At 37.3% G+C, this 72,089-nt stretch overlaps 2 protein-coding genes across 2 annotated transcripts in view; one reads left to right on the forward strand and one right to left on the reverse strand.

Annotated features, from left to right (window-relative positions):
- Positions 1-4,081: 4,081 nt before the first annotated feature.
- Positions 4,082-33,814, reverse strand: nom1 (nucleolar protein with MIF4G domain 1). The gene is made up of 11 exons (XM_028791382.2): positions 32,729-33,814; positions 28,881-29,011; positions 28,194-28,389; positions 26,394-26,717; positions 22,092-22,202; positions 18,626-18,793; positions 16,080-16,201; positions 14,425-14,557; positions 13,657-13,788; positions 8,367-8,476; positions 4,082-4,690 (listed from the first exon to the last, which is right to left on the reverse strand). Exons 1-11 carry the CDS (start codon positions 33,773-33,775, stop codon positions 4,513-4,515), a joined length of 2,652 nt encoding a protein of 883 aa, XP_028647215.2. The 5' UTR covers positions 33,776-33,814; the 3' UTR covers positions 4,082-4,512.
- A 28,385-nt stretch (positions 33,815-62,199) lies between these two features.
- Positions 62,200-72,089, forward strand: part of lmbr1 (limb development membrane protein 1) — a 161,841-nt gene continuing 151,951 nt past the window's right edge. Inside the window, exon 1 of the mRNA XM_051929120.1 lies at positions 62,200-62,429. Within this exon, the coding sequence (XP_051785080.1) occupies positions 62,367-62,429 (63 nt within the window). The 5' untranslated portion in view covers positions 62,200-62,366. The remainder of the gene's footprint in view (positions 62,430-72,089) is intronic.

Below are 72,089 nucleotides of genomic sequence, written 5' to 3' on the forward strand. Positions count from 1 at the left end.
GGTGGATTCAAATTGTTTTATCATGGTGTGGATGGAAGGGGAAATGGTGTAGGAGTTATTCTGAAGGAACAGTATGTCAAGAGTGTTTTGGAGGTGAAAAGAGTGTCAGGCAGAGAAATGATTATGAAGCTGGAATGTTGTTAGTGCATATGCACCGCAAGTTGGGTGTGAAATGGGTGAGAAAGAAGATTTTTGGAGTGAGTTGGATGAAGTGATGAACAGTGTACCCAAGGGACCGAAAGTGGTGATTGGAGCGAATTTCAATGGACATGTTGGTGAAGGGAACAGTGGAGATGAGGAGGTGATGGGTAGGTATGGTGTCAAGGAGAGGAATAAAGAAGGTCAGAGGATAGTGGATTTTGCCAAAAGGATGGGCATGGCTGTGGTTAATACGTATTTTAAGAAGAGGGAGGAACATAGGGTTACATACAAGAGTGGAGGAAGATGCACACAGGTAGATTACATCCTATGCAGAAGAATTGATATGAAGGAGACTGAAGACTGCAAAGTAGTGGCAGGGGAAAGTGTAGTTAAGCAGCATAGGATGGTGGTCTGTAGGATGACGTTGGAGATCAACAAGAGGAAGACAGTGAGGGCAGAGTCAAGGATCAAATGGTGGAAATTGAAAAAGGAAGACTGAAAGGTTGAGTTTAGGAAGGAGGTGAGACTGGCACTGGGTGGCAGGGAAGAGTTACCAGCTAGGAAACTACAGCAGATGTAGTAAAGGTGACAGCAAGAAGGGTGCTTGGTGTGACATCTGGAAAGAGGAAGGAGGAAAAGGAAACCTGGTGGTGGAATGAGGAAATACAGGAGAGTATACAGAGGAAGAGGATGGCAAAGAAGAAGTGGGATAGTCAGACAGATACAGAAAGCAGACAAGAGTACAAGGAGATAAGGCGCAAGGTGAAGAGAGAGGTGGCGAAGACTAAAGAAAACATGTATGATGAGTTGTATGAAAGGTTGGACACTAAGGAGGGAGAAAACGACCTGTATCGATTGGCTAGACAGAGGGACTGATCTGGGAAAGATGTGCAGCAGGTTAGGGTGATAAAGGATAAAGACGGAAACGTACTCACAAGCGAGGAGAGTGTGTTGAGAAGATGGAAAGAGTACTTTGAGAGGCTGATGAAGAGAACAAGAGAGAGAAGAGGTTGGATGATGTGGAGATAGTGAATCAGGACGTGCAACGGATTAGCAAGGAGGAAGTAAGGACAGCTATGAAGAGGATGAAAAATGGAAAGGCCGTTGGTCCAGATGACATACCTATGGAAGCATGGAGGTGTTTAGGAGAGATGGCAGTGGAGTTTTTAACCAGATTGTTTAATGGAATCTTGGAAAGTGAGAGGATGCCTGAGGAGTGCAGAAATTGTGTACTGGTGCAGATATTTAAGAATAAGGGGGATGTGCAGGACTGCAGTAACTACAGGGGAATAAAATTGATGAGCCACAGCATGAAGTTATGGGAAAGAGTAGTGGAAGTTAGGTTAAGAAGTGAGGTGATGATTAATGAGCAGCAGTATGGTTTTATTCCAAGAAAGAGCACCACAGATGCAATGTTTGCTCTGAGGATGTTGATAGAGAAGTTTAGAGAAGGACAGAAGGAGCTGCATTGCATCTTTGTGGACCTGGAGAAAGCATATGACAGGGTGCCTCGAGGGGAGCTGTGGTATTGTATGAGGAAGTCGGGAGTGGCAGAGAAGTACGTAAGAGTTGTACAGGATATGTATGAGGGAAGTGTGACCGTGGTGAGGTCTGCGGTAGGAGTGACAGATGCATTCAAGTTGGAGGTGGGATTACATCAGGGATCAGCTCTGAGCCCTTTCTTATTTGCAATGGTGATGGACAGGTTGACAGATGAGATTAGACAGGAGTCCCCGTGGGCTATGATGTTTGCTGATGACATTGTGATCTGTAGCGATAGTAGGGAGCAGGTTGAGGAGACCCTGGAGAGGTTGAGATATGCTCTAGAGAGGAGAGGAATGAAGGTCAGTAGGAACAAGACAGAATACATGTGTGTAAATGAGAGGGAGGTTAGTGGAATGATGAGGATGCAGGGAGTAGAGTTGGCGAAGGTGGATGAGTTTAAATACTTGGGATCAACAGTACAGAGTAATGGGGATTGTGGAAGAGAGGTGAAAAAGAGAGTGCAGGCAGGGTGGAATGGGTGGAGAAGTGTCAGGAGTGATTTGTGACAGACGGGTATCAGCAAGAGTGAAAGGGAAGGTCTACAGGACGGTCGTGAGACCAGCTATGTTATATGGGTTGGAGACGGTGGCATTGACCAGAAAGCGGGAGACAGAGCTGGAGGTGGCAGAGTTAAAGATGCTATGATTTGCACTGTGACGAGGATAGACAGGATTAGAAATGAGTACATTAGAGGGTCAGCTCAAGTTGGACAGTTGGGAGACAAAGTCAGAGAGGTGAGATTGCGTTGGTTTGGACATGTGCAGAGGAGAGATGCTGGGTATATTGGGAGAAGGATGCTAAGGATAGAGCTGCCAGGGAAGAGGAAAAGAGGAAGGCATAAGAGAAGGTTTATGGATGTGGTGACAGAGGACATGCAGGTGATAGGTGTAACAGAGCAAGATGCAGAGGACAGAAAGATATGGAAGAAGATGATCCGCTATGGCAACCCCTAACGGCAGCAGCCGAAAGAAGAAGATTTACATAAAGGCAATATAATTTGGAGAAAAAAATGAAAATTTGATTTTGCAATAATTAACGATATATTAATAGATTTTTTCCAAGTCCACCATTGGCTCTAATAGCTGCTATTGCCCTCACAAGTAGGCATTTCCCATAACTGCCGAGCTGTCTTTGACATCGACTAGGAGAAAGTTTTTTCCGCTCCTCTTTAGAGAATTCTTCCAGCTGTGTGACGTTTGAGGTTTAAATGCCCCACAGTACCTTGAGGGGATTCAGAGTCAAATGTGGATGTTGACTTGGCCATTCCAGAACCCTCCATTTCTTTCTTTTCATAGACTCTTTAATGGATGTACTGGTATGTTCAGGTTACGGTTTGTAGGGTTATGGTCATATTGCAAGGTCCACTTTTGATTGAGCTTCAATGTTGATTATGTATACGACCAGATAACTGACATGTGGATTATGCGACACCAGTAATGTGAGGGTTTTTTTTTATCCATGGAGGTTTTCCACATCGTTCAACCAATGTATAGCACTGAACATTACTGCCTTCTATTATATTATAAATTATTTTCTCAGATTGGAAATAATGGGGGGCTGGATGGTCTTTTGGCCTGAAACACCCACAGATTTATTGTTTTCTCCATCTTAACTGGAGATTTTTAATTTTTTTCTGTTCTCCCTGGTCATTGGACCTTATCATTGGACTCATAATTAGAGGCTTTAAAACCAACTCTATACTTAAGGACTCTACTTCTCTTAATTATATCTTTCTCTTATGCAAATGTGCATATTTATTTTTCCCTGCACTATTTGTTAAAAAGTCCTTTTAAAGCACTTTGATCAACATTCTTTGTATGAAAATGTACTATAGAAATAAACATTGCAGTTGCTGCTTTGAAACTTTTAAATTCAAAACCAAAAACTGATTTACTTAGTCTCCAATTCACCATTTATACGCATGGCTAAAATGAGGCACAAGCTCCTTTCACTTGATGTTATCAAGACAACAGCAAAATAGAAGAATCAACAGAATCATGACAGACTTGAAAACAGCAGCGTGGAAGTACTGAAAAGGTTTCAGTGCTTTTGTCAATATTGATGACTAACCACTAAATAACAACAAATGAAGCATTTTTACATCAAGTAAAATGATCAGATATTAAATAAAACTGTTTACCCAAGTGTATGAAGTGTGCTATGACAGGAGAGCTAAAGCATTATTTCACTGCCTAAAATGTCACTGTAGCTATTACTTTTTGAACCACCACCTAAAAAGTTTATCAATTGTATGTCTATGATGCTGTTAACTATTACTATTATTTTCAAAGAAGCAGTGGTATCAGGTTGAAAAAGGGGAAAAGATGAAGTTGTGCAATTGAAAGGCAAAAAAATGAAGATGGGAAAAAACACAAATCACGTATCACAGCAAGAGACAGCAAGCTTACAGTTCTGCCTATATTACTCGCCAACTGTAATTTGTTTTACATGTTACAGAAAATGCAAGATATATTTACATAAATATTAGAATCTCTAATGATATAACTTTTAAAGCAATATAAACATTTTCAAACCATGCATTTTTAAGCAGTTTGATAATTCCAATTTATACATTTAAGAATTTCCATTTTTTTCCCATTTTGTCTTGCAAAATATGAACATACCTGGAAAATAACTCAAAATGTAGATTCAAAAGAGTTACAAAGTTGTCCTTCCTTAGGCATTTTTTAATTTAAGACACATAAATCTTTCACATAATTATTATGTCACACAAGGTATAATATACACATCAGTTACTTAAACCTACAAAACTCAAAGAGTCCAAATTGACGGAATTTTCGTTGTGACGGTAGAAACAATTGCCCCTTAAAGCTTCAGTTTGGCATACTTGGCTTCCAGGGCTTTTTCTGCCAAAGTTGCCCTTTCTCTTAATAGATTTGCCTGTTCAGCTGTTCCCAGGATCTGCATATTTTTCAATAGAAAGTGACTGATAAAAAGCTTCAAGCCTTCTCGTAACATTGTAAGTTTGGCAATTCCAGATATTCTGCAAAAGTTGGTAAGAAAGAGGCATCTGTTTAGTGATAGGCATTTCACACTTTAACAAGACTCTACTAAGAGAAAACGGACAGCTAACTTGAAAAGATCAGATTGTGACAAGTCACTTTTACAGTGACCAATTAACAGAACATAACTCATCCTTTCATGATTACCTTTTATAGGAAGGTTTATGTACCTGTAAAGAAGTTTCCTTTATCTTGGAAGAACCTTGCATCAGACATTTGTAAGACATTTTCACACTCATAGTCCACTTGCTTTGTGCAGAATCAGGAGAAGATTACTTTGTTTCAGTTCAGGTGAGCGTCACACAGCAAACTTTCACAGCAAACTTTCAAGATCAGAAGTCACATTAAACAGACCACAGTCGTGTTATGGACTACTTTTGTTGGGCAGAAACAACTTTTCCCCCGGAAAAATCATCATGAAGGATAGAGAAGAGCTGCGTTTGGGAGCTCTGGTGTGGGGACACAGGGATGTGCTTCAGTTTTGTTCGATAGTGAATGTATTAAGTGTAAGTAATTTCAATATATGGCATTGTGTATTTCCTCTGTGACCACATGGGGAGGACACCCACCTGCGTCCAACACTCTTGTGGTGCAGATTAGGGGATTAAAGTACTGGTCGCATAGGAAATTTGTTTCTCACCAACTTTGTATGTGGTTTAATCTGCCTGATCACAAGATCATTTAAACTTTTTATTTTTTTTTTGATAAGCTCTGTGTTGGTTCACTTTAATGCTTTGTGTGAACTGCTCCAAAGTCCACTTGGTATCACACCGAAACCACCATTTCTAAAGGGTCTCGGGTCTGGTTGCTTTGGTCTGCAAAAGGGTGTGATGGATGTGTTCACATCCACCTAAATAAACTGGACCATGGATAAAATTGCTCCAGAGTTAGAAAAAAATGCTCCAAACAAACTGTGTGTGAAAATGCATGTAATCCCCAATTCTCAGACTAACAGAAGAATAAGAAGCATTGGTATGTGCCTGTAGAATTTTTCCCTCAAGGTATAGCCCTTAACCCTTCTTCTACGATCAAGTAACCTGCTACCAATTCATACCTCAATCATTCTTAACCCGTTACTGAAAATCTAATTTAACTAGGGATGGAGGATGGAAACAATGATGCAAAGTTCATCCAACCTGCTCATTAAATAACGTATATACTCGTGTATAAGTCGGGTCTTAAATCCCGATAAATCGATCATTAAATCAGACCCGAACTTATACGCCTGTTCAAAAATACAACACTTTATTTTTTTTTTTTTACATCTTGCTTCCTCCAATCTCGCACCAGTTTCTCAGATACATCGAATTTTGTTGCAGCAGCGCAGTTATCAATTTCTTTTGCTACTTCAATGACGTTTAATTTAAAACCAGCTTCATATTTTCTTTTGATCGAACGCTCCATTATAGATAAGGGATGCTCTTACGGTAAAGGTGCATGAGGGTGTGAGATACAAAAAACACAAAACAGTGCAAATGTCACTTCGGAATAGTTCGGGTATTGCCGTGTGGTCACGTAGGCACCATACATAGAAAAAAAAAAAGGCAGTGTGCTCGGTGGTTACTCTCTCAGGTTGGTGTTAGCATATCATAATCTCTTGGATCAATAGTGTGAGTTTTGCGCTTTCATCTTATACGACCGACATTATAAAATACTGGAAATTATACGGGAAAATCAAGCCCCGACTTATCCACAGGAGAACTTAAACGCAAATATATACGGTACCTTTCAGCAACTTTGATACTAGTATAAACATGAATTGTTTTAGTCATCTTGTTAAAATACAGTTAAATGGTTTTGCAGTGGCACTTGTAGAACCACTGAAAATATCCATAAAGCTTGACTCTGTGGTATAGTGCCTCCATGACATCATCCACAAACACTATTGCGTTGCTGTTTTTTTTTTTCCCCTACATTTCATGTTCAAGCGGTACTCAACATGGATGTGGTGTTTTAGGATGATTTTGCCCAGTCTGGTACTATGAGAAGTAATTGTCCCCATTTTACTTGTAACACTAAGCCTGCTATCTGTTTTTATTTTTCCCTTGGAAACTTGGCTTAAAGAAACAAACACCAATCTCTTCACTGAACAGTTTCACCTTTTTTCATCCATTATGTATGCAGAAGCCCAAAAAATGAACATGGAGTGATTTTTAGTAATTAAAGTATCTCCAAATAATATAGGTGATGTTAAATCCTTGAGGTTTTGATGTTAGGTGCTTATTTGGAGGTCTCCTAGCTCTTATTCCTCATTTTTACTCATGTCAGGTTTGAAACAAATTAGGTACTACACCAGTAAAGCAACCTTGTTCTGTGTCTTTATTATTGACGTAAATTTGAAATGAACACTGTGTAAAAGTCTGATATCTGTGATTGCTTCAGTGAATTTAAAAGGAATTCACACCCACTTTATGACAGTATAATCTATTTCAGATGCATAAAAGTACACAATGAAATGAGAATAGCAAAGTATTCTGTTTTCTGTACATCAAGGGACTGAAAATATTAACAATACAAGAAGGTTCTTCTCAAGAACTACTCCAAGTATTATTATATATATATATATAAAACAAATCCAAACAATTCCACTTAATGATTATCAGGAATTAATTTACGTACTGTATTTCTTTGTAAAAAACCACAACACTTCAAACTGAGCAGCCACTCTCCCAACCTAATAATGCAGGGCTTAGAATCTACCAAATTTGCACTGTCCACTTTAGTAAACTTCAATTACTGAAGCACAGGACTTTCTAAAGGGCAGCATGATGAGTGCTGATGCACCATTGATCCAGTATCCCAGGCTAGAATCCTTTACCCAGTTGTTGCCTCTGTAGAGGTTTTCTCTTAATGATAGATCACTCAGTTTCGATCTAAACTTCTAGATCTTTGAAGGAGTGTGTTGTTTTATTGACAAGTCCACTGTATGACCTTTGTTGTATTTCTATGATGCATTGCAGAGTATATGCAGCTGAACGAGGCAAACAGTTGAATAAATAAAACAGAAATTTGGGGAAGAATTCTGCTTGATTTTTTAATTGCCATTTTATTTATTGATATTTGGACCATTTAAGTTAAATAACAAACGTGTACATATGCTGTATATCTCATATAGTATATATCTGAGAGTATGTGGGTATGTGTGTGAGTGTGTCCTGCAAAGGATCATTGCCCTATCAATCATTGTTTCCTACCTTATATCTATTGCTGATAAGATAGACATAGGCTGACCGCAACTCTGAACTGGATAAATGAGGTAAAAACATGCATGGATAGACATATTTGCGCGCATGTGTTCTTATTGTACACAATTGTATTTTTGCCACACTACATATAAACATTATGAAATTTTGTATCTGTAAACCTTAAAAAGCTATATGCAAAAGTAAATTGAATTGATATGAATTAAAACATGATGTTACAATAATATACAACACTGTTTGAACCAGTGTTACCCAAAATCAAAGACCAAGTACCATTTTAAATAGTATCTTTTGAAATGATCAAATTCAAGGCACGTAAAGAACTCTGTAGGATTTGACTAAGGGGTGGAAGTCTCCTTAGTGCACCATATCATCCATCAATCTATCGATTTTTTAATCACCTTAAATGACTACGTTCACAAATAAACAGTTTTTGCCAAAAGCATTATTTTACCTTCCAAATATACTGATCAGGTCTTCTGGTTCACTTTCAGTAAGAAGTTTACTCAACACCTGGCGGAGGAAACGGACTTTCACCTTATCGAGTTCACTGAACTCTATAATCTAAGAGAAAAATAAACAGACATCCATCTAATTAATATAATTAATGTAAGTTCACAGAAGTAAGAAATAAAAATACAAATATTAGCATAGATGCTAGGAATTTTATAACATAACAAATAATAACTGATGGGAGATGAACTATCAATATGTTTATTTAGTTTGATAATTCTAATTGTGTGAATTAGAAGAGTTTGTTTCTATCTAAGTGTACTGCATGAGGGTACAGAACAAAGCTTACAATGTGCACTGCAGTATATCATACTGCATGAAAGTAATAGGAGGCATCAAAAACATACGGAAATACAATATTAATACTGCTTAATTGATACACTACAGGGCTGTGATAAAAGAAAACGAATAAAGAAAAGGATATGAGGGGATACAGTAAAAATTAAAGTCAGAAAGAACTTCAATAATTAGTGGCTGACAAAAATGATTTAGTATCAGATGCTATTAGGTTGCTGCTGATGTTGATAATTCCAGGACAGAAAGAATCACGTGCACAGAATTGTGATGCGTTTATGAATCCTTCACGTCTGCATCAGTGCCTACAGTATTTCCAACCATTAAAGAACACAAGGAGTTACCATTCTGTTAATAAGAGTTTAATCAACCATAACTGATTCTATATATCTATAAATAATTTATTATTTATTGGTCACTGAAGGAAGCTCTAAAATGGTAAGGACAAAGTTATGTTGGTTGTTGCTGTATTTAGGAGTTACATACATAAGGTTGCATACGATCAATAATAAGAAGAAAGACATGAACACCACAGAGCAATATTAGATAAGCATTTTTGCCAAGCCCCAAAAGAACACAATATAATGAAAGTTAAATATTGTCAACTGCAAGTAGCAGTTAAATCAGTTGTAGCAAATTTTTAAAAAGCGTTTAACATGAAACAAGATTCAACCAGGCACATTTCCCCAACTTATTGATGACTTCCCAAGACACTCTGTGTGAACTGTAAAAAGGAATGCCCTCCCATACCCCAAAGACTCAACCCCCCGACTATTAAACTTATCTTCTACAGAAAGACCACTGAGTGCATGGTATGATGCAGATGAATATTACCTTCTATTACCTATTATTAGTAAAGCTGCAGCCAGGACAACCAAATTACCAAAGTATAAAACTACTCAACAACAACATTAAAATATCTAACACACAATAAAACAGGGGGCGGCACGGTGGCACAGTGATAGCACTGCTGCCTCACAGTAAGGAGACCTGGGTTCGCTTCCAGGGTCCTCCCTGCGTGGAGTTTGCATGTTCTCCCCGTGTCTGTGTGGGTTTCCTCCGGGTGCTCCGGTTTCCTCCCACAGTTCAAAGACATGCAGGTCAGGTGCATTGGCGATTCTAAATTGTCCCTAGTGTGTGCTGGGTGTGTGTGTGTGTGCCCTGCGGTAGGCTGGAGCCCTGCCCAGGGTTTGTTCCTGCCTTGCGCCCTGTGCTGGCTGGGATTGGCTCCAGCAGATCCCCGTGACCCTGTGTTAGGGTATAAAAGGTTGGACACTGACTGACTAATGACTGACAATAAAACAGCACTTTCCTCTTCTTACATATCCAACTGCAAACTATAGTGTGTCTCCTTTTCAATATATCCACAGGGTGAGGGTAACCAGAAAAACAAAAGTGAACATTAAAATTGATGTAGGAGGGTGGGATATGTGTAGGTGGTCCAATTGTAACATTTTTGCATCACAACAAGCCTTCCATTATGCCAATTTCTACAAAAAATAAGTTTCTTTAAGAAACTTGTTCTCTTTGCAACATACATTGTCTTGTTATATGTAATCACATGTTCCACCTTTCACTGGATATCACAGTATCTTAAACTTGTATCTTCCAGTGCAACAGAGTTTGAAAACTTTATAATCTTAAATTATTTAACAAATATCTAGATAACATATTATGACAATGTAACTATTTGCTAACTAAATAAGCTTGTCTGACAGAATGATCACCTTTCAGTGTATGTTCTTATGTTCTAATCCATTGGAAATCTCTAGCAAATCACCATAATGACAAGCCAGTCACATTCTATGGAATGTAATTGTATGGCTGTAAAGTGAAAGCAAACTGAATTTTGTTCATATTACATGAAATTTGTATCAACCCCCTGAATAAATGATCAAAGGACATAAAATTAATCAGTGCTGCACAACAGTTTTCAACACAAAACCTCACAACAAACACATAAATGAGTACAAAGACTATGGGCAGGCCAGGACACAAACCTGTTCCCCTGAACAAGGAGATACTGTGTGACCTGTTAATATATCTAGGGAGATTCTAAATAAAATAGTTTTTAGAAAGTCGACTTTAACCAAGACAAAAATGACAAAAAAATCAATTCTAGCAAAATATTTTGGTATTTGCTATTATTTTTCATGATTTAACATTACCTAACTATGTGTATTATCAGTTTACATTTAAAGGTTTCTCATTGTTTTAAACACACAGGAGAAAGTAATAAATCAACATCCTTTCCTTAGGGAGGACACCAACTGGGTTTTCAAAAGGAACAGCTGATGAATGTTTTTAGTCTGGAAACTGAAAGAGATTGTGTTGAAAAAATATTATAGCATAAAGAATCTTTACTTTTAATATTACCGTATGGATCGGAAGGTTTAGTGTTAAAAGTAGGAGGAAACTGTCTTGGATTGTCAACCCACCCAGTAAAATAATTGTTCAAGCAAAGCAAAAGCCTTATCATCTGCATTATGCCACGGTTCAAAGAAAAGTTTAGATTATTGCTGCCTCACCTCCTCTCACGCTTTAATATTTTCAGCTATAACTACTTCCTTCAGGGCAGTATTTTAGATCGCCTAAAGTCAAGAAAAATGCATGTATAAAATGTTTTGTTCTTTGTCATAAGCATATTCAATAAAGTGAAGTGTATGCGATTATCAAAACTGTATTATAACACTTACTGTATAATATATATTACTGTATATCTAATTGGTAGACACTTTTTAGTGACTTTAAATTCCTCTTTTTTGTCTACTGCTCCTCTTAAATATGGTGTTCCTCAGGGATCCATTTTGGATCCTATTTTATTCTCTATATACCTTCACCCTATTGGAGCTATTTTTAGGAAATGTAACATTTCATTTCACTGTTATGATGATGATACACAGGTTTATATTCCCATCTGCAACTCTGCAATAAATCAACTGCACGACTGTCTTTTTGAACTAAGATCCTGGATGGCTAATAATTTTCTTGATCTGAATCATAATAAAACGGAGGTGCTTATAGTGGGTGTATCAGCTAAAGCCCAAATTGGTCTTGGACTTCTCGACTCTTTCTCGGTCTTTTGCAAACCTCAAGTCTGCAATCTTGGTGTTATCTTTGACAGTAACCTCTCTTTTGAGAAACAGATTAATTCTGTAGTCAAGAGTTGCTTTTTTCAGCTTCGTCTTTTATGTAAGATCAAGCCTTTTTTATCTTCTAGGGATCTTGAGAAAGCTACTCGTGCGTTTATCTTTTCTCGCCTTGATTACTGCAACTCGCTATATTCTGGGATTAGCAAATCCCTGATACACAGGTTACAGTTGGTCCAGAATGCTGCTGCTCGCTTTCTGGTTGGGGCAAGAAAGTCTGATTCTGTTTCTTCAATATTAGCTTCTTTACACTGGCTGCCTGTCAGTTTTCAAATTGATTTTAAAATCTTGTTGCTAGTTTTTAAATCTTTACATGGGCTTACTCCTGCCTATTTATCTGAATTGTGTGCTTTACCCCAGCCATCCAGACTGCTTAGATCTTCTGGTCAGTTGTCTCTTGTTGTCCCTTGTACCAAGTGTAAAACTAAGGGGGACAGGGCTTTTGCAGCTGCTGCTCCTCGCCTGTGGAACTCTTTAACTCATGACATAAAGGAGTCGTCTACAATTGAACTGTTCAAAACAAGATTAAAGTCTCATTTCTATTCACTTGCTTTCCGTGACCTTCAGTAATCCTGATGGTTTCCTCATTGTGATTATGTATAATCTTACTTCTATTTATTATTTATTTTATTTATGTTCATTTATTTTATTTCTATTTATGTTAACTGTATGTTTTTTTCTTGTTTTATTGTAAAGCACTTTGGCCACAGCTTTCCTATGTTGTTTTAAATGTGCTATATAATTAAATTGATATTGACATTGTATAAGACAATATGAGTGGATGTCATATATGGATATTTAACTATTTATATTTTACATGAGGGATGGTAGGACCATTATCAATTTTCATGAAGATCAGTGTGTTATTCGTGTGCCGATGTGATTTTGATAGTGATGTGATGGAAAAGAGAAATTCCCACCCTTCTGGAAAGATAATGATATTCTGTTCATATAAAGTCACAAACTGACACATTTAACATTTGTGTTTTGGCTGCATGTCATCTTGTATTACACTTGAAGTATAATGTATTTGTAATTGGCATATAATGTGCTGGGATTGCATATGTACATGTAGATTATAAGAACAAATTGGATTAAACTGAATTTAACAAACAGAAGAATTTGCACATTCTCCCAATGTCTGCATGGGTTTTCTCTCATATCCCAAAGACATACGAATAATTGGTGACTCTAATGTGTAGACAATTCACTGTGAAATATTTCAGCAATATACAAACTCAAACTAAATACACACAGTTTATATTTATTAAACTCTGGTCTAATCCAAAAAGAATTTTGAGAGTCCATAGGATTAATCAGTGCTTCCCAATACCTTTCTTTAAAGTTGTGTGACCTTCCCCAATTTACACTGAAATAAAGAAGCAAGAACAGTTTTTAAACAACTGCATTGCAGAAAAAAGATGGATATCTAAGCCATTCCAATTGCAGTAAAAACATCTTTAGAACATTACATAGTAATAAAGTTAATTGCATTATAAAAACAAATGTGCTGAATATATAATGTAGACACCCACTTAAACACTATGCATCATTATAAACTGCAAAACTTATTACATAGATTACCTTCAAAACCCATTTTTCTTTAAGTACTTTTCTTTTTATTCAGCTAAGATACATCTACACAGAGTCCCGTTCCCCAAACTTAATTACATACTTTTTTTCATGCAAAGACCCAAATAAACTTGCTAATCATGCAACAAATAGTGCTACAAACAAAAATGTTTGTGTCGATTCTAGCAAGAAAATCACCAATTAATAATTTCTTACCTTCAGTACTGACAAGGAAAGGGACGCCTTTTTCAGGAAGTGAACCAAAAGATTGACTAGATTAGAAAAGGCAGGACTTGATAGATTGGTCAGATCACGAAATTTGTCCCACATGGTGAACTGAATTGTCATCTAATGATTAGATTAAAATATATACAGAAAATAAAATTAAGATGCTGCAGTTTTCAGCATAAACACATCTTTCAAACAGATTAGTATATATTTATCCAATAATAATTTTATTAATAAAAATAGTACGCTTAAAACTAGCAATTGTACATATTAAATGTGTTATTTGGAATACATAAATTGATTCTTGTATGCCCGAGTATCCCAAAACCTTCATACCATTCTGTTTTGACTACAACCAAGATTCACTGTTATGTATAAGCAGTGACATACTTTAATCAATAAAAAAAGGATTTGCTTTAAATGTGGTTAAATAGAGTATAAACAGCATAGTGATAAATATGGAAAAGACATTAGATGTCTGACTTTGACACTCAATAAAAATATGTTTCCTAGCACAACAAGTGATATCCTGTGCAGCAGCCACTGCATGGTGTCCAATTTATTCATTAGGAGTGTACACAAATGAAAATCTATACATTTATTCAGAACAAATTATATCCAATCATTAACATGCAGCAGATCTTAGCATAATATATCATTTCCAAATCTCTGAATGTGCCGAGAGGAGTTCAGGTACATTGTCGATATATATATAAGAAAAAAATCCAATTTCCACATTCACGGAAAATATTGCACCTGAAACTGTCGATCATAGCCGCAAAACTTCTCTGCCAGCACAGCATAATAAGGGTTGAATGACTTCTCTTGCAAACAACAGTCCACAAGGACATGTACAATTTCTCTTTGCTGGTGTTCTTTCAATCCAAGTCTTAAAAAAACAGAGAAATAAGAAATGTAATTTAACATGAAATTTAATTCAAAGCTAGAAATTTCTTGATTAAGGGCTGGTTCAGTATACAGCATGATTAAAACGTCTTTATTGAACTACACTCTTCTTCAGATCTCACTTTAATCATCCATTCACTACAAAATATATATCAGAAGGGAAGCAACTAGTAACTTTTCACACGTTATACTATATACACACACACACAAAAGCATTTTCATCATACTGTATAACCCAAATTAAAAGTAACAAATTAACAGAGAAATATCTATTTACATGGAGGTGTTTTATTAGACAAAAGCATTGAGCTTAGTATGCCAAATTTGAAGAGAAGAAGAAAAAAAGATTATTTTGAATGTGAATTTTTTGAATTATTTGAATTGTGCAGTGTGTATTTGTTAGTTTTGCTGCTTCTCCACTCAAGGGATAAGACCACAGCTTCACTGTTGGTTTTGGTTACTTTTCATTTGGAGTTTCTATGCAGATTTTTCTTAAATATAGTAAAAAAAAATATGTGTTAGGTTTAGTGTTCATTCTATATTAATTTGGTAGAAAAGGATATTGGTGTGTGTGTGTGTGTGTGTGAGAGAGAGAGAGAGTGAACCTTACACTGCAAGGACATGTCCTTACCTCATGCAACTCCATGCTGAAAAATACAATTTCAAAAAATAGACAGATATGCCATCAGATCTCACTTAAGTTGCAGGAAGGCTAAAATATGTCTTTGCTATAAAATAGTTGAAAAATGGTGGAGTATTTCATCCTGACCTATTTATCTCCTCACCTATGGAGTACTCTTGTCATCCAGAAGGGATAAATTTACCACAGTTCAACATTCTCTGTGACTACTCAGAGATAACACTAGTTCAAAATTAAATATAGTATAATGAATATGCCAAACCTGGGAATAACACGCTGCCTTGTGCTTTAGGTGAATTCAACATCAAAATTAATTGGCCAAATACACAGTATACTTGTTAAGGACATGGGGAGAGATTATTTTAATGAACAGCTTGGGAGCTTGAATCTATTCTAAATGGTCAAAAAGTATTAATCAACTCTAGACTAGGTGGCAATTCATCACAGATGCATAAACTAAGAGTAAACCTAATATATGTGCCTTTTGGAAATATTAGGAAATGGAAGGACACTCATGGGAGAAAAAAGGAACTGTTACTCTAAACAAAAAAGTAAACATATGTAATACAATATGTTAGTGATTGACATTAAATTAGCCTACTTAGTACATTCAGTCCTTTTGCTTAGCTTTTATACAATACTGCCCTCTAGTACAAAAATTCTTCATGTATCAAACTCATTTCTCTTTATTTCATTCAATCTAATGTTCTGTGTGTCCTTGATTTGTCTTTAAGAAAGATACTGGAAGAAAACTAATTTCCAAAAGCTTCAAGTTTGCTGATTCAGGGATATGTGCCTGTAATGAAAAACCATTTAAAGATATAATGAATCTGGCCATAAAATTTGGTCAAGATCTGAATCATACCTTAAAAGCTTTTCAAAAGCATCTAGAAAATCCTCACTAGTCATCAGGACACAGAAAATATTTCTTCTGATATCAGTGTTCATTCTCTGTTTGCGGGCAAGCTCTAGAATTTTTGCACTTGCCTTAAAAAAAAAAAAAAAAGGAAAGTGAATACATTTTATGTAATAAAGTTGACAAACAGCAAAAACAGCCATTTAAATTATTTGAATTAACTTTAATGTATTTTTCATTTAAACATATTGGCACTATATAATAAAATGTAGATTTTGGTTCAGTAGCACTTTAACTGGGTGCTAGGGTTTGCACTCTCCTTGAATAATTTAAGGTTCAATTTCATCCTAAAACAAAATGTGGATTGTTTACCTTTATTCATTAAATAAGCTTGTGTGGTGAAGGATGATGAAGACCCCCAACTCTACAGACTACTACAAATACTCCAAATAGGTTGAGGTATTGTTTTAATTTAAAAAAAATGTTCTTCTGACATACAAAGTAGTAAATAGATAGATAGATAGATAGATACTTTATTAATGCCCCCCTTCAACATATAACTGCCTATATACATAAGGACATAAACTGTATCGTGTTCTGAAATTGGGGGCCTTCTTAAATTTCTAAGGACAAAAAAAAAATAAACTAGTTTATTATGAAGAAACCTTATTTATGGGACATCCATACTCGAGTGATCCACATACCAATATTAGTGATATACACTTGATAGATTTGCTGCTGGGTTGTTTCATACTGCTGTCTTATTGTTTTTAAACTGTAATAATTCACTTTCCGTCTGTTCTCTGCATTGGTGGTAGCACTGGGCCTGCTTTGGAGTGACTGCAATATCACATAATGAATAAAAGATCCACGTTTAGATACCCAAGGTCAGAAAAAAAGTTCTTCCCCTTCCTGTCCTGGGGACATAAAAACTGCAACCCTGGGAAGGTGGAGCTGCCATGAGTGGAGGAGAAAAAGGCTTAGACAAGCGATTACCTACTACTGATCAGCTGATTAAGTTTAAGATCATTTCAGGTCTTTAGAGCCCGTGTTTTTTTTTTTAAACTGTTGCTGTTACTGGTTTTTATTTTTGAGTTGAAAAGTTAAATACGGGGCTACCATGGTGGTCTTCCACATTGTCATGTTGTCTCGCCTTGTTCCTGGCTTCCAGTTCCAGTATATACATTGTAGATGCCACACGGGCTGGACGGGCATCACAGCCAGAAGAGGGGATGGTTCCTTACCTGGATGGGAGGCTCCTAACAGGTAAATAGGCATCCCAGTCAGGGAGAAGAACAGGATCAGACCTCAAAGAAAGTATCAAAAGGGATAGATGAACAACCCACTGGAAAAGAAAGACGTCGCTTGGGTTTTTTTTTTCTCCCCCACCATGCTAGATGGCAGCAGTCCCAGATATCGGTACCCAGTTGGAAGTCAGCAGGTATGTTGGGAAATGCAGTCTGGCAGAGCAGCCCTGCTGGGGTCACTGGGTGCCGCAAGAGGGTGCTTAAGGCAGACACACTCCCGACTGTAATGGACTTCTGTATGATCCGGAAGTACTTCCATCGGGCAGTGGAAATACTCCCAGGTCCTTAAAAAAAGGGGCAGCACTCCCTTACTCAGGCAAGTCAGAGTTGGGAGGACGTGGAGCAACACTCATTTGGAGGAGGACAGTGTGATGGTGGTGGTGGTGGTGACAGAAAGGTATTGTGGAAAGAGAAAACTTGTGTCTTTGTGCTTTTGCAACTTTGTGGAAGAGGTGGTTTAATAAACCTTATACACACACACACACACACAGATATACACTCACACACACTACTACTATATATAAATACCAGTAATGATGCACTGTAGGATAACGTGCAGTGAATACACTTGACTTGAGCATTCATAGTTTTCATACTCTTTCTCTGTACGTTTAGCATTCGTTTGCTCAGAAGGTGGTAGAGATGAGAACAGCACCCATACGCATGCGCCACATGGCCGCCCTGCTGGCCACTACTGAGAGTTTATTTTACAATAAAATAAAATAAAAATAAAAAGAGGAATAACCTTGGAGGTCAATAATCACCCAAAAGTGGATAGTAGACGTCACGTGACATAAGTGTACCAAAATTCAGGTCAATAGTTCAAACGGTTTGCGAGCTACAGGTGATTTAAAATCCTGGACAGACAAACAGACAGCCATGGTAGCATATTATATAAGAAGATTTATATGTGTATATATTATGTGATGTTTTTCTATACATGTTTCAATATTGTGTTATGTTTATGTCACACGTCTGTTTTCACCCTATACTAAAACGATTACTTTACACTTAATAAGGATACACTGAACTTGTAAGTTGAAACTGGCAAAATAATTTTTTGAAGAAAAAAACATAAACACAGTAATCTTTAAAGGGTGTTTTACAAAAGCAACTTGCCAATATGTTGGATATGCCTATTGTTACTTGTTAAAGTTGACAGAGACTAAGTTTGGACTTTGAACTTTATCCTGTACATAGTAACTGAAGGCACACAAAAAAAGTAGCATTAAATTTGGGAAAGCCTACCTTTCCGACGGATTTAATCTCTTTGTCTTTAATATCAGATGCATTTAACATTGGGGCCCCACTCCACGATGACCCTACGATCCACCAACGGCCCACTTGGTCAGCAGTCAGTAGGCTGTCAAGTGTTACTCGCAAACAAACATCACTTCCACTTGCATTATTGTGAATCTGTTTTAAAAAAACAAAAAAAAAAAAAAAAACCAACAAGGATTAATGTATTTCTTAGACATTTTTGTAAAATATGCAATAAATAGATTAAAAAATATGTACTGTGAAAAAAGTACTTAAGAGTAAAATATTACACTCCTAATAAACAAAGGCTGTAGTGCCCTCTGCTGTTCGCACTTGGTATTTTAAGGAGTTTTAATAGAAAACTGAAATTACATTGAATTATTAGTTCTTTGACAATGGGGATGAAAAAATGGTCATTCTGATGGTAAAACTCAACAAGGAAGTTCAGAATCTTGCAGAAAATTAAATAACAATATCTGGTACTACAAATCTTTCATCACTTTTATATTGTTTTTTTCTTTTTGATTAAAATGAAATTCATCCACAATTAAAAAGTTATTTCAAATTACTGTCTTTTTACAAAGTAATATTTATACTACATGATTTAGCTTATTATCTAAAGTGTTATTGTGAGGCAAGTGCTATATTTTCAAATATAACTGCTGGTTTGTGACACATCTTTACAGAAATAACAGGCAATTAAAGCTGCATTAAAAAAAATTAATAAAACATTAAAAAGAACGTGTATATTGTGCAACTCACTTAAGGTAACAAAGAAAGGAAACATCAAATTACAAAATATAAACAGTATATAGTAAAGTCAATATTAAAAAAATAATAATTTTGCTTTAACTCAGTGGAGTTGACAAACTAGAGCTTGCAGGCCAACTGTAGCCCGCGAATTTTTTTTTCTTGGACTGCGGTGTTGTTTTTTCTCCTCACCTTTCTTCACAATAGCAAAACATCGCTTACTGCAATTTATGTATAATTCTTTGTTTCATTCGTTGGATGTCAATATCACCGTAAAACACAACTTACACTTGAACGGTATACGGCTCACCTAGTGAATACAGGTCTAGTGCACACAGCTAGACTTCCATGATGTCAAAAAAAAAAAGACAGATCGATGCAGAGGATTGGAAATATAAAGAGAAACAGTCAGAAAAATACTTAGTGATGCCTGCAGAGAAAACAATATTTGCCTGGTATGCCAAGAAACTATTGCAGTAATTAATGAAAACAACAAGAAAAGGCATTAAAAGACAACGCATTAAGCAAAGCTATCAGAGTACACAGGAAACAAATAGAGGGAAAAACTCAACCAACTAAAAAAAATTACTTTCATCACAACAAACCCTACATAGAAGAAAACATGAAAAAATGGGGTGGCAGGCTGAGCTGGATATCAAGTATGACATCTTGTTGCTGCAGCTGGTAAGCCATTCACTGAAGAGGAGTTTATTAAGCAGTGTATGCAAGAGAATGTGAAGGAGGTGTACCCAGAGAAATGGTACTCGCTCCAGTCGACAACTTTTTCATCAAGAACAGTTAGCAGACATATGGAAGAAATGCCAGGTGATCACTTGCAGCACCTAAAAAGCTCAACAGCACAGAGATGTGTTAAATTATTCCATTGCACTTGATGAGAGTACTTACATAGTGGACATATTTGGTGGTGTTTTTATGAAGTACAGATAAATCGTTCAGCATCACTCAGGAACTAGCTACTGTGATGGGCAGCCACATCCATTACCTGGCCGGGACACCAGTTAGTTGGAAGGGCCAAGGAGGAGAGTATCGGCAGGGCACTACCTTCCCCAGAGATGCTAGAGGGCAGCCTCTCCTGGCAGATGTGGCACCATGGATTCCTGCAGGGCTCGCTGGGAGTTGGAGTTTGGTGCAACCCTGTTTGGTTCCATAGAGGGAACTAGCATTACTCGGGAAGGTAGTGTGCCTATACTCTCTACCCCAGTCCTTCCATCCAGCTGCCGTCTCAGCCAGGTAATGGCCGTGGCCACCCGTCACACTACCTTTCATAGTTTGAAAGGTAATGTAACTGGAGAAGAACTGTTCCTGTGTGTGTGTAAAACACTTGAGCAGTTTGATTTCAAATTGGAGAACCTAAAATAGGTTACACCCAATGACACTAAAAACATGGCGGGAAAGAAAACTGGCACAATGAGCAGAATATTAAAAAGAAATTCTTGGTCTTGAAGATGTAATAAGAGCTAACAAATCTATTGTAAATTTCTTTCTTTCACAAGCACCAAATTCCAGACATTTTTTTTTTTCGGGAGGTGGAGTAACTTGACCCCAACTCACTGTACAATGGTGTACCATATCATACCAAACAGATGTGGCTGAGAAGAGGCTATTATTAAGGACACTTTTTGAACTCCACTCCGAACTCCGAATGTTCATGACAGAAAAAGGAAAACCTGCCAAAGAGATATCGGATTCTGCATGGCTTTGGAAGTTGTCCTTTTACACTAATCTTACCTAGCATGTCAATGAGTTACATTCCAAACTACTCCGGGGAACTGGAAAAGTAATGTGTGATATGTATAGCAGTGTCAAGGCATTTGAGACGTGTCTGCCAGTATTCAAAGAACACATGTCATAGGGAAAACTGGATCATCTCCCAGTCTGGGCAGAATTCTTAAAGAAGCCCATTACATGTGTTGTGCAAAAGATTACATTGTTGTAGGAGATTTACTCAGACATTTCAGTGAACGTGCAGATGACATTAGGCATTTCAAAATCTTTTGGGCCTTACTGTTATTTCAACACTATTTGCTCATCAGTTGGAGCTCACTGATATGCAAAGTAACAGTGCTTTGAAAGACAAATACAACAAATATGATCCTATTACATTTTATAAGGAATTTTCTTTCAACAGTTTTACTACTCTGAAAACAATGGCACATGGTTTTATTACCATGTATGGAAGCACAAACACCTGTGAACAGGCATTCTCATGGATGAGAACTACAATTTCAAGGTTGAGATCCAAGCTCTTGGGGTATTGGGATCCAGACAGAGACCACAGGGTAAGTAACCCCCTGTTGGTCTCTCCAAAATCTCTTAAAGCAGCAACCTAAACTTTTCCTATATGGTTTCCCATTCAAGTACTGGTGAGGCCTGATCATGCTAAGCTTCAGGTGGATTACCTGTTGTGAAATGCAAGTGTTATGGCTGCTGGCTAATAAAAGATTGAAACAGTGCTGGTAAAGTGTGTTCCACATGCTGTTTCAGTTACCTATCTTGATGAGACCCTCGCTTCCCAGCTCTCACTGTGGTCACTTCTTATACATGAACTTTTTACCTGTCATGGAATCTCTCAAAAACAAAACTAGTTTGGAAACGATTAATAAAAAAAAAAAAGTTATTGTAGAAGATATTTTGCCACAACAGTACTAGTGACAATTATATGTGAATGGAAGATGGTGATTACCAATGTCCTCTGTAACTTCCGCAGTCTATCCACTGGCTCTGGATCATAGCCTGGAATTTTCCTCATGTCATTGTTCTTCAGCGCAAGCAGTGTCTCCAGCATAAAGCGCACCTGTGGAAAGCAGAGCAGGGTGGCATTGTTGGCAAAGCTCTGTGGGAGGTAAACACTCAAGAAAATCTGTAAGTACCTTAATGAAAGGCTATTAGATGCAGTTTGTTCATATTTATAACTAACAATGAGGCTTTTTGCCTCAAAAAGCAAATGTATCAGTTTGTACACACTTTTTTCTTCAGTGTTTCTTAAAATATAAAGAATAATTTTACAAGTAAATGTTTCTAGCTGGTGTCCCAGTTCTTTTTTTTTTTTACCAAAATACAATACACACTCTCGCATGAAAACACAGGCAATAGATTAAGTTTTAAAATATCTGATTTCTCTTGTCTTACATGGATACCTTCATGTGTCTCAGTCTCTCTGTTGAGTCAGTCTCTGGCATATCGAGGCAATTTGCTCAACTCTTTTCCACTTTCTGACTACCATCAATTGTTGAAGGGCCCAATTACTTCCTGTGAAAACATCATTCGTATTTTGGCAAAAAACTTCCCATCTTTAAAAGTGACTCTGAGCATTCCCCTTACGCCTTTCCTCTGTATCCTCATGAGTCTCAAACTCTCTTGCCTAACACTTCCCTTCTTGATTGTGTTTGAGCGAGCAGCAACCAAAGCGAAACTAATCAATCAGACCAAAGCCAAACTGACCAATCAGATCACTCTGAGGAACCCGGACACCCACAGTAGCGTTGTACTAAAAAGTGTAAGATATAGGTATATAGACATATGTGTATCTTGAAAGAAAAAAAAAGTAAAATTAATGCTTTAAATCTACAGTTCTTTTCTTCAGTTCTTATATCTTATTTTAATTATAATAACAATTCCTTTAACATGCATCTATCTATTTATTTACTGAAAACCATAAATCTATATGCTGGAACAGGCTCAATCTCCCTGGGAACCTCCACAACATACTACTCCTAAAATTATAACTTTAACTCTAGCAAAATTCTAAAAAGACACAGTAACATATGAATTATAAATGCCACAAGATCATTAAAAGGACTTCCCTATTGAGTAACGTTCCATGTTTAACATGCAAACTTTCTAATTCTACCTTTATTTCTATTCCTAAAATGTATATGGCTGGGCTGCTTCTTAATTTTCAGTGCAGTGGTACCAGTATAGGTTTTAGTTTAGACTAAGCTGGTTAAGAAAATGAATGGATGGATAACATTTGGAAAAGGAAAAAAAAAAAAACATCTTCACCTTAATATGGACCATTTTATTACAGCAAACAAGTTTTTAAAGTAATCACTGCTACTTCACTCTGACCTTTTAATAAGGCTACTTGCATCGGAAAACAGTGGAAAAACAAAAACATACTCTAAATAAAGTGAAAAATATCAACGATTGATGTATTTTCTACATAGTCAAAGCAAATAAAAATGTACAGTAAATGCAGGATGAGATGTTCCTTAGATAAAAATTAAATACATGTTCCAACTTCCACCTTCTTCAAAGACAATATCTGCTTGCAAAATATTGTTTTAACTTGTTCTAATTTATAAGAATGTTTTTTACTTTAGCTAGTAAGGAAACCACAAGAGTGATTTGTGCTGTTTTTTGTAAGCAGACATTCCCTAATCTTTGCCAATAACCCACTAAATGCTGACTTTTCGTTTGCACTCTAACACCTATTGCTACATTATGAGATTAAATATGTTTCTTATTTAGTTAAAAAACTAAACCTTCATGAATTGGTTAAAGTACACAATGTGATGGCATACCTTAAGAAAGCGCTTCCCAATTGCATTCCGTGTTATCAATTATCAAAACCCAAAAGCGGACAGTAGAGGTCACATAGTATATGTGTACCAAATTTCAGGTCAGTGGGTCAAACAGTTTGTGAGCTATAGGTGATTTAAAATCCTGGACAGACAAACGAACAGCCACGGTAGCGTATTATATATAAAGATATATATAAAGATATATGGAAGAGAAGGTCTGTGATACGGTTTGCATATTTGCAGCTGGAGATCCACAAAGGGAGAAAAAATGAATCACGTATCATAGAGCTTTCAAAAACATTCATTAATCGGAGTTTACACAGAAGACACCAAAAAACTCAGCAAACAATTGAATTGAATCAGAACCCCCACCCCACCTGGCACTCACTCCTTTATCACCACAAGGTGTTTGAAGGTACAGCACGCATCCTGGCCAAGTCAGGCGTCAGAATAGCACACAAACCCACGAACAATCTGCGCACGGTCCTGTTTAATGCTAAAAACAAGAAATCGATAGCAGAAACACGGAACGCAGTTTATAGCATTCCATGCAGTTCTTGCTCAGCGGTATACATAGGACAAACTTCAAAAAGAATCGCAACACGTATACAGGAACATCGCAACGCTGCCAGAAGAAAGGACTCACTTTCATTGATCTACACGCATACTAAATCAACAGGACATACATTTAACTGGGACAATGTACAAGTAAAAATTAAGGCCAGTACTAAAAGTGCCAGAGAGCTGGCCGAATCTTGGCTATCAAATGAGAACGCCATCAACAGACACTTGGACATAAATCCAGCATATGCAAACTTAAGAAGAACATGTTCATAATAAATAAACTGTACACCCAATACACCCCCCAACTCCACGTAATGTTTTGCTATATATTGCCTTTGATTCTTGTAAGTCTAAGCATTATTCTCTGATGAAGACCCCTGGCAGGGGTTGAAAGCTCAGGAATAAAAACTACTTTATGATACGTGATTCATTTTTTCTCCCTTTGTGGATCTTCAGCTGCAAAAAAAGATATATATATATATATATATATATATATATATATATGTATGTGTTTTTTTAAATTCCTACCTGGAGTCATCATCAGAAAATGACTTATAGGAACCCAAGGCAATATATAGCAAATAAGGAAGGCACGATAGGTGGATGGAAGTGGGAGGGATTGATGAGGTGGGGTTTGGAGGGTGTTGGTCATAAAGTCTTATTTATTATTTGCATGTTCTTCTTTCAAGCCTGCATATGCTGGGTTCATGTCCAAATTTCTGTTAATGCCATTTTCATTGGATAGCCATGTTTCAGCCAGATCTCTGGCACTTTTGTTATTGACCTTGAATTTTGACTTGCACCGAGTCCCATTTAAATGCGTGTCCGGTCAAACTTGTATGTGTGTAAATCAGAGACTGCGGGTCCTTTCTTCTGTCTACATTGAGACATACAAATTCGACTGGACACACATTTAAATGGCCATCAGTTACATAAGATTTTGATAAAAATAAATGCTAATTTTCACAAAGAAGGTTTTAGTGCAATTTTCTAGCAATTATGCGACTTAAAGTCACATCTTTTGCAATATTTTCCCAAACCCACCTATGATATATTTTGGGTTCGAAATCAATTTATAATTATAACTAAGCCAGTCTGCCTCACTGCAAATGACTATGAAAGCCTATTTGACTGAACTAGTGACTCTGATTTGAAACAGAAGTAAGAGGAACTCCCATTAAATAATTTTTGGGGTAGCTTAATAGAACTCCCCAATGTGTCAAAATGAGCAATTCAAGTATTATTGCCTTTTACCAGAACTTATTTGTGTGAGAGTGGATTTTAGTATCATGCTGCAACAAAAAGAATGTTTAGGAATAGACTTAATGCTACTCCAGATAAAATGATTAAAAACTGTACCTGACATTAAAAGAATCTGTGATTCTAACATGCAGAAATACCGATATCATTAAAAAATGGCTTTTGCTTCTTTTCAAAAATATAATGGATTGTTTTTGTATATTACATATTAAAATGTTAAGTACAAATGCAATTTTTAGCTTGTTCTTATAAATTCTAAGAATGTTTTGATTTCTCTTAAATAAACACTGGAGCATCTGTTATGTATTTTTTAACGCAAATAACCATCATTACAAGTATTCCATAATTAAATTACAAATTGAAAAGTGTTTCATAAGAAAAAAAGTTAGGGAAACGCTGCCTTAGGATATGATTAGAGCATTACCATGAATGAGAAGAAGAAACATTTCCTGTTATATTGATTTAAATTAAAGTTGTCAATGTCAAACTGAGTTTCAACAATTCTTCTGTCACTGTATTTTAACATATATATTACTGCCTGAACAATTAAAAAGACAGGTTATGAGCAAAATCACTTTTCTTGGAATGTTACATATTAGCTACAAGACTGTGTTACATAATACAATAAGAATTCATACCCTTGGCTGTTCTTGCATTCTGGGTGCCAAACTTCCTGCTTTGCACTGGATTTCAGAAATTACCTCCTTAAGGGCTAATGGATCATCTTTCCTCAATGAAAATCCAACATTTTTTAGCAAGAACAAAATCAGTTCTATATCCTTCTCTGTGAAAGTCTTCAGAAGTTTCTTAAGAATGTCAAACATTAACACACAGTGCACAATATTAAAATTGTACATATGTGCTATCATGGCAAGAAGATTGTCACTTTCTTTTCCTTCACTGGAACTCAGATGAAAAACATCAAATTTGCGGACAATAGTTTCTAAAAAATGTGCACCAACCTAAAAAAGAACAATATTCAATAAAAGTCACACAGTTTCCAGCAAAATAAAAAATAACATAACTATCTTTTAAGACAGGTTTTTATGTCAAACATTTTTTAATAAATAAATTCATGCACTGGGCATGGACAATAATTTAAAAGTTTTTTTTTTTTTTGTTTTTTTTTTTTTAAGAAAATGCATAAATCTTCTAAGCTGGAAATGAAAGAATATAAAAATAAATACAACAAGCCATTATATAATATATCTAAACTGCATGGTCTGCTCCTCTTCATCAATAACAATTATGCAGATTTAGCTACCACAAACAATTTTTTCAAAATGCATGTTACATTCCTTGTATATTGATTGAAGTTAAAGTTGGAAGTCATATTCCTGCAGACAATGATGTTTTATATTATTGTGCTTGATGAGGAAATCCATCCTATTTTGAAATCTTTTAATAACTGAATATAGATTTAAGGTACTGAATCTCAGCAGTCTCCACAGTAAAATTGTAAAAACTTAGTACACCATCTAATCTTAGCGCTTGGTGATTCCTTTTGAGATCAGAGCTTATGTTTGTATTTGAGCTGTTAAACAATAATTGAGACTAGAATATTTAAGATTCTATTATTAAAATTCAGACATTTTCACACATGTACATTGAAAATTAATTCTGGAAGAACAAGTCAGGGGTGTCAAACTTAACAGCCTGGGTGACCAGTGTTGTTACAGGTTTTCTTTTCAGTCACTTTCTTATTTAAAAACTAATTACTGATGAGAAGGAAACATGGTTCTTTTGTCTTAATTTAAACTGACTTTGTTTTTAAGATTCTGAGGCCTTAAATTATTTCATTTTTACTAAGTTGGTTACTATTATGAAAAGTGGCAGGAATGAGAACCTGCAGCATTCCAGGATTTGCAGAGGTGTCAAAACTCAGTAAGTTACTATTTATTAAACTTTAATACAGAAGCAAAACTTGTTGTTCAATTCTCATATCCTGAGTTCAATATCAATTGATCATGTGAAAAAAAAAATCATATAATGCACTTTTTCTTTTTGTGTTTCTTAACTTTTTTCCTTTTGCTCATGGAACTATGAAGCCTCTCATTTCTGGTTCATGTGTGATCAAGAGCACATTGGCTAATTAGGACAGAAATAAGAATTTAGTCAAAAGTGACAAGTAGTTTCAGGTGAAGTTTCTTCTACAACAGTGCAAATGTTAGCAGCATGCCATTTATTAGAATACAGAAAGAAAGGATTTTCCAAAGCATCTGCCAACACAAATATATTTCATCCTTATTCTCTCATAAAACATCAAAAAAACATTATTCACAATAAATATTACAACAATTCAGTACTGTATCAAGTTCCCATCTCCGATGTATTAAAAAACTAAAAAGAAATTGTTGGAGAGTATTACATATAAATAAAGTACCTTCTTTATAAACTACATCAGGCAAAATAAATGTTAACTGAATGAATTCATTTACCTCCATTCCAACAGTGTGATGAAGAATACTTATAAGTAGTACATGCTCCATCAGCAAACGGGCAGGCATCAAACTAGGAATTACACAGCTCACCAACAGAACATCTGTTAGCGTGTCATTCATGTCTTTTCGACTGTGTGCCATGTAAAGCTCCTCAAATTGACTGCTGATAGAAACAATATTGGCTTCGCTCAATCTACAGAAACAATGAAAGAAATATTTACAGTAATATTACAACAAAAACTCATACACAATTAGTGTAGGTGTTCAATAAAAAAGTAAGCAAAAATGACCACTTTTTGTCAGTGCCAGTTTGGCTGATAAAAACTGATTTCTGAGGCAGTGGTGGAAACACAAACACTGCAATTTTTTTTTGTATTACCCAATTATAAATTGATCCATGATATCTATGAAAATGATAAACAGGCAATCTTAAGAAACACATGAAACCACAATGGTGTCTCAATGCTGGGCAAAGTCATTTAACCAACTCAAGTTGCCATTCAAGAAAATTGTTCTCAAGAATTACCAACACAGTTCTGGAAAATTTGAGTGGTTTAACAATCAAAATACTACACATTTAAAAATTATTCCCAACTCTTGAAACAGGTTGCCAGTAAAACTTAACTTTTGTGTTGGATATGTTATTGCTGTTGCCTTTCTATAGTAAAGCTGCTTATGAATTACCTGTTTATCAGACCTTTCACACTTCTCTTAAGTCTATCAAGCTCTTCTCTTCTTTTAGAATCAACTGTCTCAGCTGACCTCTGCAGATGAGGAGGAATGTATTTTTCAGTTGTGCCTTCCTGTCCTGAATTCTTTGGACAAAACAGCAACAAAATATCCTAATGAAGTTATTATTTTCTCCTCTATTGCAGAGTATTCATACAGTACTAGAACATTAGTAAGGTAGCAGATATATTATGTTAAAACTAAATGATTACATAAATATACACATACACAAGTGCTTCATAAGAAATAACTTCCTAAAATAATTGAAATACCTATTAAATGGAATACCATAAGCAACAATTGTAGTTTAACACTTTTTAAATTCAAATATAAACAATATATCCCATTTGAACAGGTGTGTCCAAAATGTTGTATTGAACTATATATGGATTTAAATTTGATACTCAATTTTCAAGAAAAACTGGAAAAATGGGGGTGTTCTAGAACAGGGGTAGGCAACTTTGGTCCTGGAGTGCCACAGTATGTGCAGGTTTTTGTTCCAACCCAGTTCCTTAACGAGAACTCAATTATTGCTGATGAAGCACATATTGCTTAAGTGACATTTTAATGCTTCATTTTAGTGGTCTCGCTTGTTAAGGTTCCCCAACCTTAATTGCTTATTTCAATCTTAAACTGCTGCATTCAGTGTTTTAATTGCTCCTTATTAGCAATAAGATGTAAAAGACAAAGCAGCCAGCAGTTCCCCAGCTAGCTTTTTTCCAATTACATCTGTGTGTGTTCATCATGCACGGTTTGATTTAATAAAACACTTAATAGAAAAATGTGACAGACTGAAAATGATCTGTTTTAGGCTTCAAATCATTTGGATGATATCCTTGGAAAGGAAAAAAATCTACGATATAAAAGCCTTACATTGCACAGACTAACAAGCCATAAAATTAAATAAGGTCTGAGATTGGCAATGATTGGTTTCTAATTAAGCAATTGGGTTGGAATGAAAACCTGTAGCCACTGCGGCTCACCAGGACCGACATTGCCTACCCCTGTTTTACATCTTATTGCTAATAAGGAGCAATTAAAACACTGAATGCAGCAGTTTAAGATTGAAATAAGCAATTAAGGTTGGAGAACCTTAACAAGCGAGACCACTAAAATGAAGCATTAAAATGTCACTTAAGCAATATGTGCTTCATCAGCAATAATTGAGTTCTCGTTAAGGAACTGGGTTGGAACAAAAACCTGCACATACTGTGGCACTCCAGGACCGACGTTGCCTACCCCTGTTCTAGAACATTTATATGCATGCACACACATACATACATACATACATACATACATAGACTGATTTTTATTTTTGCCCCCAGGCAAAAATTTGGCTTTTTACGCAAGCTCTTTAAATAAGTAAATAACTAAATTGTTTATATATATATATATATATATATATATACACACATACATACACACATACATACATACATACACACACATATATATACGCATACATACATACACACACACATATATATGCATACATACATACATATACACACACATATATACATTGTGAAAAACCAGCCTGGACACAGACAGACACTGAGACAACCAAGTCCCAAAACATACACGTTTATTTTGTTCCTTCTTCCTGCACAACACACACAGTGCACAAACCCCAATAAACTCAGCTCAGTCCTTTTACTTCTCTTCTTCTTTTCTTATTCTTCTGCGGCCTCCACGTATCTCCTCAAAAGCTCCATCCTTTTCCTCCTGACTGCGGCTCCCTGAATGGAGTGAGGCAGCCCCTTTTATGTTGCACCCAGATGTGCTCCAGGTGCGCCCTGATGAACTTCCAGCAGCACTTCCTGGTATGGCAAAAGTGCTGCATGGGCACCTAGAGGCACTCCAGGTGCATTTGGTTCCTCTGCACTTCCTGGTGTCATGGAAATGCTGCATTCCAGGGCTCCGGTACTGCCCAGGCATCCCCTGGCGGTGGCCATGGACCCCAACAGGGCAGAGCTTCCAAGCTCCAAATCTGTGGCCCTGATGTAATCCAGGGACACTGCCCTCTTGTGCCCCAGGGAAGATCTTGCCCCTCTCCCGGTCCTTCCCTTCTCCAGGCATCCCGGTGGAGCAAGGTCCCTGGTCGTCTGCCGCAACATACATACATACACAGTATACATACATACATATACACACACATATACACATATATACATACATACATACACATACATACATATATATATATATACATATACATATTCACGGCATTCGTAGTCTGTGTCACAATCTGATTGTATGGGTGGTTACCTACCAGGTAACGCTTGTGGTTGGCCAGCAATCTGCTAACATCCGCCACGGTGCCCTCAGTTTGTGAGGAACAGATCATAGAATGGTTGAAATAGTTTACTGTCAAATAAATGCAAAGAGTACACGACACGTGTTTCGCCCTCATTCTGGGCTCATCAGGTGTACACACTCCACTGCACTCCCTTTCGGGAATCGAACCTCGGATGTCAGCGCCAGAGGCGATGCCCCTAACGTTGCGCCACGGCGTGTGGTTCGTTTATTTGACAGCATGTAGATCGGGGTAATTACATTCACGGCATTCGTAGTCTGTGTCACAATCTGATTGTATGGGTGGTTACCTACCAGGTAACGCTTGTGGTTGGCCAGCAATCTGCTAACATCCGCCACGGTGCCCTCAGTTTGTGAGGAGCAGATCATAGAATGGTTGAAATAGTTTACTGTCAAATAAATGGAGTGTGTACACCTGATGAGCCCAGAATGAGGGCGAAACACGTGTCGTGTACTCTTTGCATTTATTTGACAGTAAACTATTTCAAACATATACATATATACATACAAAGATATTCACATACACATTATATATATATATATATATATATATATATATATATATATATATATATATATATATATATATACATATACATAATGACAACAATAAAACTAAACAAATAAGTAAATAATATCTGCAATAAATAAATAAAAACAAAAAATTATATACAGTTTTTTACATTTACATATATACACACACACACACAGCAGTTCATGTCCAGTGAATAGCCGGAAATGGTAAAAAGATAAATGATAAATTACCAGAAGTTAAAAAAGAAAAAGTTTAAGCTACCAAAAACTGAAGAATAATGTCATTTTTTTATACAAACGTTCCTTAGAAAAGACCTAAGTAACAGGTTAACAATGTACCGCTTTTCTGCAGCAATAAATGTTAATTAAGTCTTGAAGGTTGATGCAAACAATTCCTACAGGTATCCAGACATTTGTGGATTACTTATAAATCCTCTGTCTGTATAACTGCAGAGCTGGAATAAATTATGTTACTACACTCTCTAAAAGGTTTAGCAATATTTTGTTAATACTGCACTGTAGGTTGCTACCATAATGGAGAGGAAAAAGGTAATTAAAAGGAAGACAGAAATGTAAGCATTTCCTTTAGAGAAATTGTAAAGGAAGCTAAGGTGCCAGTGAGTACAGTTTCCTACAAGAACTTGGAAATTGGAGAAAAATACAACAGGATCTGGTCTGGAAGATTCAAACCACAAAAGAATCAGAAAACATATCATACCTGCCTGTTTTTGGACTGTGGGAGGAAATCAGTGCAACCAAAGGAACCCCACGAGAACATGTGAAGAATATGTAAACTCCACGCAGGGTGCACCCGAGACGCTAACCCCCGTCTTGTTGCGAGGCAGCAGTGCTACCCCTGTGCTATTGTGACACCAAAAAGAACTGAACCACGCTAGTCTGAGTAGCATTTTCGGAGTCCATGCCTATTTTTATTCTAAAAATCTGTCACCTACCATTTCGATATCTTCACTTTCTCCTTGGGCACTGGGAAAGCCCTTGCTTTCTTCCTGTTCACATGTTGTCGTTAGAATGTTCTGCTCTTCTACTGATGGAGCTGAATCTTCCTGCTTAAATTCTTCCCATCCGTCAACATCAGATTCCCCCGTCTCCTCATTCTCTGACAGTTCTGAATCTTCAGGGTCAGATTTCATTTCCGATTCCTCAGACTCTTTCTGGTCATAGCCGTCACCCACAAGTTCATTCAGTGTCCCACCGATCGCCTCAGTTTCCTCATCGCTCTCGTACAGCCCCGAACCGGCAGCCCCCGGTTCTAGGATCCCCAAGACGTAGTCCAGACCATCTGCCACAAAAGACTGGGGCAGACTCTTTTTGTTCTTGCGCTTGTTCAGTCTTAGCTGTTTTTCCAGCCTTTTAATTTCCCTGTCCTCTTCAGCATTAGCTTCCAGGAGCGCCAGCCTCCTCGTTTCGAGTAATCGCCCTCCACTTTTCTTCTTCGTCTTCAGCTGCTCATCCCTCTTACTACTCTCCAATTTCGTGCTTTTCTTCTGACCCTTCTCTACCGCTTTACCTTTAACTTTGCTGCGAATCAACTCGGATGATGTCGGAATGCTCTTTTCCACCTCATTGAATTCTTTTCGTTGTGGCGATCTCGCCTTTCCTCGCTTTTTCAACTCCGTCTCCACCGCTTTAATGCTTCCCGTGCGCTTACCTTCGCAGTAAGTTTTCCTTTTTATCTTTTTTGCTTTTCTTTTCTCTCGTCTTAACTCTTTCCTGCTTTTCTTCTTGACACTGAACATGGAGATTCCCTTGAAAGTTTTCTCCTCATCCCCGACACCTCCAGATTTTCCTTCTTTTCTTACAAACTCCTCCACTGACTCGGTAAGCTTTCGCAGAACATCAACATGTTTCTTTCCCTTCCGATTGTGCTGAAATTTTCTTTTCATGGCAGCCCCGATCTTCACGTAACAACGCAGAAGAAAAATTCCAGTTTGTACATAAGTAAAACATTCACTACAGATTTCACCAGTGCCTAAAAGCATGCAGCTCGAAGGGCGCGGCCATGTTTGTAACAACAGGAAATAAGAAACTTTGAAGCTCCGCCCTTTCCGCTATGTGGTATTAACCTCTAACTGTACTCTCTTCTTTCATTCATTCATTCATATGATTATTCGGTGTGTTACTGCCATCTATAGGGCAGTTGGAAACATTGTAAACGAATACCCTTTCTAGCAGTATGTTTCTGCCTTTAACAGTTCTTTTGGTTTTAAATTTAAAAACGGAGATGGTTTTAAATTCTTTCGTTTTAAATAAAAACTTATCAGAGCCGAGTTATGCCGCACAAACAAATTAGAATTAAAATAATATAAAACCAAAACCCATGCCCTTGAACTACTTAAACGGGTGAGAAAATGGAAGAATCAAAGTCCAACTTTCGGCACAGAAACGGGAGATACTATTGTATTTATATTTTCATTTCCTGTAATACAATGAGTGCAGATATACCCAATTGAAAAAGTGGTTAGTGAGAATGGAAGGCAAAAATCAGCAAGATAAAAGCAACTCTATCCTGTATGGGCTTGACTATAACTAAATGGTCCCTATATCTATCACATGGAAGATTTACATTTTTGCCAGCAGATCATCTTTTTCCATATCTTCCTGTCCTCTGCACCTTGCTCTGTTACACTCACCACCTTCATGTCCTCTCTTGCCACATCTATAAACCTTCTCTTAAGCATTCTTCTTTTCCTCTTACCTGGCAGCTCCATCCTTAACATCCTTCTCCCAAAATACCTGAGCTGACCCTCTAATGTACTCATTTCTAATCCTGTCCATCCTCGTCACACCCAATGTATATATTAACACCTTTAACTCTGCCACCTCCAGCTCTGTCACTTGTTTTTTGGCCAGTGCCTCCCTCTCCAACCCATATAACATAGCTGGTCTCACTACCATCTTGTAGATCTTCCCTTTCACTCTTGCTGGCACCTGTCTATCACAAATCACTCCTGACACTCTTCTCCACCCATTCCACACCGCCTGCGCTCTCTACTTCACCTCTCTTTTACTATCCCCATTACTCTGTACTGTTGATCCCAAGCATTTAAACTCGCCCACCTTCGCCAACTCTACTCCCTACATTCTTCCCATTCCTCTGACCTCCCTCTAATTCACAGTTTTGTTCCTACTGAAATTCCTTCCTCTCCAGGGTCTCCTTGACCTGCTCCTTACTCTCACTACAGATTACAATGTCATCCACAAATATCATGGTCCATGGGGATGTCTATACTCTTTAAGTTAATTTTGCAATTTCTGCACAATATATATTTATTTGTTCATTGATTTATTTGTCCTTTGAGCCTGTATCTTTGTTTTTTATGTATCTTCTGCTGCATGCATCTAAATTTCCCCTTTAGAATAATAACATTTACTTAATCTAATCTACAGAGTACAGTGAAATTCTCATTTCTGCCCAACAAACATGGCACACACCACCACTCTCCAGTGCTATACAGTCATATGAAAAAGTTTGGGAACCCCTCTCAGCCTGCATAATGATTTACTCTACTTTCAACAAAAAAGATAACAATGGCATGTCTTTCATTTCCTACAAATAGTAGTACTGGGGTGTTTTCTGAACAAAGATTTTTAGTGAAGCAGTATTTAGTTGTATAAAATTAAATGAAATGTGAAAAACTGGCTTTGCAAAAATTTGGGTACCCTTGTAATTTTGCTTATTTGAATGCATGTAACTGCTCAATATTGATTACTTGCAACACCAAATTGGTTGGATTAGCTCATTAAGCCTTGAACTTTATAGACAGGTGTGCCCAATCATGAGAAAAGGTATTTAAGGTGGTCAATTGCAAGTTGTGCTTCCCTTTGATTCTCCTCTGAAGAGTGACAGCATGGGATCCTCAAAGCAACTCTCAAAAGATCTGAAAACAAAGATTGTTCAGTGTCATGGTTTAGGGGAAAGCTACAAAAAGCTATCTCAGAGGTTTAAACTGTCAGTTTCAACTGTAAGGAATGTAATCAGGACATGGAAGGCCACAGGCACAGTTGCTGTTAAACCCAGTAGGTCTGGTAGGCCAAGAAAAATACAGGAGTGTCATATGCGCAGGATTGTGAGAATGGTTACAGACAACCCACAGATCACCTCCAAAGACCTGCAAGACCATCTTGCTGCAGATGGTGTATCTGTACATCGTTCTACAATTCAGCGCAATTTGCACAAATAACATCTGTATGGCAGGGTGATGAGAAAGATGGCCTTTCTGCACTCACGCCACAAACAGAGTCGCTTGTTGCATGCAAATGCTCATTTAGACAAGCCAGATTCATTTTGGAACAAAGTGCTTTGGACTGATGAGACAAAAGTTGAGTTATTTGGTCATAACAAAAAGCGCTATGCATGACGGAAGAAGAACACCGCATTCCATGAAAAACACCTGCTACCTACTATCAAATATGGTGGAGGTTCCATCATGCTGTGGGACTGTGTGGCTAGTTCAGGGACTGGATGAATTCAACCCAATATCAACAAATTCTTCAGGATAATGTTCAAGCATCAGTCACAAAGTTGAAGTTACGCAGGGGTTGGACATTCCAACAAGACAATGACCCAAAACACAGTTTGAAATCTACAAAGGCATTCATGCAGAGGGAGAAGTACAATGTTCTGTAATGGCCATCACAGTCCCCTGACTTGAATATCATCGAAAATCTATGGGATGATTTGAAGCAGGCTGTCCATGCTTGGCACCCATCAAATTGAACTGAACTGGAGAGATTTTGTAAGGAAGAATGGTCAAAAATACCTCCATCCAGAATCCAGACACTCATCAAAGGCTATAGAAGGTGTCTAGAGGCTGTTATATTTGCAAAAGGAGGCTCAACTAAGTATTGATGTCATATCTCTGTTGGGGTGCCCAAATTTATGCACCTGTCTAATTTTGTTATGATGCCTATTGCATATTTTCTGTTAATCCAATAAATTTAATGTCACTGCTGAAATACTACTGTTTCCATAAGGCATGTCATATATTAAAAGGAAGTTGCTACTTTAGCCAATGATAAACAAAAATCCAAATAATTAATAGGGGTTCCCAAACTTTTTCATATGACTGTATATATAATAAAATACAGATCTTAGTTTTAAAGAAAGACAAATCAGCATACCTGATAGACTTGTTACTTCTATTTCTATATTCCCATTAATTAAATATTATTGAAAAACATAGTGAAAAACTTTTAGTAGTTGCATAAACTGTAAAAATGTCAGCTAGTTCAAAGTATTGGCACATATGATAAACATTTACAGGATATTGAGGAAGCATCTAGATCTCTCAGATTATTTCAGGTTTTGTTATGTTGCTTCCTTATGCTAAAATCATTTAAATTAATTGTATCACTCATCAAGCAAAATGTAATGCTCCACAATAACAAAGCAAAAACATGATTTTATAATTTTTTGAAAATAAATTACAAACAAAAACCTGAAATATCACATTGACATAAGTAGTCAGACTCTGCTTTGACACTTGAATTTTGGCTCAGGTGCATCCTGTTCTATTGATCCATCCATCCATTTTTTAACCCGCTGAATCCGAACACAGGGTCACGGGGGTCTGCTGGAGCCAATCCCAGCCAACACAGGGGGCAAGGCAGGAACCAATCCCTGGCAGGGCGCCAACCCACCGCAGTGTTCTATTGATCATTATTGAAATGTTTCCATGCCTTGTTTAGTGTCTACCTGTGCTAAATTCAATTAGTTGGTTAGGAAAAGGATTAGGAAAGGCACACAACAGTCTACAGAAGATCCCACAGCTGTCAGTGTGCATCAGACCTAAAACCAAACCATGAGCTTGAAGGAATTGCTTTCAGAGTTTAGAGACAGGATTATGTCAAAGCACATCTGTGGAAGGCTACAAAATGATTTGCAGCTTTTAAGGGTCTTAAGAGTATAGTGGACTCCATAATTCTTAAATGCAAGAAGTTTGGAACAACTGTAACTTCCGCTAGAGTTGGCCACCAGGCCAAACCCAGCAATCAAGGGAGAAGGCCCTTGGAAGAGAGAAAACCAAGAACATGATGGTTAATCTGGCTAAACTCCAGAAAACCTGTACTGAAATGGGAGAAACTTCAGTAGGATAACTATCATCAATCTGGGCTTTATGGTAAAGTGTTCAAACACAAGCCTATCCACAGTAAATGACACATGAAAGCCTGCTTGGAGTTTGCAAAAAGGCACCTGAAGTAATATCAGACTGTGAAGTGGAAGTGTATGTATGTAAGTGTGCAATGCCATTTTTGATGCATATTTAGACTGTTCCCCAATTTTTTCCAGCTTAGGTTAGCACATGAACAGGCTCACTGTCATTTCAGTTGAATTGAAATTGTAATCAGAGTGAATTGTTTTTTAACTTTTTAATTAGAACATTAGAACAATATACTGTACATGAGAACAGGCTATTCTGCCCAACAAAGCTCACCAGTCCTATCCCACTTAATTCTTCTAAAATAACATCAAGTCTAGTTTTGAAAGTCCCTAAAGTCCAACTGTCTGGCACACTACCTGGTAGCTTCTTCCAAGTTATTAATGCTTTCAGTTCATGCAGTTTGTAATTTAGGTGTTTTCCAGCTATGCTTTAGTGTTTGGCATTCTAACTAAGGTGTACTTGTAATTTCAAAAAACATGCTGAATTTTGTTTTCTCCTGACTACTTTTGTTTTGAGAGGTGTCGCTATATGAAAAGCTTGTTTGAGAATCAAGCTACGGTCTTATGCCAGATGATCTATATTGTTCTGAAGTATATGGTTTTACTTCCTTGCAAAATTGATGAATTTCAATGAATTGTTGTAATCTTCATATCATAGTGTGTTGGTTTCCATCTGAGTATTTACTGGCAAGGAAGGAGCAGATGAAATGTAATTTATATTTGAAATTGTTTAATTTACAAGAGAGCTTATTAGTTATTGAACATCAGCAAAATGATTAATAATTACAACTAATGTGCAATTACAAGTGACATGTATTTCAGCTAATTCCTACTAGATTAAGCAGAGAAAATATTTTCTAAGGGTGTTTTATTTCCATGTAAATGAAAGAGTGGAGATGAGTTAAGGTTCTGATTCTAGTATGTTCAAAACATTGAGAAGACTTTATTTTAGCAAGGTGTCTGTGGAACATTAAAACTGATTTTGATGGCTTAAAATGACAATTTTTGTCTAAAAATTATTAGTTTTTTTTCTCTGTGATGAGCTCCTGGAAGACTACATTCTAGGAAAGACATAAAAATTTAAAATAAGCAGTTTCAGTTATATCCACCCTGAAAGCTGGGGTCCATGTACAACATAACTTCTTTTTCAAATAAGTTCCACTGCTTTTGCCTTGTTACAAGCTCCAGGCCTATTGTTTTTGTTCCAGTTTGATCCAGTATGTACAGGTGCTGGTCATAAAATTAGAATATCACGACAAAGTTGATTTATTTCAGTAATTCCATTCAAACAGTGAAACTTGTATATTAGATTCATTCATTACACACAGACTGATGTATTTCAAATGTTTATTTCTTTTAATGTTGATGATTATAACTGACAACTAATGAAAGTCCCAAATTCAGTATCTCGGAAAATTAGAATATCAATTAAGACCAATGCAAAAAAAAGATTTTTAGAAATGTTGGCCAACTGAAAGGTATGAACATGAAAAGTATGAGCATGTACAGCACTCAATATTTAGTTGGGGCTCCTTTGGCCTGGATTACTGCAGCAATGCGGCGTGGCATGGAGTCGATCAGTCTGTGGCACTGCTCAGGTGTTATGAGAGCCCATGTTGCTCTGATAGTGGCCTTCAGCTCTTCTGAATTGTTGGGTCTGACGAATTGCATCTTCCTCTTCACAATACCCCACAGATTTTCTATGGGGTTAAGGTCAGGCGAGTTTGCTGGCCAATCAAGAACAGGGATATCATGGTCCTTAAATCAGGTACTGGTAGCTTTGGCACTGTGTGCAGGTGCCAGGTCCTGTTGGAAAATGAAATCTGCATCTCCATAAAGTTCGTCAGCAGCAGGAAGCATGAAGTGCTCTAAAACTTCCTGGTAGACGGCTGCGTTGACCTTGGACCTCAGAAAACACAATGGACCAACACCAGCAGATGACATGGCACCCCAAACCATCACTGACTGTGGAAACTTTACACTGGACCTCAAGCAACGTGGATTCTGTGCCTCTCCTCTCTTCCTCCAGACTCTGGGACCTTGATTTCCAAAGGAAATGCAAAATTTACTTTCATCAGAGAATATAACTTTGGACCGCTCAGCAGCAGTCCAAAGGCGAGACGCTTCTGACGCTGTCTCTTGTTCAAGAGTGGCTTGACATAAGGAATGCGACAGCTGAAACCCATGTCTTGCATACGTCTGTGCGTGGTGGTTCTTGAAGCACTGACTCCAGCTGTAGTCCACTCTTTGTGAATCTCCCCCACATTTTTGAATGGGTTTTGTTTCACAATCCTCTCCAGGGTGCAGTTATCCCTATTGCTTGTACACTTTTTTCTACCACATCTTGTCCTTCCCTTCGCCTCTCTATTAATGTGCTTGGACACCGAGCTCTGTGAACAGCCAGCCTCTTTAGCAATGACCTTTTGTGTCTTGCCCTCCTTGTGCAAGGTGTCAATGGTCGTCTTTTGGACAACTGTCAAGTCAGCAGTCTTCCCCGTGATTGTGTAGCCTACAGAACTAGACTGAGAGACCATTTAAAGGCTTTTGCAGGTGTTTTGAGTTAATTAGCTGATTAGAGTGTGGCACCAGGTGTCTTCAATATTGAACCTTTTCACAATATTCTAATTTTCCAAGATACTGAATTTGGGACTTTCATTAGTTGTCAGTTATAATCATCAACATTAAAAGAAATAAACATTTGAAATACATCAGTCTGCGTGTAATGAATGAATCTAATATACAAGTTTCACTTTTTGAATGGAATTACTGAAATAAATCAACTTTGTCATGATATTCTAATTTTATGACCAGCACCTGTATCTTCATATCCTTCAAAAACAGTTTGATCTATGTATAATGGTAATTGTCATAGGAACTGTTTAATTTAGTAGGATTTTGGCAGTGTGCTCAGTTTAATCATGGTAGCAGATCTATTGATTTGCAAAATTTTCGCACAAATTAAATATTACTGCAGTTGTTCACTAGATTTAATGTTCTGTTAATTTTACTCTACATATATTTGTGACATAATAAATATTATTTAATTTGTTGTACTTAATTGTATATTATTGTTCAGTGCAATCAGTTGTATTGTATGTTAAAATCTTCTGTTGAGTGATTTTGTTTTGTGGTATCACTAAAGTGTAATTTACATGGAAGTACTGTAGGGACCATTCTATACCAATTTTTTTAAGTGAATTAAAATTCATAATTTTTATTTTTTCAACTCCAACTACTTGGTGAAAAGTTTGTGACATAAGCAAGAAAGACAAATGCTTTTGGTCCAACACCAAAGGGAATTGCATCTGAATGACTGATCCATTTTTAAATAGGCAAACAGAGATTAGACCTTGTACTTATTATAATGTCACCAACCATAAGAGCTTTATTTCCAAGTGAACAAACATATATGAAGCAAAATTACACAATGCATTGATGTTTATGATGTTTAATAGCTACATTTTATTTATCTGTAACACATTACACATACAAGCAGTGAAGGGAAAAGATATTATTTTGATTCTAGTTATAGTTATAATTTTAATGTTTATATTCAGGCTACCATTTTTATTCAAAATGCATTCTGACTCTGTTACAGTTTTTCTATAGGTTCCCATTACCTATTTATGTGAATTAATGTAAAAAGTAGAACTTTCAGTTTTTCTTATATATTTGGTCAATCACTGATGTTACATCTGAATAGAACAGAACAGGCATTTATGCACCAGAAAAAATGTGGGATTATAGATAGTGCTTCAAACTGTGGATCAAAGAAATAAGTCAGAGTGCAATCAGTGGACTTGCCAAGGTCAGAACCAAGAAATCAGATTTGTTTACTGCAATCATTTGGATAGGGCTACAGGGTACATATACTGCTAGAGAAGTGAACAGAAGCAACACAACACAGATTCTGGCCTTGCATGGCTGCTTAGCTGAAGACATATAAAGGTAGCTGAAGTCTCTCTGGGTCAGGCAGTTGTACAAAATAGTAGAATCAAAGCAGCTGGTACTTCAACCAGCTACAACTAACTTCACAGAGAAACAAGGCAGCTATGAAACCAACTGTGCAGACTCAAGACTGAGACAAGGCATTTCTCATTTAGACTGAAGGTCAGCAGCAGCATAGACAAAACTCACTCACAGTATGCTGCATGGTGGCTAGTTAGACAACTGCAAATCTTTGCTTCACTGGATGAGTGACTGGACAGACACAAACTAGTTGTCTGGGAGTTTGGATACTGGCTTAAATGAACAATACAGCTGCAATTTAGTATGAAATGGATGATTCATACAAGATAGATAGCCACCACTCACCAAGATGTAAATGGTCTCTAGAAACCAAATAAAACATGTCAAAGCTAATGCTCAGTGTGATACAATCAGCCTGCAGGATCAACACAGCTGTTGATCGATGAGAGGTGGCACACTTGCTATAAGACATAAAGGACCACATCATATTTTCCTTGTATCCTCTGTTACTATAATGTTAAAGGCCCCAACAATACATTAAAAAACTAAACAAAAAGGAATTACCATTTAATGCTTTGGTTGTACCCATTTTCCTCTAAACATCCATCCATCCATCCATTTTCCAACCCGCTGAATCCAAACACAGGGTCACGGGGGCCTGCTGGAGCCAATCCCAGCCAACACAGGGCACAAGGCAGGAACCAATCCTGGGCAGGGTGCCAACCCACCGCAGGACACACACAAACACACCCACACACCACGCACACACTAGGGCCAATTTAGAATCGTCAATCCACCTAACCTGCATGTCTTTGGACTGTGGGAGGAAACCGGAGTGCCCGGAGGAAACCCACGCAGACACGGGGAGAACATGCAAACTCCATGCAGGGAGGACCCGGGAATCGAACCCAGGTCCCCAGATCTCCCAACTGCGAGGCAGCAGCGCTACCCACTGCGCCACCATGCCGCCCCTTCCTCTAAACAAGTAAAAGATATTCTTTTATTTTACTATTTTGTGAATGAATCTCCTGTTCGTGAGCATTTTCCAAACACATCACCACTAAGAGTACTTTCCTTGCCATTTGGATTGATAATAATGCCATGCGTAGCATAGCAATACACACCAGGGCACACACTTCTAACATTATTTCACTTTCACCTGTAACACTCCTTTTCTGCTTTTGCCTGAATTATTCTGTGGCCAAAATAGCACTGCTGGCTTTAATGACTGTCTTAACACTGTGGGGTGGTGAAGCTTATTGTCAGATGAGCAGTAAAAGAATTATCTAAACAATTCAGTCTTTGGTTTGCCTGTCAGATTCCTAACATGGACAAACTGTGAATCAATTAAACATTTTAGACAAGAAAAGATATGTATAATGTAAGACTAGCACACCATCTAGGGATTTCTCCTGCCTTGTGCCTGTTGCTTCCAGGGATGGGCTCTAGTTTCCCTGCAATCATACTCTGGATAAGTGGTTTGGAAGATGAATATGTGGATGATAGAGGACACATAAAAAAGTATTTTATGGAAATGCATATGAAAAATTGACCTTTTACTTTTAACTAAATATGTTATTTGCTGAGAGGGCTTGAAAAAAAATAAACCTTGATTTTAGGAAGTAATGTCTGCAGGCCTTTAACTATGTGGGCTGGGAAATAGTAGTGGATGAAATCTATGGCTGTGAAAAACACTGACTCTGACTTTAGTGCCACACTATGAAAGTATGTGTAGCTTCATGGGTTGTGCTGCCAAAACCCATGAAGAGACACAGAGCTGCATAGAGATTTCTAATTCAGATATTATCAATATATATAAAAGTCAATGTATGTTTGTATGCATGTATGTTCGAGCATCACTTCTGAACGGCTGGAGCGATTTTCATGAAACGTATGTTTCTCATTGGTCGACTAAAATACTGTAGGGTGAAATCAACCCTAACCCACCCCCGTGGATGCTTCTCAGTAGGGTGTGGGTAATATGCGGTCTTGTATGCAAATGTTATTATCCAGTTGACACTCAGAACAACCACCAGAGGGCGAACTGGAGGTGACTGCTGGCATTCTTTATGTTTGAGCCCCACCGCGCCCCTGTTGCTTTTGAAATTAAATAGAGTTGGCCGGTTCCGAGCGTCAACTGGATGATAATATACATACAAGACCGCAAGAAAAGCACATTAGTGAATCTTCATTATTTGTTAATTTATTTTTATTTTTAAATCTGTGTTTTTTTAATTATATTTTTCTCAAACAATTACAAAAAAAATACTTTATTTTCCTCCCGGGCAACGCTGGGTATTTCAGCTAGTGTACTATGTTTAAGTATGTTTAGTAATACCAGCTGGGAAATTATTCAAAGTTCTGTAAATAGTTGTGTAACTCTGTTATAACATTAAGAGTAAGAACGGCATAATGCAAGGCTCTGAAAATGATAATATAGTATGTCATTAACTGTAAGAATAAGAGATGATGTGATATAGTATCAGTTTAGATTAGTTTAGTCATCAAACATTATAAAAAGCGTAATATTGGAGTTGAAGAGACAATGAACAATTCATTAAAAAGTTACAACTTTTAAAAGTGTTTTACAGATCGCGGAGAAAAGAACAAGCCATGCAAGGACCATGGACAGATAAGTTATTCATATGTCCCTTTTTAGAAAATGATTTTATGTTTTTTTTTTAACTACAATCATTTTAGTTAATCCCGGTCTCCCTCGTACATAAATAAATAAAACCGAAAGGACAAGTTAGTGCAGAGATTTTAGATTTATATGTTTTAAATCAAATGTGAAATAAAATAGAACTACAACAAACAGAAAAAATGGAACACGGATTTAGTGTTTCCAGAACAGTCTGAAAAAGACGAAAAAGATGAAGCCTGCCAGTATAGCCAAAATGCAATGTGTTTCAGCAATGTTGTGCCTCGAGCATGTTTTATTATAAGCGAGTCTTGCAGTTAGACGCTGCCGTAATCAGTTGTCTCGCATCACATTCTGGAAGTGTGAAATTGCTACTTTATCTTAAACCACTCCACATCCTGTAACCCTCAATTTTGACTCATCTCTTGTGTCCTCTGGTATCTATGTACAGATACAGAAATGATGATCTCATTCAGAGCATCTTCAAGCACTTACGAGCTAACGAATTTGCAGACATTCGGTACCAGGGACAAATGAGTATTAATATCTTTGTTCGGAAAATGGTTTCAGAAAACCATAGGAACAATTCAGAGTAGATTTTATAGTTATACGTTTTAAATCAACTGTGAAATAAAACAGAAATAGAACAAACAGGAAAAAACGGGACACAGATTTGGTATTTTCTGAGAAGTGTAGAAGAGACAAAATAGAGTAACCCTGAAAATATAGACCAATTGCTATGTGTTACTGCAATGTTGCACTTCAAGCATATACTGTATTATTACAAGCATGTCGTTTCGACGCTGCCGTAATCAAATGTCTCGCTCCACATTCTGAAATTGTCCTATAAAGTAGCTACTTTGTCTTAAATCACTTCACATTCTGTTCCCACAAGTCCTGACTCCTCTCTGTGTCCTTGGGTTTCTATCTATAGATACTGTATATCGACGATGATCCCACTCAAAGCATCTCTAAGCACTTGCAAGTAAAATGAATTTGCAGACATTTGGTAAATAAACAGTCTGAATTAATCATTAATTTTTAAATAATTTTGCAGATTAAGAACAGATATCGAAAGATTTTGGAATTGAATTGCTTGCGACATTAATTTGTACAGTCAAACCAAAAAATAAAAAATATATAAAACATTGGATATGAGCCAAAAGTCAAAATGTGGTCACCTTTGCAGTCTTAATGCAGCCTTAGCAAATTTTACCACTACAACTTTTCTCTTGCATTCCTCACAGATCCAGGATTGGGGGCATGGGGTATTGGAAGGGGTCAGATGCCATTTCAATCCACCATTGATGAATGGAGCCACTGCGTAGAGATGTCCATAAACCCTCACACAACATACTCTCTGCATACCTCCCGATCTGTGCCCCTGTATGCAATGTGTAACGCCACATTTGTATCAGTTCCTCGCAAAAAAACTCCAGCAAGACACACATATCAGTACTGACTGTGACAGGCAGCAATCATGATAAATATCTCCTGATTTAGATGCAGCAAGCACATCATCACAATGCTTAAAGTTAATAATGTTTTAAGTGCAGGTGAACCTGTTTGTGCTTGTGTGAGTATGCCTTACATACAGGTGCATCTCAATAAACTAGAATATCAAGTTAATTTATTTCAGTAATTCAATTCAAAAAGTGAAAGTCATATATAGATTCATTACACACAGAGTGAAATATTTTAAGCATTTATTTCTTTTCATTTTGCTGATTATGGCTTATAGCTAATGAAAACCCAAAATTCAGTTCAATATTGTAGACTCATGGTGTCACACTCAACTCAGCTAATTAACCCAAAACACCTGCAAGGGTGTCCTGAGCCTTTAAATAGTCTCTCAGTCTGGTTCAGTAGGCCACACAATCATGGAGAAGACTGCTGACTTGACAGAAGTGCAGAAAAGGGTGCACAAGCAACAGGGATAACCACAGCATTGAGAGGATTGTGAAGCACAGCCCATTGAAGAATTTGGGGGAGATTCACAAGGAGTGGACTGCAGCTGGAGTCAGTACTTCAAGAGCCACCACATACAGACGTATCAGGGACATGGGCTACAACTGTTGCATTCCTTGTGTCAAGCCACTCCTGAACCAGAGAAAATGTCAGAAGCATCTTACCTGGGCTAAGCACAAAATGGACTGGACTGTTGCTCAGTGGTCCAAAGTCCTCTTTTCAGATGAAAGTAAATCAAGGTCCCACAATCTGGAGGAAGAATGGAGAGGCACAGAATCCAAGTTGCCTGGGGTCCAGTGTGAAGTTTCCACAGTCAGTGATGATTTGGGGAGCCATGTCATCTGCTGGTGTTGGTCCACTGTGTTTTATCAAGTCCAAAGTCAGCGCAGCTGTCTACCAGGAAATTTTAGAGCAATTCATGCTTCCCTCTGCTGACAAGCTTTATGGAGATGCTGATTTCATTTTCCAGCAGGACTTGGCACCTGCCCACACTGCCAAAAGTACCAATACCTGGTTTAATGGTTTGTGAATTTCCCCTTGGGATTAATAAAGTATCTATCTATCTATCTATCTATCTATCTATCTATCTATCTATCTATCTATCTATCTATCTATCTATCTATCTATCTATCTATCTATCTATCTATCTATCTATCTATCTATCTAATGACCATGGTATCACTGTACTTGATTGGCCAGCAAACTCGCCTGACCTAAACCCCATAGAGAATCTATGAGGTATTGTCAAGAGGAAGATGAGAGACACCAGACCCAACAATGCAGACAAGCTGAAGGTCACTATCAAAAGCATTCTGGGCTTCCATAACACCTCAGCAGTGTCACAGGCTGATCGCCTCCATGCCACGCTGCATTGATGCAGTAATTCATGTAAAAGGTGCCCCGACTAAGTATTGAGTACGCACATGGACATACTTTTCTGTAGGCCAACATTTCTGTATTAAAAATCTTTTTTTTATTGGATTTATGTAATATTCTAATTTTCTGAGATACTGAATTTTGAGTTTTCATTACCTGTAAGCCATAATCAGCAAAACAAAAAGAAATAAACGCTTGAAATATATCACTCTGTGTGTAATATATCTACATAATATTGGAGTTTCACTTTTTGAATTGAGTTCCTCAAATAAATTAACTTTTCGATGATATTCTAATTTGTATACTGTTCTGCACAGCGGCTGTCTCGTGGAAAAAAACAAACCTCAAGTCAAACCACTTGGAAGATGCTTTTGCAGACATTTGGGAAAACATGAATTTAATATCTTACAGAAAATACAGGTCTGTAAAATTATGCTCATAAAAATTTTTTAATTGTAAATAGTTATGGTTACTCGCATTCGTGAACACAAGACAAAATATCTCATTAGAATGTTTGCATCACATCACATTTAAATACTGAATTGAAAAGAAAATTCGCGTGACGCGTCCTATCCAATAAGATGCAGCAGATGTTCTACCAGACGGTTGTGGCGAGCGCCCTCTTCTACGCGGTGGTGTGCTGGGGAGGCAGCATTAAGAAGAAAGACGCCTCACGCCTGGACAAACTGGTGAGGAAGGCAGGCTCTATTGTTGGCATAGAGCTGGACAGTTTGATATCTGTGGCAGAGCGACGGGCGCTAAGCAGGCTCCTATCAATTATGGAGAATCCACTGCATCCACTAAACAGTGTCATCTCCAGACAGAAGAGCAGCTTCAGCGACAGACTGCTGTCACTGTCCTGCTCCACTGACAGATTGAGGAGATCGTTCCTCCCCCAAACTATGCGACTCTTCAATTCCACCCGGGGGGGATAAACGTTAACATCATACAAAGTTATTGTCTGTTTTTACCTGCATTATTATCAATCTTTAATTTAATATTGTTTTTGTATCAGTATGCTGCTGCTCGAGTATGTGAATTTCCCCTTGGGATTAATAATCTATCTATCTATCTATCTATCTATCTATCTATCTATCTATCTATCTATCTATCTATCTATCTATCTATCTATTCTACTGTATTGGGTCTATTTGGTCGTGACTATTTTATTGATGCGTTCCTATTGTTTGTTGTGGGTTCTGTGTAATCGCAGGATAAGGGTCGGAAGCTTCAATACCTTCCCACGCCACGAACCGCTGAAGATGTGCTGTGAGGAGGGGGTTATGAAGCCTCCACACCCAACCCACTCCACCTTTTTGACTTTGTAAAACAGCCCTTTGATAAGGATTTCATGTACTGTACTCCCGAGATTATTGAAGAAGAGCATTGCTTTGCTTTAGAGCTACGGGTTCCACTTGCCAGAAACACATTGGTTAGAATGATGAATGTTTTTTTTTTTGTTTGTTTTTTTTTAAAAAGCGCCAGTCGGTGTTTTATTGTGCTGTTTTTCATGTTTGGAGGACGGGAGCACCTCATTTTCACAGAGGGTTACGGAATACTATTACAACACAAAATTGTATCCTAACATTGTATCCAACTTCCTTTATATTACACATAACTCCCATTTCAAATATAAAATAGATATCCTTTATCTGGAGTGGTGAGTTTACTGCTGAATCATTTTCACGAAGACTTAGAATAAAAATGTGCATAACAAAACGTTTAAAGGGAATAAAATACAATTATACAAATACAGTGAAAACATAAACTAACGCAAACAATAAAGTAAGTATACTGCCCGTGAAATCAGGGACAATACTTGTTAAGTAGATGTTAGCTGGCGCAGCCAGCACATGATGATGTCATCAGTGCGAGACGGCACTGGCATGTTTGTTCAGTGCATTTATCCAACGGCATACAACACGACCAGGCTTTGAATCAAATACCTGGCTACTGTCGCTATTTGCATGAAAAACAATTCTAGCCGTTTTGAAAGACCAACGTGACACGTGTACTTGAGCATCCTTTTCTGCATGCATTCTAAAGCAAAATATTCGTAGTAAGAGTCAAGACCTGGAAGGCTCGGGGGTTTGGGCTAAAAAACGAAGGTTGCAAATTAGACGATTCAAAAAACAGCAAGAATGAAGCAACAGTAATAATGATTAACAAAAAAGACACACACGATAGGAAAAAGTTAAACGATCAGAAGGGCAACAGGACCTCAGCTCTCTTTGGCTATATTCCTTAAGGCTGCTGGAATTCAAGGTATAAGCATCTCATAAATCGTTTTAAACAAAACCCTTGCGTTTATTCTCCACAAATATTGTTCTCCGATGTTCATCACCATATATTACTTGAGTGATGCACTCTTCGCGCTTGGCACTCTAAGAACTAGGGATGGGAAGATCGATACCACAGTAATCGATACTTCGATACTCAAGCTGTACTCATTTGGTATCGAGTACCATTCAAAAATATCGATGACTACTATTAACACACATTCCGCGCTCACGTACTATAATAAGCAGACGCGTTGTCACGCAACAGCGCCATAAACCCACGCCCCTTGCTCAAGTGCAGAGTGCAGTCTGTACGCCAAAGGCGGACCGAGAGCTTAGTTGCTCTACTTACAGATGGAAAAAGAATACAGCCGCCCGATGCAATATTTGTGAGAAAAATAAGCAGTGGCAAAACAATCAACCCATTTAAACAGTTAAAAAGCACACATGCTGTTCAGCAGAAAGACGTTTGTAAAACATCAAAGCGATGCAAGTCTGAAGTCTGGCGATTTAGCTGCAATCAGTGCCAGATAAGGGAGGGTGCAGGACGTTTTCAAAGATGCACGAGACGTTATTCAGGTAACTCTGCTCTAGCAGGATTATGTAGAAGGGAATTTACTGAAGACTTAGTTGAGTAAAATATTCTACCGTTTATCACTCATTAATACTTATGAAACGTAAAGCACGTTGTTAGCATGATGGAGGACTCAATCGTGAAGCATTACTGTCAGAGCATTTTGTCACGAGTTGTGTCCGTTTTGTTTTTCTGGTAACTAAAACGAAGGGTACAGTACAACGAATATACATAAATAAGAATGCTAAATAATATTAACACTATGCAAAATACTTAGTATCTATCTATCTATCTATCTATCTATCTATCTATCTATCTATCTATCTATCTATCTATCTACTAGCTGTTCCTAATTTGAAGATTAAAACTTTCACTTAGTTTTTCTTACAAAAAAATAAGGGTCTGAGTAAATGTTAATAAATACAGTATATTAATTATTTTGCAAGTTTAGTGGATTTAAAAGTACTTTAATTGCATTAGTAACAGCATCTAGTGTAATGAAATATAATGTTTCTGTTTAATTTTGTATTGTTAAAATTGTATTGTGCTCCTGTTTCCACCCACAGTTCAAAGACACGCAGGCTAGCTGGACTGATGTTAAGTTAGCTCCTGGTGTGTGTGTGTTCATCGTGTGATGGGCTCTCGCCCTGTCCAGGGACTGTTCCTGCCTTGCACCTGTAGAGGCAAAATTGTATTAAGCATAAAAATGTCAGCATTATATTTTCTAAATACAAATTTGAAACTTAACTCAATGTAAAGCTAATATGACAAAATCTTTCTCAATAAAACAGAAGGGCAGAATATAATAGAAAATGTTCTAAATGTTAGTGTTCTAAGGAGATCAGTTTTAGTACATTCGTGAATAACCAAATCTTTATGAAAATGTAAAAGTTAATATTACCGTTATTACATTTGTGTTCATTCTTTGCTACCCAGATCCTTCCTGTGTGGAGTTTGCATGTTGTCCCTGTGGCTGTGTAAGTTTCCTCCCACAGTCCAAAAATGCGCAAGTTAGGTGAACTGTAATGGATGGGCACCCTGTCCAGAGTTTGCTCCTGCCTTGTACCCTATGGCAGCTGGGACAGGCTCCGGCACCCTCCCATAGCCCTGGTCTGGAGTAAACAGGTTAAAAAATGACATGCCATGTTCATTCTATCAATATAAATTTTGTAATAAATTTGTTATGGTGACCTTAATACTGTGTTGTGATATTAGTTTATTTAAATGCAGACTGGCCCATTGATATTAGCCATTGTAAACACTATCATCATTTGAAAACAAATTCCTAAGCTTTTTAAAAAAATACTCAGTATCGGTATCAGTATCGAAAATCTGACACATAAAATACTTGTATCGGTATCGATTTCAAAAACAGTGGTATCGCCCATCCCTACTAAGAACTTCTCTACATATTGAAAAAAAAAAAAAAAAAAAACACAGAAGACGCTCCCTTAAGCCATGCACTCATTGGGTGATAATTTTTCCTAATTTGCATGTGTCGAGAAGGGTACATTAACAGGACTCTAGTAATTTTCAAAGTATACTTGCATTTGATGAAATTTTCTGATTGTGTTTGGATTGTAAGTTTATTTCAGAAACCTTAATGCATTTCAAAATATGTATGCCTTATGGAGATAATTGATTAAAAAGCAACTACAACAATAAGCAAACAAAAACAAATATTCACTTAACACTAACTGAAAAATACAATTGGTGGGGCTTCACTACCGTGTCTTATTGTCCTCATTTGGGCATACTTGCAAAAGCTTTTGTTTTTTCCTTTTGCTTTTTTTTCTGCTTAAATAATACGACACAAGTATGCAGCACCCTTGATAAAGGTGGCAGAATGAGTCCTAGCGTAAGCTGCTGACATAATGACACACTAAGTGGAGCTTTGCTGAGAAAACACAGCCTCCTACGTTTCCTGAATAATAAACCTCCCTCTTTCCAAGCAGCAAAACTTTGAAAGAGAATGGGAAGATGGATGGTATTATGCAGTCTTAGAACCGAGGGAAGAAACACCTCGAATAATTGGAAACACCCACACGTTTTAGTCAAACAACAAGCAACATGGAAGTATTCAAACGTGAATCCAAAACATTTCGACAATGACTAACTGTAAAGCACTACCCAACAGATTAATTGACCTGGCATGGGGGGGCGACACCCAACATCCTGGATACTATGAAACACTGAGTTAGAAGGAAAGTCACTCGGAGTGACAAATGGCCAACATTCAACTGCAAAGGTGTGGAAGTCCCCAAGCATGTGATGTAGGAATGTACCTATGACCAAAACTTGTGGATTAAGGCTCCGAAAACTTTTGTTAAGTAGGGTGAAATTCAACAAAGAAAAGTTCTGTATGTAAAGTTCCAATGCCTACTAATAAAATAGCAAAGAAACCAGTACTAGAGAGGTGTAAACAATCAGTTTGTGGTGTGCATAACTGTATGTGTAGTCTGGTGATCTTTTAAGTGCATCCTCTGTTTTTCGTTTTAATGGTTTATAGGGTTACTACCAGTGATATTTTCATAACGAAAATGAGAACTAGAACTAAAAATATTGTTTTTCGTTTTACAAGAACGAGAACTGAATTTAAGGCAAACAGAGAAACTAAAACTAAATAAAAATAAAAATTTGTGATATGTGAACGAACTAAAACGAGAACGAAAATTGAGTAAAACGAAAAAAATAACAATAGCATTTTCGTTCAAACCGGTTCAGTCGTGCAGAGGGATTGTTTGTAGGTCGCCCAGAGCGTTCAGTTATGTTGCACAATTTACTATGCGGTGATCTTGTACCTTAGGCTTACTATAGTCACTTGGCGCAACTTCTGTAAAAGACCGTTGTTTGTTGCGCACATTTGGTTCCTCGGCTTGAAGCAGTAAGCACGTGTGGGTGACGATGGCGAGTTTTGCGCAAGTGTTTGTGGGTAGAAAGTAACGTGTGGAAATAAAGCGCAGATGATAATAAAAGCAAATGTAGCGTGCGAGAAGAAGAAAGGAGTCTTGGAGTTTTGGTGCAGGGCCAGCTGGATCAGTGCTTAGTGGAAGTCTGGCACTTCTCTTTAACATGACTGCACTTCATTACAGGGACGTGCGGTCACACCCGTCATCATGAAGATTAAAAAAAAACTAATAATGATAACATAATATAAATTTGTCCACTGTGCTGTATGATTCTAATAATTATTATCATTTTTATAGTCAAAATCGCTGAATTTGCGCATTTCCTGATCAAATATAGAGGAGAAATGCAAGGTGCAGCAGCGACGAGACGAGTCGAGCCTCATTTCGGACAGCGCTATCTCTGAAATCTGGGTTGATGCATGCAATTGGCGTGTGCTTGTTGCTGTCTCTCTGTATGTTGGTAATATAATGTTTGCACGCGCATTTATTATACACCTGACTTTCCACAGTCTGGCTAATATATGTAATGAATGTGTGTGACATATTTAGTCTTACTGATAGGCCATAAAACTGCAGTGAAAAGGCACAAGTTGAGAGAGACAATACTGTGCGCACTGAAGCCCAACAGGTGCTTGTTGCTACTGTTCTACACAGAGACTCTCGGCGCCAATAACTTAGAGATATCAGAAAGTCAAGTGCACTGCAGCGGTCCGTTTATTTTTTATTTTGACTGACTGCCAAAATGGAAGATTAAGATTTTTAAAACTAAAGGAAAATAAGGAGGACTTTTACAAAAAAGTGACGGAGATTTTTGTGGAGAAGGATAGGCGCATGGACTTCATTTACAAATAAAGGTAAGACCATAAACGGTTTTCAATTTTATAAAAAATGGGATCAGACTAAGAAAAAAATTCCAATATATAAAAACTACATTTTGACCTTAAATAAAATACTCTGCAACATCGCATGGACATCAGGGACAGTGCCTCTGGATTGGCAGATCGGGGTGGTGGTCCCCCTCTTTAAGAAGGGGGACCGGAAGGTGTGTTCCAACTACAGAGGGATCACACTCCTCAGCCTCCCTGGAAAAGTCTATTCGGGGGTTCTGGAGAGGAGGGTCCGTCGGATAGTCGAACTTCGGATTCAGGAGGAACAGTGTGGTTATCGTCCTGGTCGCGGAACAGTGGACCAGCTCTACACCCTTAGCAGAGTCCTGGAGGGTGCATGGGAGTTCGCCCAACCAGTATACATGTGTTTTGTGAACTTGGAAAAGGCGTTCGACTGTATCCCTCAGGGAATCCTGTGGGGACTGCTCCGGGAGTATGGGGTACCGGACCCCCTGATAAGGGCTGTTTGGTCCCTGTACAACCGGTGTCAGAGCTTGGTTCGCATTGCCGGCAGTAAGTCGAACCCGTTTCCAGTGAGAGTTGGACTCCGCCAGGGCTGCCCTTTGTCACCGATTCTGTTCATAACTTTTATGGACAGAATTTCTAGGCGCAGCCAGGGTGTTGAGGGGGTCCGGTTTGGTGGACTCAGGATTGGGTCACTGCTTTTTGCAGATGATGTTGTCCTGTTTGCTTCTTCAGGCCGTGATCTTCAGCTCTCTCTGGATCGGTTCGCAGCTGAGTGTGAAGCGGCTGGGATGGGAATCAGCACCTCCAAATCCGAGACCATGGTCCTCAGCCGGAAAAGGGTGGAGTGCCCTCTCAGGGTTGGGAGCGAGATCCTGCCTCAAGTGGAGGAGTTCAAGTATCTCGGGGTCTTGTTCACGAGTGAGGGAAGAATGGAGCGGGAGATCGACAGGCAGATCGATGCGGCGTCCGCAGTGATGAGGGCTCTGCATCGGTCTGTCGTGGTGAAAAAGGAGCTGAGCTGTAAGGCAAAGGTCTCAATTTACCAGTCGATCTATGTTCCAGCCCTCACCTATGGTCATGAGCTATGGGTAGTGACCGAAAGAACGAGATCGCGAATACAAGCGGCTGAAATGAGTTTCCTCTGCAGGGTGTCTGGGCTCTCCCTTAAAGATAAGGTGAGAAGCTCAGTCATCCGGGAGGGGCTCAGAGTAGAGCCGCTGCTCCTCCGTATCAAGAGGAGTCAGATGAGGTGGCTCAGGCATCTGATCAGGATGCCTCCTGGACGCCTCCCTGGTGAGGTGTTCCGGGCACGTCCAACCGGGAGGAGGCCACGGGGAAGACCCAGGACACTCAGGATGGACTATGTCTCACGGCTGGCCTGGGAACGCCTTGGGATTCTCCCGGAAGAGCTAGAAGAAGTGGCTGGAGAGAGGGAAGTCTGGGCATCTCTGCTGAAGCTGCTGCCCCCGCGACCCGACCTCGATAAGTGGAAGAGGATGGATGGATGGATGGATGGATGGATGGATGGATGGATGGATAAAATATTCTTTTGTTTTTCTTATTATCCACCCATTGCATGGGTGCACTCGGGTCCTAATCTGGATCCTGAGTTGGTTTGTCGTGTTGTGGGGGTGGCAATGCGCTGTATCAGTGTGTGGTCCTAACCTCCTCTTCCTCCTCCTTTTGTTATACAGTTAGTATTAAAATTGATTAAAGCATCCAAATTTTTTAAAATCCATTTTTTGTACACCACCCAATACTTTCACTTGTATCGAATGAGTTTGAATTGTGAAATTGCAACAACAAATTTAGAACACATGGAGGATGTAGAGCAAATGTGCTCTCTTGCCGCTATTCTTTCTTAGTCAAATATGTACTTTACCTATGTGTGTGTAAAGAATGCTGATGAGATATGAAACATAACCAGTAGTCAATGTGCATGCTGCCAATTGAATAGTGAATAAGCTACTCTTTTGGCTTCATATATTTGTAAATTTGACTCTGAACGAGTCCGTGCCTCACCGGCCATGAACGTCACCGCATGTCAGTGCTTAAATACTGGCAGCAGAAATCATCAACATACAATCTGCTGGCGCCAGTGGCCGAGGACCTCATCTGTGCACCTGCATTACCGATGCTCGTCAAGCGAATATTTTCACGGTGTGGCTATCTGTGCAATGGACGTCGTTGCAACATGAACAAATCTTTCAAAATGCGTGCTTGTTTAAAGCTTAACAGCAATGTGCTTGTACAGGCTGGTTTCTTGAGTTGAAACATTTGATCTTGGTGACTATACTCATTAGGCCACTTATTCTGTTTGATCATTGATATTCAAGCTGTGTTTAACGGCATTTTAAACTGTGAGTGTATTTTGTTGACTGAAACATAACTTGCATTGAAATGTGTAGGCCAGCATTTGTGCTCTTACGAAAGAAAAAAAAAAAACTAAAATTGTACTAATAGTATGTAAAAAAGCCAGAACTAAATAAAATAAAAACTAAAATTTTAAACACAGAACTAAATAAAAATAAAACTACAATTAATATCAGAACTGAAATATCACTGGTTACTACCCACGGTACCTGTCAAAAGCAGGTAATTCAATGATTTTAAAATATTTGCTATCTCTTGCACTAAGTGTACCCTTCAGTGCATTTCCTCTGTATTTGTGTGTTTTTGAATGCCTCTTCATCATCACTCTGTCTCTTTAGTGCGTTCTCATAAATCTTGCTTCTCAGAATCTGTGAATATTTTCAAGGTGCATTTCTCGCCACCAGTCTAATTTTATACTTTCTGTCTCTGAGGGCGACTCTCTTAGTGTGCGGTTTTACTTGTCCTTATGCATCTTACATTCACAGTTCCTCTTTCATTGTGTAACCAAATCCAAAGTGACCCATCAGATTGCTCTGAAGGACTGCAGACACAAATCTTAGTGTTTTATTATATAGTAGATCATTGATAAAACTTAAAACTAGACAATATCATTACAGTGCATCATTTAATTTAATGTTTAATATCTGTAGTTCAATTTATTGTATAATTTTCAGCTGTTTTGAGGACACATACAAGTAAAAATTTCAGTTCACTATGTACAATATGTACTATATACACATGACAAAGTTCCATTATTTTTTATCTATTAATATTATCAAGACTATTTTTCTGGAGTTTGCATGCTTTTCTTATGCCTAATGAGATTTCTGTGTGATCCTATTTTCTTTTCACAGCCTAGAGAAGGTAATGACTAGGCTAGAATATAAATCCAGGACTCTTGAGCAGTAAGGCAGCTGTTTTAACCACTGAAATTCAAAGCAAACTAAGTCAATTAATATTTCAATTAGATACAGAGTTCCTAACACAATTGTCTAATATGTGTGTCTTTCTAATAAATGATACATTAATGAAACATTTTGGTTATCTATTGATGGGAAAAGCTACACTGTAAATAATACGAACTACAGAACAAATAAATTGGCTCAGCAGAAGGCTTTGGTAAATTGGTTTTAGATGGTCTGAAAGTGAAATCCTACATTTTTACATAGCGATCACCTTAGTGGGTCACCCTCACTAACTTGTAGAGAATTCTAATCAAAACCAGAAATACATATGAGCTAATTCATGAACAAACACAGGTACAAATCTATAATGGATTCTCAAGGCCTTAGTACTTCTCTGTACAACAGAATTAAGTCATTTTTATTTCTTAAGAATTAGAGTGGACTGTTACCAAGCAAATGTGAAAAGTTCGTCCTGTCAGGCAAAGTATCTTCTATTCTTTTTGTAGAAAGTGAGTTGAGCTCTTTTCTTTTGGGTTCCCCTTTCATCTGGTATCCTTGAGTCATGTGACCAGAAGGGATCAGGCTTCCTGTATCTGTTGTTGAACTCCTTGGACGTGTTTTGTGTCCTTGTTAGGTCACAATTAGCCATATCCCTTCTCGGTATGCCCAACTCCTGCTGGTTCCTGGTATCCACCTGAGAAAAAAAGCTGAACACACTTTTGATTCATCAAGTGTTCCACAACCTATCCACTGTGATTTCTGTGTGCTTTCAGATAGAATTAATGAGGACAATGGATAGCAGATAGTTCCGGTATAGCTGTGAGGAGATGGTGAGCAACTGAGATTTCCATCTTGGAAGACTCTTTTGGGTAATGTTTAAATCAGACCAGTGATTATTGGTTGTTGGTCATTTGGTCATTTTGCAAGTCTATGTGTCTGGCATGCTGTCAGTCAAAAGTGTCAGTGAGATCATTTTTGTCATCTTGCTTATCTGCTTTATTCAGTAGTCGTCAAATATGTTTTGGTGGCCTAAAGGCTTGAGTGACTTTTGTTAATAGCTCATGCTTTCTGCCAAGTTGTTTGAAGATTCAAAAAGCCTGTAACTGGTATACTTTCAATGGGCTTCGTACCTAATTTTACTAAATTCGTTCAGATAATTCTGTTTATCTGAATTTTCTTCATCTTACTCACTTTAAACCATGTGTTTAATAGTGCCACTAATTATATTCAGTCTAGCAGAATCTTATATTTGCATAGCTGTGAATTTTCCAAAGTTCTACAGCTATAGAAATTGCAAGGTTTAAGCACTGACTAAAATTTTTGGTGAAAGTAAAAATTGTTGACAGAAATTAAAAGAAAAATCCATAACACACAAAAAATTGAAAGAGATAAATATTTATTTGTTATAATGTTTAAGCTGTAGTCTTCTGTATCTTTGTTATGTTTCTATTTACATTACTGTATACTGTATGTTGCTATGTACATTTATATACAGTATGGTACTATGAGCTTGAGAGGTTGCCATTTAAAAACAACACTGGAGTTACTGTATGTTACTACTACATCAGAATTACAGCAGGGTAGCAGGGATGTTCTGTTTACATGTTAGCTTATAGGGGATAAGTCAGAATCTTTCATTATGTGTTTACTGGTATGTATTTAGGTATCAACACCAAAGCCATTCATTTTATCTTAACATACAAAAAAAAACCAAAAAACTGCACAAATGTAACTTTAATATTAACTTACTAAGAAGGCTAAAAATAAATAAAGTCAAATATTTCATGTGTAAAAGAGAGTTTTATTTCACATGCTGTTGCTCAAAAGCCATTTAATCAGGAATAGATTGATTTAGGCTGATAAAACACAATTTCCAAATGATTTATGGATTCATTCTGTCTGGGGTAAAAAGTCACAGTATAAGTTTCCTATAGCTGGACTGCCACCCTGAGTTGAGCTGTTTTCTGCTTTGTGCCCAGTGATACTGAGAAAGTCAAAACAACCCAGAACTGGTTAAGTATGAGAGAAAACTAATGGATGGATAAAAATCTCTTAAAGAGTTAGAAGCCTTGGTGAGCCAGCTGTGAAGATCAACTACAGGCACTCTGCAGTTGACAATGGTTATGTGCAGATGATGACAATTGGACACAAAAAAATCCCTTCTAGTACCCGTACCACTCTGTTGGTAACAGCAGAACATCTTGAAACACTTGGGAATCCTGTTTTTGATATTGCAAAATTGTCCTCTAAATGTTATACTTCTTGCTAATTTCTTTCATGACTTAATTCTGTTCTGATGCTAGCTCAGCTATGACTTATTTTGTCAGAATCATAATAAAACTTAACTCTTGAGTTTTTTCAGTTCATTGTTTTCAATTTTGATTTTAAGTGTTAGGACATCTGCAGGTATTTTCCAGTATCTTGTTTAATTTGTGTTTGAAAAGCCTAGTATTCTGCTTGTTAATTACATTTGAGTTTCAGTGCTCTACTTGTGACATTGATTTGCTTTGCATCATATTGTTTTATGCTTTGTGAAATGTCTAGTATTGGTGCTTCTGGGGAAACATCATTTTGTGTGGCTTTCTCCTGTTTTAGTGGGCTACCTGTAGTTAACATTTAGCAAATATAAATTAACTGTTTCAGAGTAATTATGGGTGGCTCTATTTGGCTGCGAACTAATAAAAGCCTAAAGAGCAGGTTCTTGTGGATGGGGATGCTTTATGAAATGAAATGAAGTCAACATGTGCTGCTTGTTAAATCTAGCACATTAAATAATGGTTATCCAGACTTTATAGTGTAAAAATATATTGCTAATATCACATAATAATCTGAGGTTTAGGAATATCGTTGATGCAATATTCTAAGGGACAAGGAATAATTATAGATTTCATAAAGGCACTGCCAACTGGTATACAAGTACATGGGTCACTTGATGATATATGCAGATGCAGAATCTATTCATATGAAGGCAAGTATCAGTTCTCCAAGGTAGTGTATAGACAATTAAAAAGTATAAACTGTAAATTTCAGTATGTAGCGTGAACAAAACATATTAATTAAATTAAACATTCAGTCATTAGCTTACTGTATATTACACCTGTTTTTCAAATCTTACTCGTTTAGTAAATTAAATGTATCATAGAATTTTTTAAAGTAAAATTAAAAAATAAAGTGTCTGGTCATTTAAGCCTTTTCTTACTAATTAGCGTACAAGTAAATATGACATTGAAGTAGTTTCTCCCCTTTAGCATACAGTGTCATTTGTGTTTGCACTGCTCACCATTAATTGTCAGTACTTTTTTACACTTAAGAGAAGAAACTCCACAAAAAAGGTGAATGAAAAGGAAAATGGCATAAAAAGTTAAACGTTTAAGGCTATGGCAAAGAAAAAATAAAAATATCTGAATTTCTTTTAAATGTAAATATAATACCAGAACACTTTTCTTAAAACATGAGAATAAAACCTGAGAACTACTGTGTTAAGTTGAGCCAAGTGTACTATTTAATTCTTACAAAACAATGTTATCTACTGGGTGGGGAGGAGCTGGTACAGTGTGCGACTTGAACTGTATTCGGAGACACCACTGATGGCAATAATGCTCATGGTAGAATAAGCAACTCAGCTGGTGAGAATATTAAGAATTGAATTGCTGTGATAGACTGGTATATCAGTCTGTTATTTTTTTTCTTGCATCTGATACAACTAGAATGGAGTTTGCTTCATTTTTCCCCTGAAATTGAAAAAAGCGGGATCTTAAAATTTATAGATTGAGGCATAGAATTGAGGTCAGTTAGTAACCTGCTTAGTCCTGAACAGGATCATGGGGGGGAGCTAGAGCCTATCCCAGCAAGTATAAGGAGCAAGACAGGAACAAACCCTGGATAAGGGCACCAATCCATTGCTGGGTGAACACACACACCCAACACAACCATGTACTAGGGCCAATTTAATACCACCTTAACTGCATATCTTTGGAGTGTGAGAGGAAACTGGAGCACCTGGCAGAAACCCATGCAGACATGGGGATAACATGCAAACTCCACGCAGGGAGGACCTGGGATGTGAAACCTGGTCTCCTTACACTGAGACAGCAGCACTACCTCTGTGTCACCATGCCCCCCAGAATGCAGGTCATAAACTTATAAACATGAGATTTATTACACTATTTTTTAGGTGGAATAATCCAGGATGTAATTCCACATAAATCATGTCAATTTAAGCTATTTAGGTTAGTTTAAAATTAGTATGTTCTGAGCATGTGCATTGCTGAAATAAGTATACAGTATCACAATTTGATCATACACATCAAAAAACAGTTACATGTGTCATGTTCAGATGCTACTTATTCTAATTTTACTCACCTAGACATTTGCAGAACTCTTAAATTCAGTTCAGAGTCACTGGATGCCATTCCAGTATCACAGTACTTGTGGCAATTTTCAACCCTAGAGAGGACACCTCTGGTAAGATTTTATAAGTTCAGATATATACGTGAAATCACTTTAATTTATTTATTCAAACATATTTATTGCAAAGTATCAAATATTTGTCTCTCATTGATATGCTGTTCTGACATGCAGTAAGTAAGGAATGTAAATTTCCTCATTTTGACCAGTTTTCCTGATTTCTGTTGTCAATTTTAAAATATAACACATTTTTGTAGATATTGACAACTGACTTAGATAGATAGATACTTTATTAATCCCAAGGGGAAATTATAATACATAAAAGGATAACATCAATGTTTCCAAAGTCGTTAAAGTTATGGAGTAAAAATCTGAGTCTTCAACTGCAATGAAAAGTTAAATCGGCTTGACACATTCAATATGTCAACTCCACGTAACGGTGGCGCATGACGTCATCAAACTGCGCGTCCCCGACCGATGACTCTAAACAAAAACAAAAAAAAAAGACAAAAAGGGTGGGGAAACAGGAACGGTGGTTGATGTTTTGTTGTCTTGCGAGAGCGTGTTTTTATTTTGCCCAGGAGAAGTATGAAGCAGAATTTCACAGGAGCAAATGCGAATGAGAAGTAATTGCTGCGTTTGTGCAATATGAAGAATGGACGAAGACGATGTGAGCATCAGAGAGCAGAATTTCCACAGTCAAGTGCGAGAGTATATTGTAAGTTCTCTTTTATGTTTACTTCACGAAAATTTTGTGTGGAGTGGCTTCAGGTCAAGGCTAATACTGTCACATTACTGCGTGTATTCCTGCTATGTCTAAATCTTGCGCAGCTTACATCTTCTGTTAGTTTTCTCAAACGTGTGCATTACAATAATCTCCAATACAGAGCAGCTTGTGAGTTAAACACCTGTAATGAAATGCATTCCGTTATAGGTTTTTTTACATGGAACACACCTCATATTTATCTCATAATCTTTTTGTGCTTTCTACCTTAGTCCGTCTGCCTTTGTTTGAAAACCGTTAATATTTGTTATGCCATATTAGCAGGCACACTTTAATTAACAGCATAATATAATATATAGATATTTTATTGAGGTGGAGTTGGAAAAAACACTGTTACAGCGACCCACGCATATGAACAGCAGTCAGATATGCACAAAATTACACAGAATACTCCCCAGTCCAAACAGTAAAATAATATATGACCACAGTCAGCTTACATTTCCACAGTTAAAAAAGAAAGAAAAAAAAGTTGTAGCGTCTGATGACAGCTGGTGAGCACATCAGTGATAGACCCAGCCTTCTGTCGAAGGGTTGTCGTAGAGGTTGTGAGACTTTGTTCATGATACTCGAGAGCTTAAGCCAACAACCTTTCCCCTGCTTTTGCTCTTGAAGTTCTTAACAGATGGGAAGTAACTGTGAGATATTATACTTGACAACGTGTATATACATATAGATATATTTTCAGGGGTGGGCAAAAGTATGTTTACAGTTGTGAGTACACGTGGCCGGCAATTTGAGCACTTACGAGATTGTATCTAACTGCAGTATGCCATTACGACTTTCCTTTAAGTTAATAAAGCTATTGTAGTATTCATAACGTGCATGTCTTTATCCATACGAAGAACTGTACACCTACTGTTGGCTACCCCTCTGTGTGTGTGTGTGTGTATATATATATATATATATATATATATATATATATATACACAGTGCATCCGGAAAGTATTCACAGCTCATCACTTTTTCCACATTTTGTTATGTTACAGCCTTATTCCAAAATGGGTTAAATTCATTTTTTTCCTCAGAATTCTACACACAACACCCCATAATGACAACGTGAAAAAAGTTTACTTGAGGTTTTTGCAAATTTATTAAAAATAAAAAAATTGAGAAAGCACATGTACATAAGTATTCACAGCCTTTGCCATGAATCTCAAAATTGAGCTCAGGTGCGTCCTGTTTCCCCTGATCATCCATGAGATGTTTCTGCAGCTTAATTGGAGTCCACCTGTGGTAAATTCAGTTGATTGGACATGATTTGGAAAGGCACACACCTGTCTATATAAGGTCCCACAATTGACAGTTCATGTCAGAGCACAAACTAAGCATGAAGTCAAAGGAATTGTCTGTAGACCTCCGAGACAGGATTGTCTCGAGGTACAAATCTGGGGAAGGTTACAGAAACATTTCTGCTGCTTTGAAGGTCCCAATGAGCACAGAGGCCTCCATCATCCGTAAGTGGAAGAAGTTTGAAACCACCAGGACTCTTCCTAAAGCTGGCTGGCCATCTAAACTGAGCGATCGGGGGAGAAAGGCCTTAGTCAAGGAGGTGACCAAGAACCTGATGGTCACTCTGTCAGAGCTCCAGAGGTCCTCTGTGGAGAGAGGAGAACCTTCCAGAAGGACAACCATCTCTGCAGCAATCCACCAATCAGGCCTGTATGGTAGAGTGGCGAGACGGAAACCACTCCTTAGTTAAAGGCACATGGCAGCTCGCCTGGAGTTTGCCAAAAGGCACCTGAAGGACTCTCAGACCATGAGAAAGAAAATTCTGTGGTCTGATGAGACAAAGATTGAACTCTTTGGTGTGAATGCCAGGCGTCACGTTTGGAGGAAACCAGGCACCACTCATCACCAGGCCAATACCATCCCTACAGTGAAGCATGGTGGTGGCAACATCATGCTGTGGGGATGTTTTTCAGCGGCAGGGACTGGGAGACTAGTCAGGATAAAGGGAAAGATGACTGCAGCAATGTACCGAGACATCCTGGATGAAAACCTGCTCCAGAGCGCTCTTGACCTCAGACTGGGGCGGCGGGTTATCTTTCAGCAGGACAACGACCCTAAGCACACAGCCAAGATATCAAAGGAGTGGCTTCAGGACAACTCTGTGAATGTCCTTGAGTGGCCCAGCCAGAGCCCAGACTTGAATCCGATTGAACATCTCTGGAGAGATCTTAAAATGGCTGTGCACCGATGCTTCCCATCCAACCTGATGGAGCTTGAGAGGTGCTGCAAAGAGGAATGGGCGAAACTGGCCAAGGATAGGTGTGCCAAGCTTGTGGCATCATATTCAAAAAGACTTGAGGCTGTAATTGCTGCCAAAGGTGCATCGACAAAGTATTGAGCAAAGGCTGTGAATACTTATGTACATGGGATTTCTCAGTTTTTTTATTTTTAATAAATTTGCAAAAACCTCAAGTAAACTTTTTTCATGTAGTCATTATGGGGTGTTTTGTGTAGAATTCTGAGGAAAAAAATGAATTTAATCCATTTTGGAATAAGGCTGTAACATAACAAAATGTGGAAAAAGTGATGCGCTGGGAATACTTTCCGGATGCACTGTATATATATGTGTGTGTATATGTGTGTGTGTGTATATATATATATATATATATATATATATATATATATATATATATATATATATATAATATGTATAAATATAATATACAGTTAAGTAAGTACGTACTGTAAATAAATGAATATGCTACCTTGATAGGGTGATGTTAATAAAGCAACTGTTAAAGTAGTTCATCATCACAGAAAAAGTTTTGCTTGTTTACAGCTTCCTCAAATTAAGTTACTATTATTTAGTCATAGAGAGTTGTTGGTTGTGGTGTAAATCTTAAAGAATGAAATCATCCAAACCTTTCTAAATAATGAGAATTTGTTTTTATAAGAAGGAAAGAAAACTACATGAACTATAGTTCCTTCCACTACTGAAAAAAAATCTTAGCCCTAATTTTTCATTAGTTTTTTTGGTTGTTTTTAATTGCCAGTGACCTTATATTGAACTGAAAAAAATAAATATCAACACCATTATTTTTATTTTCTTCTTAAATATTCCTTGGCGACAACCTTCCTGTAAATATTAATTGGATTATGTAGTCTAAGAATATAAAAAGTTTGTTATTTTATACCAAAATGAGTAATGCAATTTTAATCTATATGCATGATACTTGGTCAATCCTGACTGCAAGTTTCTTGTGGCTTAAGGTTCATCTATAGTTGTACTTCTGATCTGTTACTACATAAATTATATATAAGGTACTTCTTAGATATGCACGTTTCGCAATATTTGTTCTTATAGTTTGTTGTGCAAATGAATGCACAATGAATGAATCTTTGTTTTATAATGGTGTTTTGCAGAGAGAACTACTAGCTTGATGAGCTAAGATAAATTAGGCAATGCAGGGAATCCACAAATGAATATGTAAAGTCAACAAAACTGAAGTTATACAGACCAAAGCAGTGAAACACAGAGAGCATGTGGTGATTGTACTGCAAGAAATTGATCAGTGGGTCTCCAAGAAACAAATGACTAAATAAATAATTCAGGGAATATAATAAAAGGCAAGACAAATGTACATATTTAACTAAACCTATTGCAATGTAAAAATGCACGGTGCTCTATTTAAAAAGAGCATAAACAAGCTGTCTCTAGTGTGCAGCAAAGTGCAATGTCCTGTTGCTTCTGTTGTGGTTTGTGTTTTCTTCTTCAACAGTGGTTTAAAATGAAGCCGGCTATGTTCACTCATTTCTCTGTAATCATACCAGTAATTGTTTTGGGGCAATTACCTTTTCACACAGTGCCAGTTGGTGTATTGTTACAATAAAGAGCAAACCAGGAAGTGGCAAATACTTTATTTATTTGTTTTGAAGTGTTTCTGCCTTTCAGTTCCAGATTCATGGGGTAATTTTTTTTTCATTTAGTGAATGTTTGTGTGGAATTTTAATAAACACTGACTGTCTTGTCTTCTCAATTGTGTTGGCTGTATTATTGACTGAAAATGGAACACTATTGTTTGGTGTGCAATTTCATATATTTGTACCAATGACCATTTCATGACCAATTTACATTAAAAGACATCTCTGCAGTTAGTCAAGTAAAGTTTTTTCATTTACATCACCAGGAAGCATATTTAAGAGTGTGATTTAATTTAAATTTTTCCCTTTCATGATGATCACAATCTTGAACAACACTTGTCAAGTAAAGTTTTTTCATTTACATCACCAGGAAGCATATTTAAGAGTGTGATTTAATTTTAATTTTTCCCTTTCATGATGATCATAATCTTGAACAACACTTGCCAACACTTGCTTATGTGTTAAAACTGCATACTCTTAATTAATTACAACCAGGATGATTGACATACTTCATGTCTGTTATGTCTGTCTATGATTTTACAATGGAAATAAAATCTTCAGCCTTGCGTTTTTAATTCAGGTGCCATATCCAATAGGCGGCATTGCTTATTGGTTCTTATTTGGTTTCATACATAGCTACTTGAAGTGACAGTACTAACCACTACATTATTATGCTTGATGTGCAAAAAATGTTCACATATAGTTCTTCCTTTTTCTGTTTCTTCTGTTATATGTCAACAACCATTCTTGAAATAATTATGTATGCTTTGTTCCTTATTGAGCATTTTTGAGAGCATATACAATAGTTGTAGTTTTTTTAATTAGTTTGAAGCATTAATAGAAAAATATTTAAAATACATCTGGCAAGAACATTATCATTGTATGTTTTGAGGCTGTTGATACCTGATAACACAGATCAGATTTAACTGACACAAGTTATGCTCATATGCAGCAGCTGATGCAGTAGGGCCTGGAAGAACAGTGAAAATGTGTTTATAAATAAGTGTATGTTATATTCAGGAAATGTATCTTTCAGAATTTTTTAATTACATTACTGATACTGGACAATAAGCATGTCCAAACTTCATAAGAATTACAAGATTCCACAAAGATTTTGGGTTGCAATGATTTCTTAGTGTTCAAATCTATTCCTTTTTCTACTGTCAAATCAATAGCTAAACACCTGCATCTAAACAAGGGCACTGTATTATCTCATCTTATTGAATGAGTTTCAATCTCACTGTTGCCATGTGTTGACTTTGAGTACTACTGTATTTTTTATTTTCATACACCTCTTTCAGAGGTAAATATGCATCCTGTATTTACAGTATTTGTGTACTGGCAGGCTTATAGTATGGTTCCATTGAGTGAACAAATTTGTGAAGTTTGCAAATGATGTCAGATTTGAGAAATATCAAAAATTGAGATGGGCTAGCAAAGTGAGTAGTGGGTATAGATACAAAATGGGTGACAGTGACTTTCAGGAGATAAACTGCAAAGAATTTAGGAGCCTGTGTTGAATTATCGTACTGATACACCATCAAATGTGTAGAAGCAATTAAAAGGCAAATAAAATTATATATCGTATATGAAACTGTGGCATATAAATCATTGAGTACATTGTTTAAATTCTATAATGGACTAACAAAATTGTATCTGTTGTGTAGTGTGCAGTTCTGGTATCAGCTCAAAGAGACATAGACGCTGTCAAGCAAAGGAGCAACCATGCAGAAATGTGGACAAAGGAGCATGCCCTACTGTATATGGCTAATGATAGTGAAACTGTTTATTGCTGAATAGAGACGTTTGCATTGTAATCTAATTTAGGTTTTTCACTTTCTTAAGGGCATCAATGAAAGTTATCCAATAGATATCTTTAATAGTGTAATACACAAGTATAGAAGAGGAAATTAAATGAAAGTTCATTTAAGATAAAAAGCAGAAAGTACTTTTTTACACAAAAGAATATTGAATGTTGGAGTAACATTATCCTCTAGTAGAACTTGCCATGGTACTTGTATTTCTAGAGGCAGATTTCCCACAAAGTTAAAGATGGACACCAAAGCTACCATGGATCACTAAATGCTGTAATGAAGGATGAAGAAGCAGCTGGTAAGACAATTATTTGAGTGTTGAGAATCTTCTCTGAGGACTTAATGATCAGCTTATTAAAGCAACGACCAGTAAAATTAAATTTGGATCACAGTTCTACTTCAGTGTAAATGTCAAAGTGTGAAACATGAGAAAAGAGACGCATTGAGGTGGTGTGAATCTTTAAATTGAAGATAAGTTTCTCACATCTTGCTAAATTTGGGGGAAAAAACAGCTTCTCTGTATAGATTGTATAATTAGTCCAAAAAAGCTTTCACTAACCCTGACCCTTTATAAGTCACCTTTTTAAAAAGATGTAGATATCATATAACATAACATTCCCAAATCTGCTTAAATCAATTCATTGTCACAAACATGGGCAGCACTAGTCCATCACAAGGCCAACAAATGTAATGTCGCTATAATTGTAATGATGCACTGACTCTCAGAAGGCTTAAGATGACATGCCTTTTTAGTATACTTGCAGCTTCACATTTTGTTGTTAACTCAAACAAGGAGAAGCTGACGAGACTTAAACCTACACAAACCGAGTAAACTTTGCGTCAGAGAATATTTCCCTAATTCTGCACTCCATAAAATTCAATAATGTTATCTTCAGCTAATTTCCAACACAGCCTGTGACATCCTGAATGAGAGAAACTTGGGAAGAAGTAACTATATGGACCAAACTGCAGGTATTGTGGGAACTGTAAGTAAAATTCATTAAGACATGATAAGCAAATGCAAACTCCACATGTAAATTGACTTGGTGTGGTATTCAAACCCAGGACACTGAATCTGTGAGGCAACAGGACTGCTCACTGCTTCACTACTTAAATAATCTTGTAAAAATTGCATACATACTCTCCATAGGTGCCCTTTGCATTATGTAAAATGATTCATTAATAAAGTGACTAATTTTAAAGTCAGGATCAGGACATATTAAAAATGGGCAATGCATGAAAATTTTAAACATAAAAAATGCTATATTTGTAACAGTTATTTCCTTTTTTTTTTACTTCTCAGAGAGTTTGTTGGACTTATGCCCTGTTCTCATTTAAACTGTTCAAATTTTGTAATTTTCTAATTCATTTACTTAAGGGATCAATCTGAATAATCATTGTATCAATTATACAGTTAACTGAAGTGCATGTTGGTGCATTGAAATGACTAATATATAATTACTTAAAGATGTGTTGTTTATTTAATTAGACACATGATGGCAATATTTAAGCTACTTGTCAGATCTTTTAAACAGGGTTGAAGAGTTTTATAGGAGAGATTTTTATTCTGATTGGTTAATAATTACTAGTTTATAATGCTGTAGATTGGGGAAAATTTCACTCCTATGCGAGTAAGAAGTGTTGGCCAAGAATGAGAAATATGTTAATGATAAATAGCTACTGCAGAAATACGTAAAATTGACTTACTGCACACTTTGGAGTTATTGATGGCGAATCTTGAAATGGAGAGCTGGGACCTGGGAAGCTTGCGGCAACATCATTTCAAGAGACTACTATCTCTGCAGTTCCACACAAAAGTTCACTTGCATACATATGATGGTTAGATTACCTTATCGAACTGAAGCGTATGATATCTTAGCATTCAGTATCCCAGCATAGCCATCTTACAACACGATGCTTGGTACCCCTACTATGCCACCTGTTAATAAAGCACTTAATACTTCTTCAGGTATGCCTTCATCATCCTTGAATCTAATAGTTTGTGTGGTATTGCAAGGAAGTGGTTGCTGGAAACAGCTTACTTCTCAAAGGGAGGGCAGTGTAACAGCACTGAGTCTTGTGTCAGCTGAGGTTGATATCAGCATAAGCTGGCATTTGATATCAATGAGCAGCTTCAGTGCCAGCTTTAGGGGAGCAGATTAAAAGGGACAAGCCTGCGACAGTTTCATGAGCTCCATTCTAGTCTGTCTAAAGGAGTCATCTTTGTCAGGATAAAGCTTCTTGAAAAAGTCTATTGAGTTGGTGCTGGTGAATACAATGTAGCTCTACAACACTTTACCATATACACAGGAAGCATTCTTCTTGTAAGATTGGACTGCACCAACCTATAATATCAGCAGCATTAGCATGGAAAATGGTTATAACCGGAGGTCAAGGGAAATCAAACAGGGTGTACACAACAATAGAACATGACATGTTCTAATCAGTGAAATTTTCCCAAAAAATACAAGAGGTGACTTTCATAGGTTGCTAACAGTGAAGATTTATGTTAAAATGACATCTTGGAAATAGGGACTTGTACACAGAGTGGTTGAATGTGTTCATTATAACACACAAAACATTATTTAAGGATGTCACAAGAACCAATATCTCGGTATTAGTTCAATACTAAAGTTCCCAAAATGTAATGGTACTTTTTTTTTTTTTTTTTTTTTTTTACTTACAGTATTGGTAGTATTGAGGAATTTAGTATTGCAGTTGAGTGACTAGAGGTTATTGAATTAATCCAGAAGGCAAAGTAGTACATTGTAGCTATTTTTATAATTGTGGTGATATTACAATACCATATCAACACATGTCGAAAAGATAAATGGCAGAGGCCATATCTGTGTTCACGCAGAGAATTTCATTGTGGGAGTACAGGAATCGTGCTTGTTATAAAATAACACAACACACAGGCTTGTGTTATTGCTACTTTTATCCCATTATTGGATTACTTCAGAAACAGAGTTGTGCATGCTTTGAAACAGAAGTAAGGCTACCAGTCAAATAAGGTGTAATCGTTTAACTAGTACTGTCACGCATTTGTAAAAGGAGATGAAAAGGATACTAGATTAATTGCTTTTAAACAGTGTCCTTCACAATCGTGATAAATGAATGGAGGCTCCACAATCATTATCTGATTGTAATGAGCACTTCTGCAGATGTCCATTCTAAACATTGTTGAGATGTGGGAGAACTGGCAGCGCTACCAACAGTTGTAGCAAGTACACATTGAGGCAAGATTCAAATGAAGTAGTCTCACTGAGCCAGATGTATTATATATATGCCTTGAGACAACCATGAGTGAATTTTTCTTAAAACACAATGGGAACAATTCTAAACCAATCCAATGCTTCAGGAATGCTGCACTCAAAATAGTAGTGGTGATTTTGAACTACAAAGAGCAGTGGTGCTCTCATCAACCAAATCCGATAAAAAGTAAGCTTTTGATTTTGATAAACTGTGTACAGCCAAAAATGCTCCTAAAACGCCCCCCTTTAAACATATAAATGTTTGCTTTGTGTGTGAAGAGCACAGTGTAAGTGTTTAAAATAAACAGAACCTGTTGCAAGAGGAAAACCGTTCTGTAACATCAGATTATACATTGGTATTCAAAGACATCAGTGGACTAGTGGTAGGTTGTTACAGGTGCTGTATGTGCTGTCTGTTGTTCAGTTATGATGATAATGTTGGAGCTAGGGACATCACAATACCACCATTTTTCTATACAATATCTTTGGTGAATTTCAGCTTAGGGTTTGTAAAGACTGCGGTGAAAGTGGCTCCATGCTCCTTGACTTTGCAAAAGGTCAGGGGCTGCGGATCCCTGGATCATGGTTCCTGCACTCTGAGCTGCATTGTTGGACTTGGTACTCCAATTCTGGTGGTGTGATGAACGAGATCAATC

This window comes from Erpetoichthys calabaricus, chromosome 6 (assembly GCF_900747795.2).
Source record: "Erpetoichthys calabaricus chromosome 6, fErpCal1.3, whole genome shotgun sequence".
Taxonomy (NCBI): domain Eukaryota; kingdom Metazoa; phylum Chordata; class Cladistia; order Polypteriformes; family Polypteridae; genus Erpetoichthys; species Erpetoichthys calabaricus.

Coding starts and splice junctions, on each gene's coding strand:
- nom1 (XM_028791382.2), bottom strand. CDS start 33,775: ATGCTTTTAGGCACTGGTGAAATCTGTAGTGAATGTTTTACTTATGTA. Junction 18,794..22,091: donor GGAAGTTACAGAGGACATTG/GTAATCACCATC, acceptor TTTTTAAAACAG/ATTCACAATAATGCAAGTGG. Junction 16,202..18,625: donor AGATTAAATCCGTCGGAAAG/GTAGGCTTTCCC, acceptor TTTTTTTTTAAG/GCAAGTGCAAAAATTCTAGA.